The sequence below is a fragment of the Myxine glutinosa genome, unplaced genomic scaffold, assembly GCF_964187855.1.
Source record: "Myxine glutinosa unplaced genomic scaffold, kmMyxGlut1.1 SCAFFOLD_3054, whole genome shotgun sequence".
Taxonomy (NCBI): domain Eukaryota; kingdom Metazoa; phylum Chordata; class Myxini; order Myxiniformes; family Myxinidae; genus Myxine; species Myxine glutinosa.
This window is the reverse complement of record NW_027619147.1, coordinates 1-51,527: the sequence shown is the minus strand read 5'-3', so window position 1 is coordinate 51,527 and position 51,527 is coordinate 1. Positions and strand designations below refer to the sequence as shown.

The 51,527-nt window shown below is 44.8% G+C and overlaps 2 protein-coding genes across 2 annotated transcripts; one reads left to right on the top strand and one right to left on the bottom strand.

Annotated features, from left to right (window-relative positions):
• Window positions 1-14,131: 14,131 nt before the first annotated feature.
• Window positions 14,132-21,810, bottom strand: LOC137430447 (uncharacterized; the record flags this gene model as incomplete). Its single annotated transcript, XM_078769551.1, has 5 exons — window positions 21,697-21,810; window positions 18,659-18,731; window positions 14,964-15,188; window positions 14,310-14,421; window positions 14,132-14,211 (listed from the first exon to the last, which is right to left on the bottom strand). Coding segments are annotated over exons 1-5 (556 nt in total), but the record flags the coding sequence as incomplete, so codon positions are not given.
• A 25,185-nt stretch (window positions 21,811-46,995) lies between these two features.
• On the top strand, window positions 46,996-48,728 carry LOC137431023 (uncharacterized). The gene is made up of 3 exons (XM_068121881.2): window positions 46,996-47,122; window positions 47,210-47,306; window positions 47,619-48,728. The coding sequence occupies exons 1-3, from the start codon at window positions 47,038-47,040 to the stop codon at window positions 48,619-48,621; spliced, it is 1,185 nt and encodes a 394-aa protein (XP_067977982.2). The 5' UTR covers window positions 46,996-47,037; the 3' UTR covers window positions 48,622-48,728.
• Window positions 48,729-51,527: the final 2,799 nt, after the last annotated feature.

The window sequence follows — 51,527 nt, the reverse complement described above, 5'->3', positions numbered from 1 at the left end:
ACGGAATCTGAGCCGGTGGCAGAGAAGCGCGCTGATTCACTCAGAGCGATCACGTGATGTTCCATCCCCTCCGCCAGACCATTGAACATAAAAACACAGTTTGTGTGTGTGTAATGTAATGTTACCTCCCCTCCCCTCCGCCCTCCGTCCTCCCCTTCCCCCTCCATCCTCCCCTTCCCCCCCTTCCCCTCTCCCTCCCCTCCCCCCTCCACCCTCCCCCCTCCATCCTCCCCTTCCCCCCCTTCCCCTTCCCCCTCCCTTCCCCCTCCACCCTACCCCCTCTCTTCCCCCTACACCCTCCCCTTTCCCCCTCCCCTTCCCCCCTTTCCCCCTTCCCTTCCCCCTTACCCTCCCCCCTTCCACCCTTACCCTCCCCCTTCCACCCTTACCCTCCCCCTTCCCCCACCTCGCCCTCCTCCCCCCTCCCCTCCCCCTCACTCCCCCTCCCTCCCCCTCCCCCTCCCCTCCCCCTCCCTCCCCCTCCCTCCCCCTCCTCCTCCCCTCCCCCTCCCCTCTCCCCCCCATCCCTCCCCTCCCCCCTCCCCTTCCCCTCCCCTCTCTTCTCCCCTCCCCCCTCTTCTCCCCTCCCCCCTCTCCTCTCCTCCTCCCTGTTCTCCTCCCCTCCCCTTCCCCCTCCCCCTCCCCTCCCCCGCTCGGCAATGCCGGGTACTTCTGCTGGTATATATGTGTATGTGTGTATGTGTATGTGTGTGCGTATGTGTGTGTATATATATGTGTTTGTGTATGTGTGTATATATATATACACACTAGCAGAAGTACCCGGCATTGCCGGGCGGGGGAGGGGAACGGGGGGGGAGGGGAGAAGGGAGAAGGGGGAGAGGGGAGAAGAGGGGGAGGGGGAGAGGGGTGGGAGGGGGGAGGGGTGGAGGGGGAGGGAGGGGAGCGGAGGGGAGGGGAGGGGGAGGGGGGAGTCAAGTCGGAAGTCATTGTCGTCAATTGAATGTCGCATTTATTTTTTATTCCCTGTCAAATGGCATTGGTCCCGCATTCCGAACCCGGAAGTCGGAAGTCATTGTCGTCAAATAAATGTTTCACTCTCTGTCACATGCCGTTGGTCCCATGTCAATCGGATGAAGTTGAAAAATTAACGTTACGAAGTTTCTCTGAGACGTACTGATTCCGAATATGCCTTTGGTTTTGCCCTGCGATGAGTAGTTCTCGAGTTATAAGAGGACAAACAAACAAACAAACAAACATACTTTACTGCTTTATATAGATAGATATATATGTATACTGTATATATATATATACATATATATATATATATGTATGTGTATGGGTGTATATGTGTGTGTATGTGTGTGTGGGTGCATATGTGTGTGTGTGTATATGTGTGTGGGTGTATGTGTGTGTATGTGTATATATGTGTATATATGTGTGGGTGTATATGTGTGTGTGTGTGTGTGTGTGTATGTGTGTGGGTGTATGTGTGTGGGTGTATATGTGTGCGTGTGTGTATATGTGTGTGGGTGTATATGTGTGTGTGTGTGTGTGTGTGTGTGTGTGTGTGTGTATGTGTGTGTGTGTGTGTGTGTATATGTGTGTGGGTGTATATGTGTGTGTATGTGTATATGTGTGTGTGTGTGTGTGTGTGTGTGTGTATATGTGTGTGGGTGTATATGTGTGTGCATGTGTATATATGTGTATGGGTGTATATGTGTGTGTGTGTGTATATGTGTGTGTGTATGTGTGTGGGTGTATATGTGTGTGTGTGTATATGTGTGTGGGTGTATATGTGTGTGTATGTGTATATGTGTGTGTGTGTGTGTGTGTGTGTGTGTGTGTGTGTGTGTGTGTGTATATGTGTGTGTATGTGTAGATGTGTGTGGGTGTATATGTGTGTGTATGTGTATATATGTGTGTGGGTGTATATGTGTGTGTGGGTGTGCACGCACATGCATTCACATGTTATCAGAAGTAAATACATTGTGTAGATGACATCATTTGTGCATCTGAATAATTGCCAGTAACCATTTTGTGAAACTGAATGTGCAGGTGCAGCATCTAACTAAATATTAGATGCCGGGCTGGGGTATGATGCTGGGGTACCTGATGTTCAACACCGCATTCAACCCCTGACCATCTCTCCTCCTTCTCCTTCCTTTCTGTTTGGTTATTTAATTAAGTATTTTTGTCTTTTTTTGTCTTTGTTTTACGTACTATGTCAAAGCGTCTTTGGGTTTCTTGAAAAGCGCTATACAAAATAAATGTATTATTATTATTATTATTATGAATATGTCGAAATGTCACACACGTCCATGCCCATGGGATTCCCACGGGTGACCCCACTAGTCTTACTATAATTCACCAAATGTCCGTCTGTCTGTCTGTTCGAAGGTACCGTAAAAACTGCTGAACCGATCGCAAAGATATTTTGGGTGGACAATCCTGGGATCTCCAGGAGTAAAATAGGCTATTTAGTTTTCCTAATTTCAGCTTTAGTCTCCAGCCTTCTCAGGTTTGGACTCCCGCATAACATTCGCGTTCGCATAACGTTCATCGTTCTCATTGTGATGATGTTGTTTTCCCGGGTGCCGCACAAACGGCTGCACCAATTGCTGCACAGCTGCACAGATCGAACTCGGACAACAACAATCTTACATACTTACAATCCCATGAACCTTGAACCTTGAACGAATCCTTGAACTTACAATCCCACAAGATATGCGGAAAGGACGACCCAAAACCAATACAAACATCATTAAAAGTAAATAATGACCTTGGCCAAAGTTCAAACGACATTTAATCTCAACATGAGAGAATTCCACATCGCTATTTGGGCAGTGAATACGCTAACAGATCGCTGTCTCCAGCGATCGCTAACAGATCGCTGTCTCCATCGATCGCTAACAGATCGCTGTCTCCATCGATCTCGCCAAGGCCGTAACAGCTATCGGCTCAAAATCCTTTTAACTGTTGATTTGGTAGTTTTTACAATGAAGGAAACATTAACAATGTTGTTAAAAGTTTATTTTGTGATTAATTGGAGTTATGTTGTTTGGAATGAAAAAGAGATATCGAGTTCAAGTGAATGACGACATGCCGTGATGGTTTCTACTTTCTGAACGTGAACTTCGCGGATCGCCATATGCAGATTCGCCACGGTCCCACGATCGATGTTTCTATACGTGAACGTACCCGTTTGTTTGCGAACGGGTACGTTTTCATGGAAGTCCTTCACAAACTTGCTGTCCATGTCTGACGTGCGACTGAAGATGCTACAGGAATGTGGAATTTATTGGTTTCATGCTTTAGCATTCGCCGTATCTGCATTGCCTGTTTGCCTCTGGCCTCCCACCCATGCATAGCACGCCAGCATGGGTATCTCCCTAGTTGGGAAAAATACAGAATTTCCACTGTAACTTTATATCTAAGCATCCAATCATAGCAAATGAAGTGTTTAGACCCATGTTTTCAGGGTTGATGATTATGAAAAGTTCATTTCTGGATCAATTATATGCATACAATTCAATGAAGTATGCAAATTAGATGCTACATTATATATATATTTAAAGAGATTTTCTGCAATAACTTTGTATTCAAGCATCCAATCATGGTAAATGAAGTGTATAGACCCATATTTTCATGGTCATTGGATATGATGAACACATTTCTGGATTAATTGTATGCAAACAATTATGCAAAAATTCAAATGAGCTATCCTCATTATATGAAACTGCTATTTAACTATGTGCATGTTTTTGATTCTGTTGCAGAGTACCGTATCTAAGGGGTTTGTGGTGTGACGGATGAACATTGACAAGAGCATGTTCTACGATAACAAGAGTTTGGCGGTGGCCAGGAGGCTCAAATTTTCAGGGTTAGTGTATACCGTACATAGAATAATACGCAAAGCTGCCAAACTTATCAAGAATGACATCAAGTTTGCTGATACTTCCAGGGGTACATATCCAACTAGAGAAGAGATGTCTTCAACTGAAGAGGCAATGAATTTCATACCACAGTCACTGTTGGCGTTTCTACAAGTTTTATTTGTTGGACAAAACGTTGATTTCAAAGGTGGCATCAATTGGACAAGCTATTATGCAAGCAACCAGACCAAGAATCCTTCTAGCTCCATTGCAGTTTGGCCTTTCAACTGAAATGCACCATCACTTTGCCTCAAGGTTTTTCGTAGATACCCTTCATAAACATGTGTTTGGGTGTTCATACTCCGAAGTGCAGAAGTTTGAGAAAAATGCCGCTTTTACACATGGGACAGAGTTGCCTGCACCCAGACCAGGGGAGTGTATTCAGCATGTTGGTGACAATGTTGATCACAATATCAGAACTCTTGATGGCTTTGGAACATTTCACGGTATGGGAATAATTTCCATTTTTACGCCAGGAATGGATGGATAGTAAACCTGAACCTAGAATATCAGTGATGTCAGATGACATTATCAAAGTTCGAAGAATCAATATCAAGCACTTCAAACCTCAGCACACGGGAAATAACCCATTGACTTACAAAGAACTACAAGCGATGGAAGTTTATGATCCCACATACCATATTGACCTTCTCTGGGAAGTGTCACTTATGCTTCGTCCGTCAAGGCCAGCATTGCATATTTCACATTATTCAATGTGTATAATTTATCCAGAAATGTGCTAATCATATTCAATGACCCTGAAAACATGGGTTTGGACACTTAATTTCTCATAATTGGATACTTAGATACAGACTTACTGTGGAAAATTGATTTTCTCCTAATGGTGGCAGCTAATTTGCATATTATGCAAATTTGACACCTTTCCACCAAATATATTTTGGTATACTTTTAGTATGGTGTTGATCGTATATTTGTGAAATGCATTGCAGTTAAAAAAAATTTGTTGCAATTAGTCGTGGGTCAAGCCACTACTTTGACTGGACTATAAGGGATGGGTGGACCGATGAACAACAACACAGGAGACCTCCGAGCAGCTTTGACAGATAGTCAGGCAGCATAGCAAATGGATGTGGACGTTCTGGACAAAAGCACTAAATTTTCCCCACATGCTACCCATAGCTTTAGCTTTCCATTTTTGGTAGGAACCACTTTCTCCGAATACATTATGGCGGCCATCTTGGATTTTCAAAATGGCCACCATGTAAAAACTTATGTCTATCAATATCTCAGCTTCCAAGCCACTTAGGATCATAATCTTGGTGTCTAAACATACATTTTCAGGGTCAACGGATACAACTATACCATTTAGGATAGTGTCAGATTGGTTATTTGGTCAAAAATAAAGGTTTGGTTATTTTCAGTTTTGTTTTTTTCAGGCGGAACAGTTCCATCAACATAGAGGAAAGAAAAATAAGTAAAACAGATGGAGAAGTTAAGTGACATGTTTTATATGATGATTATTTCATAAGAAATTAATAATTTCATTTATTTTCAGATTGACTAGCATGATGGATTGGAACATGTGCTTGGTCTGTCAAGAAAAGACTACAGAGCTTCTGAAATGCCCACTCAATGCACAAAGAAGCAGGGACAAGTCAGAACCATACAGCTCCATCCTGAATAACGTTAATTCTTTCAGAGCCCTGGGCACATTGCCAGTGATGAGTGATGCTTAAGTTTGGAGAAGACATGACTGTAGGTGAACTGGTCCAAAACCGGGGTGCATGGCACAAATCTTGCTATGTTAAGTTCAGCAAAGAGAAGTTGGAGAGAGCTACCAAAAAGCGAGACAAGGATAACGTTGCCGAGAGCAGCACGTCTGGGGTTAAACGGCCTCGGCGCTAGTCGATTGGCAAAATGGTCTGTCTGCTTTGTCATCGAGAGGATGGACACCTACATGAATTTATGAGCTGAATAAGAGCGGAATCATTCAATCTAGCGCTGGCTGAGCAATGCAGGAATTGATTATTATTTGATGGATTGATGCTTTTTTATTCTTTGGCATTTGTAGTGTTAATTATGATGTGTTTGTTCACTATATAATTGATGTTCACTGCACTGAATATGTCATGCTATGTATTCATTGTGTCATCACTATCCTGTATCTTACCACACTATTTACAAACAAATCTTTTTGTACACAGAGTCAAGGCTCGGGGAAGAGCTATAACACTGAATGCAACAGACCAAAAGGAACAGTAAAGAGGGAGGAAGGAGGGGCGGACACCAACAGCAGAGTTGAAGGACAAAACAGAGGGAGATTTGGACAAAAATGGGTGTGGGGAGGAATGGGGAGTGTGGAGGGGCAGGAGAGGACACATGGGGTGGACAAGATGGCTACAGAATGAAACTAGATGGTATTCATGGAATACTTACCCGACGTAGTCAACTTGGTGTGAGCCAACTCTTCTGTTTTTGAAGGCTTTTTTTCCTTTTATCCAATATGGCTGCCAGACCACGTGAGCGATTACATCATAAATTTATATTCTCTTATATAATTGTTGCGTAGAACACGCTCAATAAATTTCAAACTGATCAGACTAAGCATTGTCCTAGTCGAATCATGACGTCATAATTACAGCACCATAACGTCATCGTTAATAACATATTCCCCATGGGGAGTACTTGAAAACGCACCATGTTTCAATTTTTTCCATGGAGCGGTTTTGGAGATATAGAGGTGCAACGTTTTTTGGTTTTTCCAAGATGGCGTCCATACCACATAACTTATAACGTCATAATTATGAATAAAAAAAATTCTACAGGTGGAGGCGCTCCTCTGGTAAAATTTTGTGTCAATCAGACCAACGGTTGCTGAGAAAATGAATCTTAAAAATGCAGACACGCACGTACGCCACACGTACACAACCGAATGCCTAACCCTGCCTTTCACTTCGCGAGCGCAAGGTAATTACACGGAGGGAATGCTGCAAATTTGAAAGGAAGAGGGATTCGCGTAGGGTGGGTTGACAGGTGTAGAAAAGATCATGGGTTTGGATTGGGGACGATCTGAGATGGTGGTGAACAGCTGCTTGAAGAGCTGGAGTGAAGAATGAGATTGAAGAGAATGTAGAAGTTGGTTCCACAGGCAGGAAAAAAAGAGGAGCAAATGTTCGGAGGTCTGCAGTGATCATGGATTTAGGTAGTTTCACCAGAATGTGGTCAATGGTGGGCAGTGTGAGCCCTGAATAAACATGGGGGGTGGAGGGGAAGAAAACATGGAAAGAACAGACGGTGCAAGACCAGAAATGAGGCAGTAGAAGACAAAGAGACCGCTGACCTGTCTGTGACAGGGAAAATGTAAAAACTTTTTTTTTTCTGTATCCGTAAGACGGGTAGCTGATCTGGAGGAGATTGGTCTATCATGGTGTGAGGAACAGAATGTAGCTCAGGATAGAGATAAACGGCGAAAGCTTGTGGCAGCATTATGCCGCAATGGGACGACCAGGATAAGTAAGTAAGTATATATATACATATATATATATATATATATATATATATATATATATATATATATATATATATATATGTATATATATATATATATATATAAATATATATATATATATATATTTATATATATATATATATATATATATATATATATATATATATATATATATATATATAATAATAATAATAATAATGCATTTATTTTATATAGCGCTTTTCAGGAAGCCCAAAGACACTTTGACAGAGTGCAAAACATAATGCATAGCAAAACATAAAAACAATTGCAAAAAAAGAAGAATCAATAGGGAAATATTCAAAGCACAAAGGAGGGAGAAGGAGGAGATAGTCAGGGGTTAGATGCTGTGGGTTAAATGTTGAATGCAGTGTTGAACAGGTGGGTCTTGAGTGATGTTTTGAATGTGGTGAGTGAGGAGGAGTCTCTGATGGTGTGAGGTAGCGAGTTCCAGAGGGTGGGAGCAGCGATGGAGAAAGCCCTGTCCCCCCAGGATCTAAATTTGGTCCGGATGGGGGGGGGGGGGGTCAGGAGGTTGGTACCAGCAGAGCGGAGGTTGCGGGTGGGAGTGTGTCTGGAGAGGAGGTCAGCCAGGTAGGATGGGGCCAGGTTATGGAGGGTTTTGTAGGTCAAGAGGAGGATTTTGTACTGGATTCTCTGGGAGATGGGGAGCCAGTGAAGCTTGTAAAGGACGGGGGTGATGTGGTCATGGGTCCGGGAATGGGTGAGTAGACGGGCAGCGGAGTTCTGAATGTATTGGAGTTTATTGGTGATTGTTGAGGGTGAACCATAAAGGAGGCTATTGCAGTAGTCCAGACGGGAAGTGATGAAGGCGTGGATGAGGGTTTCTGCAGCCACGGAGGAGAGGGATGGACGGAGACGGGCGATGTTTTTCAGGTGAAAGAAGGCTGTCTTTGTGATCTGTTTAGTGTATTTGTCGAAGGAGAGGGTTTGGTCAAAGATGATGCCAAGATTCCGGATGTGAGGGGAGGTGGATACTGGGAAACCGTCGATGTTGAGGGCAAAGTTATGGGTGGACTTGGTGAGCGTTTTTGAGCCAATGATGATTATTTCAGATTTATCACAGTTAAGTATGAAGAAGTTGATTTGAAGCCAGGATTTTATTTCAGTGATGCAGTTTGTCAGGATAGAGTGGGTGGCGGTGGAAATGGACTTGGTGGAGATGAAAAGCTGGATGTCATCGGCGAAGCAGTGGAATTGGAGACCATGACGGCGGATTAAGTGACCGAGGGGGGACAGGTAAAGGATGAAGAGGAGGGGGCCAAGAACTGAACCTTGGGGGACACCTTGGGGGAGGGGAGCAGTAGGGGATTTGCAGTTATTGATGGAGATGAACTGACGTCTGTCAGAGAGGTATGATTTAATCCAAGAGAGGGCAGTGCCGGTAATGTTAAAGGTGGTTTCAAGTCGGGTGAGGAGGATGGTGTCATCGATGGTGTCAAAGGCAGCGCTGAGGTCGAGGAGGATGAGAATGTTGAGGTTGTCAGAGGAGAGGAGAAGGTCGTTGGTGATTTTGAGGAGAGCAGTTTCAGTACTGTGGTTGGAGCGGAATCCGGATTGGAATGTTTCATACAGGTTATTGGCAGAGAGGTGATGTTTGAGTTGAGTGGCTACAGCGCGTTCCAAAACCTTTGACAGAAAGGGTAGGTTGGAGATGGGTCTGAAGTTATTTAGGGTGTCAGGGTTTAGTCCAGGTTTTTTCAGAATGGGGGTAACAGCAGCAATTTTGAGGGATGGTGGGACGATGCCTGTAGACAGGGAGGAGTTTATTGTTGCAATGATAAGTGGAGAGAGAGCAGGAAGGGAGGCCTTGACAAAGCTGGAGGGGATGGGGTCAAGAGTGCAGGTGGCAGTTTTCATTCCGATGAGGAGTTCAGAGAGGTCAGTAGGGGAGACTGGGGAGAATTGAGACAGGGGATGGCAGGATAAGGGGGGGCAGGTGGTTTGAGGGGGAGCGGGTGCGGCGGTGGTCAAGCTGTTGTCGATGTTTTCAATTTTGCGTTGGAAGAATGAAAGGAAGGAGATGCAGTTGTCTATTGTGAATGACTGGGTGGTGGTGTTCAGGGGGCTGAGGAGTTTGTTTATTGTAGAGAAGAGTGCTTTTGGGTTTCCGGAGCCAGAGTGGATAATTTGAGAGTAGTAGGCGGAGCGGGCGCGGGAGAGGGCATCTTTATAGTGTTGTATGTGGTCCTTGTAGGCCTGGGAGTGAACTGTGAGACCTGTTTTATTGCGGAGTCTTTCAAGTTGGCGAGCACGAGTTTTCATCAGGCGGAGTTCAGGGGTAAACCAGGGAGCAGAATGGGTGAAAGAAACTGTTTTGGTTTTTATAGGCACAAGTTGGTCAAGGCAGGAGGAGAGAGTGTGGTTGTAGTAGTGAGTGAGGTCAGAAGGGGTGTGGAGGTCAACGAAGGGAGAAGTGGACATTTTTTCAGAGAGGGTCGATGAGAATGAGGTAGGTGAAAGAGCGTTTAGCTTACGGAAGTTGATAGTGCGATAATGCCTTGGTGCTGGGGTGGGGATGTTGATGGTCAGAGTGATGGCTAGGTGGTCAGAGAGAGTGAGGTCGGAGCCAGAGAGATGGTGCAAAATTAGTCCAGTAGAGCAGACAAGGTCCAAAATGTGACCACGGTTATGGGTAGGAAAGTTGACATGTTGAGTGAGGTTAAAGCAGGTGAGTAAATCAGTGAAGTCAGTGGTTAGCGTGGAGTCAGTGGAGTCCATGTGGATATTGAAATCACCAAGGAGGAGGATTGAGGGGGAGAGGGAACATAGCTGGGTCAGAAAGTAGGAGAAGTCAGACAGGAATGATGGGTGTGGTTTGGGAGGGCGGTAGACAACAGCCATGACTGACTGTGTGTGACCAGAGAGTTTAAAAGCCAGGTGTTCAAATGATGGAGCAGATGAGATGGAGATGAGGTTGGTCTTGATGTCTTGTCGGTGAATAACGGCAATCCCACCACCTCGGCCCTCCGAGCGTGGTTTATTGATGTAAGAATATCCATTGGGTGTGGTGAGGTTGAGCGTGTAGTAGTCCAGTGGTTGTTGCCAGGTCTCAGTGAGACAGAGAAAGTCCAGTTTATTTTCCAGGATGTAGTCGTTCAGGATGAGGCATTTGTTGTTGAGGGACCGGGTATTGAACAGGGTGAGCTTGATGTTGTTTTGTACGGCGGGTATGAATCCAGGTGATTTGGCCAGGGTTCGCAGACAGGAGGTGCGATTTTGTGCGTTGTTGTGACCAGGTGTGTTGGGACGATGAGTGGGAGTGCGCTGAGCCGACCAGAGGATGGGGATGGAGTGACCTGATTGTAAATAAACAAACTTACGACCGGAGCCACGGTGAATGTACCTGGGTCGACGCAGGAGTCCATTCGATTTGATTGCAGAGATGCATGATGGGGTGGAGCGGGTTTTAAGCAGGAGAAGCCTTGCGGCGGAGTACCGCAGAGCCATGCCAGCAGGAGCAAAGGGACGAGCACGAGGCCAAGGGTGAGGAGGCGAAACAATCGTCACAACCCACGGGAGTGGGCCCGAGGAAACAGCGAAGGAGCCGAGCAGGTGAAGCCAGGAGCAGAGCCGGGACCATGCAGAGGGCAGACAGGAGCGAAGAGACGAGCACGAGGCCAAGGTTGAGGAGGCAAAGCGGCAAATGCAGCGGCAAACGACCGCCGCCGCTAATCAAGATCACGGCGGCAAACCGCCACCACCGCCGCTGCAAACAATGGGCACAACCCACGAGAGTGAGCCCGAGGAAACAACGAAGGAGCCGAGCAGGTGAAGCCAGGAGCAGCAGAGCAGAGCCGGAACCGTGCAGAGGGCAGACTCAATGGCCAAAAATCCGCCACGACCACCAGGAAAGCAAGATACGGACAATGGTCCAGTCAGAGAAGCGGCGAGCAAGTGACGCCAGCGTCCTCTCACGACCGGACCGGAAACGGAATCCCGTTTTCTGCCAAAGGGGGCAATACCACCTATTAGAGCCAATGGTGTACTTACTTTTTCCACATGCGAAATTTGCATTTATGTTTATTTAAATTATACAATGGCCTTCAAAATGTAAATGTTTCATGATATTTGTTATATTATATCACCTTTATCTATCAATATTGTTGAAATGAAGATCAAATAGCTGAATGTTGAAATATGTTGAAAAAGTCAAAACTTTACATGGGGTGTACTTACTTTTTCACGTGACTGTATATATATGTATGTGACTGTATACACATATGTATATCACATGTATATCACATGACTGTATACACATACATATATACAGTCACGTGAAAAAGTAAGTACACCCCATGTAAAGTTTTGACTTTTTCAACATATTTCAACATTCAGCTATTTGATCTTCATTTCAACAATATTGATAGATAAAGGTGATATTGTAGCGGTTACCGCTGGATGTACATAATCGCCTTGCACCGGCCAGAACACGGCCAGACGCGCCTCTCCCGGGCATGCCCGGACTCACTGTTCCCGGGCATGCCCGAACCTCCCGGGCACGCCCGCTCTCGCCTTTCCAGGGCTCGCCCAGAGCGTCCGGGCATGCCCGCTATCGCCTTTCCAGGGCTCGCCCAGAGCGTCCGGGCATGCCCACTATCGCCTTTCCAGGGCTCGCCCAGAGCGTCCGGGCATGCCCGCTATCGCCTTTCCAGGGCTCGCCCAGAGCGTCCGGGCATGCCCGCTATCGCCTTTCCAGTGCTCGCCCAGAGCGCCCGGGCACGCCCAGCCTCGACTTGCCAGGCCGCAGCCAAACACGCCCGGGCAGGTCCAGACTCGCCTTTCCAAGGCTCGCCCTTGATACCCGGGCATGCCCGGTATAGCTTTTGCCGGGCAAACTTCCCGACATAAATGTGTATATATATTGTTGCCCGAAAAACGGGCTTGTCAGAATACCTGAGCTGTTTTGTTTCAATAAAGCAACTCGGACGAATTCCGTCTTTGGTCGCGTCAATTCTTTCGACTCGCATTGGAGCGCAGTTCCTTCAATATAATATAACAAATATCATGAAACATTTACATTTTGAAGGCCATTGTATAATTTAAATAAACATAAATGCAAATTTCGCATGTGGAAAAAGTAAGTACACCCTTGGCTCTAATAGGTGGTATTGCCCCCTTTGGCAGAAACAATCTCAAGTAGGCGTTTCTTATAACTGTCTGCCAGTCTCTGACATCGACTGGGAGGAATTTTTGCCCACTCCGCCATGCAGAATTCTTTCAGCTGTGCGATGTTTGAGGGGTTTCTTGCATGCACAGCTCGTTTCAAATCCCCCCACAACATCTCAATGGGATTTAGATCCGGGCTTTGACTTGGCCATTCCAGAACCCTCCATTTCTTTCTTTTCAGCCATTCCTTGGTGGATTTACTGGTATGTTTAGGGTCATTGTCATGTTGCAAGGTCAACCTTCGGTGGAGGTTCAACTTGCTGACAGATGGCCTCAAATTATCCACAAGCACCCTCTGGTGCAATGAAAAATTCATAGTGGATTATATGATGGTGAGCTGCCCAGGCCCTGATGCAGCAAAGCCGCCCCAAACCATAATATTTCCACCACCATGCTTCTTTTTTCTTCTTCTTTTTTTTACAGTTGGTATCAGGTTCTTGTGGTCAAATGCTGTCTTTGGTTTTCGCCAAACATGTCTTCTGGTAATGTGGCCAAATAGCTCTACCTTTGACTCATCTGTCCAGAGCACATTGTTCCAGAAGTGCTGGTCTTTGCCTAGGTGTTCATTGGTGTTATTTCTGGACAGCAATGGTTTCCTCCTGGCACACCTCCCATGCAGATCAAATTTGTGCAGCCTCTTTCTAATGGTAGACTCGTGCACTTTGACATCAACAGTGGCAAGAGCTACCTGTAGGTCCCGTGATGACATTCTGGGGTTCTTAGAGACTTCTTTCAGCATCTTGCGGTCTGCTCTCGGGCTGAACTTGCTGGGGCGGCCTGGCCTGAACAAGTTGGCAGTTGTTTGGAATCTTCTCCACTTGTAGATGATCTTCTGGACAGTCGAATGATTGATTTCAAATTGTTTGGAGATCTTTTTAAATCCCTTCCCAGACTCGTAGGCATCTATAACCTTCTTTCTGAAGGCCTCAGAGAGGTCTTTTGATCTAGGCATGGTGACGCCGCACACTTCAACAACAAAGAGCAAACCAAACGAAATGTCTGAGGTTTAAATAATACAGGTTCTTCCAAGATCCTCTCTAACGATGTTCTAATCATTTGCACCTGAGCTGGTGCACCTGATTCTAATTTTAGGTATTTGAAGTAGTGATAAATGTATGGGTGTACTTACTTTTTCCACATGCGAAATTTGCATTTATGTTTATTTAAATTATACAATGGACTACAAAATGTAAATGTTTCATGATATTTGTTATATTATATCACCTTTATCTATCAATATTGTTGAAATGAAGATCAAATAGCTGTATGTTGAGATATGTTGAAAAAGTCAAAACTTTACATGGGGTGTACTTACTTTTTCACGTGACCGTATGTATGTACATATATGTATGTAGTTGCATGAACATGTAATGATTGTTCCTGTTGTTCCATTACAACAGGGTATGTAATGAACATACCCTGTTGGTATGGTGTTGACAAACAAAACAGTATCTTTACGCATAGCATAGGCAATTTCCTTTTGCTTCACAAAACACACTCAAACATCAGATAATGTCGATAATAAAAGTAGTGTATAAAAAAATATTAATCTCAAACTCACCCTCAGTGATTATGAATGGGTTCTTCTTTTTCCCGAATTTGTTTTCTTCTTCATTCTTCGATTCCTTTGATTTCCCGCCCCTTGTTCCAGATCAATAACAAACACAGTATCAGTAATTAAGAAAACATTGCACAGGAAACAGTAATCGTATAACATTACGACACCCTGGGGTACGTACGCGTTTGTGGAGCACGCGGAGCTTCTGCTTTGCTGCAGGATTATCTTGGGAATGTGAGAGAGGGTGTTCTTTGTGGGAATTTGAGAAACATCATCATCTTCTCCACTTGAACCTGCAAAAGGAGGTTCAAGTTGAAGTATTTTCACCTCAAGTTTTCGCAATGACCTACACTTTTATCTACAAGAGGAAAATCATGAGGCTCCACTTTTATTGCTCGAAACGCTCATCATTTGGTGGCATTGACAAGTTCACCAACAATGGAGCAGAGCTTTGTTTAAAGTTTCATCCTTTTGATACCCCTCTTCACTATAGCCATCTTCTATTCGACGAATGATAGTTGTGTTTAAAATAGAACCATCTCTTTCAAGAAACCCGATACCCCGACAACGTTTTCCAGCTCGATTGAACCTTAGAATAATAGCGTTGCAGTGCAGGAGTTGTTGTAAAGTTAAGTATCATCCAATTAAAGTGTAATAAATGTGATATAATTGATAGCTGCTTGTACTGCCTGGCAGAAATCGATGTCGGACTTCCCTTGTATTAACAGGTTATCCGACGACACTTCACTGAGCCAGCATCGGGTTTATCACAGAAACAACTGAGGTGAGGTGCTTGTTTACAGATGTCCGAATGGTGCTGATAGATCAAGCTTACCTTTGACGTATGTTCGTATCAGGAGGTAAATAAAAAGCACAACGCTGAGAAGGCAAACGATTGAAAAAAACCCAATTGCAATCAGAACATTTCTTCTTGGCATGCCTGGCGATTGCGCATTTGGCTTTGATATCTCTTTCAACGTTATTGCTTCTGTTGACTCTGTTGTGTTATGTTGGGTGATGTTTCTTTCCACATTGATGCTGTTGGCTTCAGTCCAAGGATCTGGTGAGACAACATACCCTTCATTAGAAGAGGTTAAGATGACCTTTTCACAGGCTCTTTCGGTAATAAGTACGCAAGCAAAGGCACACAGGAATTGCCCCAAATCTAATGATGGCACGTTCGGCCGATAAGTCTCGTTTATTCAACAAAGCTGTTTCTGCAACTGGGATGGCAGATTGCCTTCTCCATTTTGGAATGCTCAAAGCATCAGTGCACGCCTTTGGCCTTGCAGGCATTGCTCAGTACTTGTCCCCAATGATGCCTCAATAGGGGTGAAACATTTAGGCCATTTGACTTGGGCTACCACTTTGTGTATTGTTGCTTTATAGTTTACACAATGGTTGTTGGTTGTTGCATATGCCTGTTGTGATGTAAAACCCTCTGCTGATAAATTTAACAAAAATACAGTATGCTTTCCCTGCATGACGGATAAACCAACAGGCACCCACCAGGTGTGGAAGAAGCCATAGAGGGGATCTTACTATCCACATTCCATCCTTTTCAGGCCCAATCGGGCACAAATAACTCTTGCGTTCACTCGATATGGTGATAATCTTTATTATATATATTATACAAATTAATTAAACATAGAAAAGGACACTTATACCATTACCAACGTCACCCTGGGAACAATACTTTGATTACGGACGTAATTTGAATACTTCATTGTGAAGATGAAGTCACTCGCCAGAAACTATGTGTGGTGGCCGAATCTTGATGCTGATATCGAACATCATGTTCGACATTGTTACCCCTGCCAGAGCACCCGGAATACACCTGCGAAAGCGCCACTGCATCCCTGGGAATGGCCCAGCGAACCGTGGCATCGCCTACATCTCGATTATGCCGGGCCTATTAACGGCAGCATGATTCTAATAATTACGGACGCGCACACAAAATGGATTGATGCCTATGTGACGCGTGGTACTACGTCAGCCATTGTCATCGAAAGACTCAGACGCTGTTTCGCCACTCATGGTCTGCCCAGGATGATCGTGAGTGATAACGGTTCGTGTTTTTCCAGTACCGAGTTTGCCAAGTTCACACGTCGGAACGGCATCAAACATAAGTTTGTCAGCCCACATCACCAGGCTTCAAATGGCTTGGCCGAACGATCCGTGGGAATCATCAAATCCGGATTGCAGAAACTTCAGGAGGGAACCCTGGAAACAAAGCTGTCTCGTCTCCTGTTCAAATACCGCATCACGCCACAATCAACAACCGGTGCAGCTCCGTCTGAGTTATTGATGAAACGACACGTGAGATCGACACTTGACAATCTCAAACCAGACATATCATCAAATGTTTATCAGAGCCAGCTTAATCAAAAGTTGGTGCACGATAAGACGTCCAACAGTCGATGTATCAACATTGGACATCCAGTGTTTGCCCGAAATTTTGGTGCAGGTGCGACGTGGCTACCGGGAGACCTCATCGAGAAGCCAGGTCCACTGTCCAGTGTGATTCGCCTGCAGGACGGCCGCGAAATTCGTCGACATCAGGACCACATAACCTCCCGTCACTGTGAGTCGATGGAGCCTGTAGCATCGTCACAGTCAGGACAACAGTTCGACCCGCCACTGCCGGAGATCGTCGTGGCCGCTCCAGCCGGCTCGGATGCCCCGAAAACCTCTGCAAACGCTACACCCTTTGTGGCGACCAAAGGAATCACCTCGGACTCTGTATCCACTGGTACACCACGACGCTCAATGCGTGAGAGAAAAGCACCCGACCGGTTGAATCTTTGAAGATGTTTTTTTTCACGTTGACACATGTTCTATTTTCACGTATTTTCATTATTCTCATAACCGTTTGCACACATATTTTCACATGTTTTGGAAATGTTGCTTTTGAAATGTCAATTCTGGAAATCTAGCACGTATATTGCTCTTGGTAATTTTTGACTTAAAGGGGAGGATGTCATGTATGCAGTGCAAATGTTCACCGTTGTATCCCTACACCGGGACCGGGTTGTATCCCTACGCCAGAGCTCGGATGGCGCTGCTGTGAATCGGGCCTTGATCGGCAGAGTGAATAAACGCGTACGACAATTGATCGCAGTTTGTCGAGATACTTTACACACATGAAACAAAGTTCATTGAAATGAACAAACTCCTGATTATATTTTTAAATATTACTGTGATTGAGCACATGTGGATGTCACCGAACCTTCAAAATCGACTTGTGGCGTGAATAGCGCCACCTTTGGTGATAGCCGGTATTACAAATCATCTTCCTTTACCTCACGACTATCAGGGGTACCCGGCGTTGCCCGGTGATGTTCTAAGACTGTTGACATTTTGAAGAAATCAAAATATTTTTTGTATTATTTTTGTGGGTACCTAAAACACTCCCCTACTGGGGAAATTTTATATTTAATATTATAATATCGCACACTAATCAGGAATAATTTAATATTACCTTTCATATAGCTACAAAGGCTCAGGCACTACAGAAGGATTTTCAAAAATCCCCAAAAAATCGAATTTGTTTCGCAAATAATTTTTTCCTGCCTAAAACACTCCACGGCACTCACTGATAAACCTCTAAGTCTAAAAGTTTCACGAAGATCTGTTCAGCTATTTCTGAGAACAATGGCGACACACAGACGCACGTACAAACGGCTCTGTTATGGTATAGATATGGCGTATGATATGTTGTGATCAATAAAATTTATTTCAAAAGTGACAAAAATTATAAAGTGCATTTCCAAGTCTGTGCCGCAGCACATTGCCCACCTAAGGTGGGCCAAGAAGGGTGCTCCTGCCCGCAAGGCGGGAGTGCCCCATAGTATCGATCATTCCCCAATAAGTGTGATATGTAGAATTACATCACATCATATTTTTATGCTCATCACGTGAGATAAATCAATAAAGAGGTGTATGCAAAATAAACCTGTCAAATACAATAACATCAATGTTTATTGTCGTTACACATAAACCACATCATTTTTGTAGAATTTCATCTGAGTGGGTGAAGTGCAGTCTGGGCATAGTTTTTGGCATAGTTTTTGGCATAGTTTTTTGCAATGCAGTCTGGGCATAGTTTTTTGTCACTTTTGAAAGAAATTTTATTGATCACAACATATCATACGCCATATCTATACTATAACAGAGCCGTTTGTACGTGTGTCTGTGTGTCGCCATTGTTCTCAGATTCTCGGGCATATTATAAATTGCGTCATCCTGGTGCTTTGCATGGAATCATGGAGTGCACCATCCATTGGATGTACAATGGGCCTGGGGACCCATTTGTTAGCATTGGTTGCTGTTGGACGTTAAGGATCCTACGGTGGCTTTTTGGAAAGAGTCGACGAGTTATCGCCGGCAAACTGAGAAAATTCAAAGTTGCCGACAGAACTTGCAGGGGGCACTGCATCAGCGGCACAGCTACAATCCCACAGATTATTCAACCAGCAGTCACGTGCTGCACATGGACGAGTGAATGGAAATTCAATGGCTGCAACTCACCAGTGGCAGTGCTCGGTTCATTTTCTTCTTCCTTGCACTTCACAACATAGCTCGTCATCTCTTTGGGTTTTTCCTGAGAAGGCCAAAAAGCATATCAAATTGAAAACTGTTCGATCCTAATGATGATCTTCCCTTTAGCGTAAGGTGCAATATCGACTACATATTGATGATTATCTCCGCCACCGAAGGCGGATGGAGGTTATGTTTTCACGGTTGTCTGTTTGTGAGCAGGATATCTCAAAAACTTTTGGACGGATTTGGACGAAACTTGGTGGACGGGTTGGGAGTATGACAAAGAAGAGTTGATTCAATTTTGGTGAAGGTCTGAATCCGGATCCGGATACGAGAACTTTTAAAGTGATTCTTCACCGTTGAGAGATTGGGCCAAAATTATCTATCGGATGATATATCAAAAAGCAGTGGTTGGATTATGACAAATCTCGGTGGATGAGTTGGTTCGGTGACATGAACAAGTCGATTCGATTTTGGTTCAGGTCCGAATCCAGATCTGGCCTATCAGTGGGATACAAACCATAAATTGTTCAGCCTGGTGGAGGTTTGCGCTCTAACGAGTGTGGTTACAGTTATTCCACAACAAGCACCTGGTTTGAAACTACAAGTGGTGCTAAGAATTATTGAGACAGCAAGGGAAAATAAAAGACTATACGAGTCATTATGAAATAATTCTGAGTTAAAATGACATCTCATTATAATATATACATGATGTTTGTGCGACAGAAATAATAAATAGCACCGCAAAGCGGGCGTAACCCCTCAGCCCATGCATGGTGGAAACCAATTTCAAGATGGCCGCCGTGGCAGCCATATTTAAAATCGTAGCGCGCCCATTTTAGAAAGGAACCTTCCTCTACTCAACCCCAATACACACTGCAAAAATGGATTTAATCGGACAAGCCGTTCTGCTTGAAATTGACGGAAACCAATTTCAAGATGGTTACCGTGGCGGCCATATTTAAAATCGTAGCGCGCCCATTTTAGAAAGGAACCTTCCTCTACTCAACCCCAATACACACTGCAAAAATGGATTTAATCGGACAAGCCGTTCTGCTTGAAATTGACGGAAACCAATTTCAAGATGGTTACCGTGGCGGCCATATTGAAAATCGCAGCGCGCCCATTTTCGAAAGGAACCTTCCTCTACTCAACCCCAACACACACTGCAAAAATGAATTTAATCGGACAAGCCGTTCTGCTAGAAATTGACGGAAACCGATTTCAAGATGGCTGCCGTGGCGGTAACATTGAAAGTCGCAGCGCGCCCATTTTCGAAAGGATCCTTCCTCTACTCAACCCCAACACACACTGCAAACATGGATTTAATCGGACAAGCCGTTCTTCTCGAAATTGACGGAAACCAAAAGTTGACGGACGCCCAGATGGCTGCCGTGGCAGCCATATTGAAATTCGCAGCGCGCCCATTTTCGAAAGGAACCTTCATCTACTCAACCCCAACACACACTGCAAACATGAATTTAATCGGACAAGCCGTTCTGCTCGAAATTAACGCAAACCGATTTCAAGATGGCTGCCGTGGCGGTAACATTGAAAGTCGCAGCGCGCCCATTTTCGAAAGGAACCTTCCTCTACTCAACCCCAACACACACTGCAAACATGGATTTAATCGGACAAGCTCTTCTGCTCGAAATTGACGGAAACCAAAAGTTGATGGACGCCCAGATGGCTGCCGTGGCAGCCATATTGAAATTCGCAGCGCGCCCATTTTCGAAAGGATCCTTCCTCTACTCAACCCCAACACACACTGCAAAAATGGATTTAATCGGACAAGCCTTTCTGCTCGAAATTGACGGAAACCAAAAGTTGACGGACCCCCGGACACCCGGACACCCGGACGACGCCCCGTGACGACAATACCCCTTAGCCCAATTTGGGCTGAGGGGTGAAAAGCGATATGTGGTGCAATCTCCATGATCAATGGTGTGTTTCATCCTTCACATTCCAGCGACTTTGAGTCCTCATTCACTGATTGTAATCTGGTATTTAATTATTAAAGCATAGGGGCAATACCCCTGGCGCTCACCTGGTAGAATAAACTGTATACTGCACTGATTAAAGGTATTTTAAACAAATTTCTGTGGTTGCTAGAAGACAGGGCAGTATGTAGAATCATTCTAACATAATCACAAGACTTTAAACAAACAAAACAATACCTATTTTGGGGGACAACCCCCTTCACCCCCCCCCCCCCCCCCCACCCAGTGTACCTCCTCAGACCCAAATTTTACCAATGGCCTGAACAAACATTGGTGCATCATGGATGATAAAGGTTGTGGTGAAGTTTCATCAAAATTGTGTACGTAGGTTCTGAGAAAAAGCAAATACCTATTTTGGGGGGAAAGCCCCCCATAGACCACCTTAGACCCGGATTTTTTAAATGCCAGGAACAAACTTTGGTACAACATGGGTGGTGAAGGTTGTGGTGAAAGTTTCATCGAAATAGTGTTTGTAGTTTCAGAGAAGAAAGCAAATTCCTATTTTGGGGGGGTCAAACCTGGATCCACTGTGACCCCGCTAAACCCCCTTAAACCCCGATTTTGTTAATGCCGTGAACAAACTTTAGTCACAACACAACAAATATCATTTGTGCCAAATTTGGTCGCAATCACATCAGCGGTTTCAGAGAAGAAAGCAAATTCCTATTTTGGGGGGTCAAACCTGGATCCACTGTGACCCCGCTAAACCCCCTTAAACCCCGATTTTGTTAATGCCGTGAACAAACTTTAGTCACAACACAACAAATATAATTTGTGCCAAATTTAGTCGCAATCACATCAGCGGTTTCAGAGAAGAAGCTTCAAGTGTTTATGGACGGACGACGCGCCATCGCATAAGATCCCCTGAACTTAGTTCCAGGTGAGCTAAAAAAGATCTATTCTCCATTTTGCTTTTCGCCCATTACAGTTCGGTGTTTACATTTGCTTTTGGGAACTAAGCTTACATTTGTAAATGTTAGTAATTACTCCGTGGCCTCATTACTTGCTTTACTGTAAGCACAATACCTGAGTTGAGAGAGTTTTCCTTGAGTTTCCGTTAATCCAGCAGTTACAGGTAAAGGTGTACGACATGCCGGACAGTGGTTCCTTGACTGTAACTTTCTCTAGAAACCAGGGTGATAGAACTCCTGCACCGTCATGCCAGATCTTCAGGTTGGTAAGATGTCCCAGGTAAGGCCCATTGATGGTAAAATGATCTTTCTGTACAAATATCACATAAAATTGTGGATTAAAATGGCTTCCTTTGCATTGGGCTGATAAAATGTAATGATCCTTGCACAGTTATTACATAAATAAGGTAAATGGTATTACCTGCCCGTTTTCAAAAGGATCACGTGTTGACGTTTTGAGCTCCGATTCCACACAAGTAATTTCTCCACACAGGTTGATGAAGACTTTTGCATCTGTCCCAGACCAGCTACTGCTTCCTGTATGGACGGAGCCCTTGTATTCCTGGTGGGGAAGAGCTGGAAGGTTCCACAACATCTAATTATTCTTTTTACTGCTACATGAAATAATCTTTATCACAACACGTAGTTGGTCGGACACAACGGTGTCAATTCGACTCACTTTCTTGGGCATTGTTTAATTTACCTTAGAAATAAGAGCTTTAGGAAAGTGAGACGAATACAACAAGCATTCTGAGTATTGCGCTGCAATACATGTCCCCTACCAAAGTTCAAAGTGCCATAACTTTGTCAAAAATGATCGAATATGCAAATTTATGCACGGTTGATGCTGGTTTTCAAACTTGATCTGAGGTATGCTGAGACACGTGTGTCACGCCTCGCCTCGTTGATAAGTCCGCAAGGTCACTTCGTGGAGCGGCCTGCACGTGTTGCACTGTGTGAATTATATAATTACCAACTCACGGTCTGAGGTACTAGCGATTCAAGAGATATCCATTTTGTTATGGCACATTGGAGAAGCCAATGCGAGGTTTCTTCTTCCTCAGCTTGTCACAACTCTGTCAAATGCGATCGAGTTTAAAAAGTCAGAATTTGACCAAATCTGTTTTATTCGTTTGTTAATATACCTCAGCTATTGACAAATCTTAAATTAGAATTTTATTTGAGGTTAAAATGACCGCGACAGGTCGTCTCCAACGATGCTTTCAGTCTGTACATGTGATAAATAATTAAAATCCGCACACCTGACGCCTCTTCTTCTTCACGCAATAACAACTTCTAGCTTCCAGACCGTACATCCAATCATCTTGAAATTTTGCACACTTGTTACTCTTCATGACTTCTACTATAGTATGAAGTTTCACGTCGATCAATAAAGCGATTCAAGAGATATCCATTTAAAAAAAATAATATTTTCGTTTAATTAAGGATATCTGCCAAACCACGTGCCCTATCGCAAATTCCAAAAGGACGTTTTAGTAGACTGACATGCGGAACAGATCTGTGAAGTTTCCCCTCGATTGGATCAAAAATGAGGGAGGGGCTCGGTTTTAAAGGTTCATGCTGAAAAAACGTCATAACTCTGAAACCATGTGACGCATGACGTCATGCTCGCTGACTTTTTTTGTTCGTCATGGGTATGCGATTCTGCCTGCAAAGTTTGGCCTCGATCTGTTCAGCCGTTGCAGAGAAAAAGGGGTTTTCATGTTTTCACGAAAAACAATATGGCGCCCGAACCACGTGACCTGTGACGTCATAATTACCATTAAATTATTCTACAGACCGAGTCCCTCCTATGGTGAAAATTTGATCTCAATCGGTCCTATTATTGCAGAGAAAATCTTTTTTAAAGGAAATTAAAACTTAAAATGGCACTGACTTAAGGATCATCAGAATTTATCACAATTCCCAAAGTTCAAAGTGCCATAACTTTGTTAAAAATGATCGAAACGTCGTGAAGTTCGAACTTGATCTGTAACTTATCATGAGGAAACCATGTGCCAAGTTTGAAATCATTAGCATTAAGCGTTTAGAAAAGAAGTCCGGAAAACTGTTCTTTGCGTGACGGACTGACGGACTGACTGACGGACTGACTGACGGACTGACTGACGGACTGACAGACTGACAGACTGACGGACTGACGGACTGATGGACTGACGGACTGACGGACTGACGGACTGACGGACGGAGGGACGGCGTGCAAACCTCTCGTCCCCTCCGGTGTACACCGGTAGGGGACTAATAACATCAAGGGGCAACAGCCTCTTACATACCTGGGGGGCAGAGGGAGATGCATCCACCAAATGGAGGGGGGCATATAATGCATCATCAAGAGGTGTGGGCCCAGACTAGATAGCCCTAGATTAGGTTTTCATCCCAGTCTGTCTGTGAGCAGGATATCTCATAAAAGTTATGGATGGGTTCGGACAAAATTTGGTGGACAGGTTGGGTGTGTGACAAGTTAGAATCGATTCGATTTTGGTGAAGATCTGAACATGGGTCCGGATTTGAGAATTTTTAAAATTCTGAAGTGATTCTTCACCATTGATGGATGGGACCAAAAACGACATGTAGCTTGATATCTGGTAAAGTTGGGGACAGAATATGACAAAAACTTGGTGGATAACTTGGGAAGTTGACAAGAACAAGGGGATTAGATCTTTGTGAATGACAAGAAGGAATGTTCCCTCCCAGCAGGATAAGAAACATAAACTGTTTAGCCTGACGGAGGTGGAGGTGTGCACTCTACCGAGTGCTGTTTTAGTGTTACAGATGGAATCCTCTTCTCATTTGGAGAGGGATCATTGCCCCACTCACGCGAAGCGTAGTTAAGAAATTGGTTCACTCTGTCTGTCTGACTGTCCTTCTGTGTACAATTGTCAGTTTATTATTATCGAGGAACAATTTAATTTCAATTGAAAGTTACACGTATTTTGAACATGATTCAGAACATGAATCAGAAAGCAAACTTGCAACATTACTTTGTCTCTGAATTTGTCCCGACTGCACATGCGTCGAGAGGAGTGAGACTATTTTTTAAGCGGTGAAGCCGCTTCAATGTTTTGCCATATCTTTCCTTCCATCCGTCCAGCAAAAATGAAGAAGAACCTTTCTAACCCATCGTGATTAATTTGAAAGGATAAATAATTAGAAACGGTTCTAAAGGGTAATTCTAAAGGGTAATTCTAATGGGTTATAAAGTGTAATTGTAGAGGGTTCTAAAGGGTAATTCTAATGGGTTCTAAAGGATAATTGTAGATGGTTGTAAAGGGTAATTCTAATGGGTTCTAAAGGGTAATTCTAATGGGTTCTAAAGGGTCCATCTTCCTCATATGTGGTGATTTCAATTGTCACCATGCCAGTTGGCTGGGTGTGGGTACCTCTCTCACCAGCCATGGCTCTTCAGCAAAGGACTTCTGCGACTCACTGGGACTGACACAATCTGTCAATTTCCCGACCCGGATCTCAGTCAACGGAACATCTTCTCTTCTGGACTTGGTTATGACTAACTTCCCTGAAAATGTCTGCTGCTCTTCTTCTGCTCCGATCGGATCATCTGATCATGTCCTTGTTAAAGTGGACATCTCTCTGACCATCCTCAGGGAGCCTGCTCAGCGTCGACGAGTCTGGCATTTCACTCAGGCCAACTGGCACGGTCTTCAAGCAGCCATCAATCATCTGGACTGGTCTCCCATCTCTACCACCTCTGACATCAACTCATCCTGGGAATTCTTCCAAAGTAAATTGCTCTCTCTCATGCACAGATTTATCCCATCTCGTCTTCAGTTGTCATACCCTTCCTCCCGTCCATGGTACACGGAATCTTGTGGTGAGGCTGTTGCCCAGAAACAACTTGCCTTCGTCTCCTGGAAAGCAAATCCAACGGAAGGAAATCTCATTTCCTTTCACAAAGCCCGAAACAAGTGTGTGTCCACCCTCAGGAGAGCCAGGAAACAATATCTCTCCATTCTCAAGACCGAACTCTCTTATCTGTCTCCCTCTTCCAAATCCTGGTGGCGTCTGGTCAAATCCGTTTCTGGTGTTTGTTCCCCCTCCATCCCCTCCCTTACCTCAAACGGCTACACAGCTGACTCCGCACGTGAAAAAGCTGAATGCCTCAACTCTGTGTTTGCCTCTAAATCTTGTGTCCCAAACCCATCCCTCTCTGTACCCACCATACCCAGTCGTACCCTGCTGCTCCTGGACTCCGTGTCCTTTCCTCCTGACAAGGTGGAAAAGTTTCTGTCAACCCTCGACTCTGATTCTGCAACTGGACCCGACGGCATCAGCCCACGGGTCCTAAAATCCTGCTCTGCTGCTCTATCTCACCCTCTCTCTGTTCTCTTCACCCTCTCTTTTGCTCAAGGTCAACTGCCATCTGCTTGGAAATCAGCCAACATCACCGCTTTGCACAAAAAAGGTGCAAAAACAGATCCTAGCAACTACAGACCAATCAGCCTTCTCCCAATTATCAGCAAAGTCATGGAATCCATCATTGCTTCGGATATGAAATCTTTCCTCTTCTCCAATGGCTTGATCTCTGATCATCAATTTGGTTTCAGACCAGGTCACTCTACTCTGGACATGCTGCTTCTGCTGTCTCAACAATGGATGGAGGTCCTCAATGCCAAACAGGAAATTAGAGCTGTCTCCCTCGACATATCACGTGCCTTCGACACGGTCTGGCACCCCGCTCTGCTCACCAAACTCTCCTCCTTTGGTATCCATGGAAATCTCCACGCATGGCTGGCGGACTTCCTCTCTAGTCGTCGTCAACGTGTGGCCCTGAATGGGTTTCTCTCATCTCCTCTTCCTGTTCAGGCTGGAGTTCCCCAAGGCAGTGTTCTGGGCCCCGTGCTTTTTCTGGTCTTCATCAATGATCTCTCTGACTCTCTCGAAAATCCTCTCTATCTCTTTGCTGATGACTCCACTCTCTGCCGCTCCATTCCTCTTCCCTCAGATCGGCAGTCTGCTGCCTCCTCACTCTCTGAAGACCTGGACAAAATCACAGACTGGTCAAACAAGTGGAACATGTCTTTCAATCCTGACAAATCTCACACTCTTACTATGTCTCTCCGAAAAGATCGACTGGACAACCCTCCCATCTACTTTCTCAACAATCCTCTCCAAGAAGTTCTGTCGCTCAAGATTTTGGGTCTCACTATCTGCCATGATCTTTCTTGGGAAAACCACATTTCCAAGCTGGCCTCCAAAGCCAGTCGCCGACTGGGCATCCTCCGTCGTGCGAAGTCCTTCCTCGGCACACCTGAGCTCCTCACCACATACAAGGCTTTCATCCGCAGCTCAATGGAATACTGTTCTCCCCTATGGGCCGGTGCTCCTGCCTCACACCTAGCTCGGCTTCACGCTGTTGAAACCAAAGCTTTCAGAATTATTGGAATCTCCCGCGATGAAGCTATCTCTGAGGGCCTTTCACTCACTCACCGCAGGCAGGTAGGTGGTCTTTCTGTCTTCTACCGACTCCTCTCCGGCCTTGCACCCCCAGCTCTCTCTGTGCTCTGCCCCCCAAATATTCCTACAGGTCGCACAAGATCTGCCAGCAACCCTCTGATGGTTAAACTGCCGAAATCTCGGCTCTCTGCTCACCTTCACTCTTTCATTCCTCTTTTCTCCCGCCTCTGGAACAAACTCCCTCACTCCCTTCAATCCCACTCCTCCCTCCAGGTCTTTAAAACAGCTGTTCACCACCATCTCTTATCTTCCCCCATCCAAAACCTTGATCTTTTCTACCCCCGCTAATTCACCCCAGATCCACCTTGTTTGAAATTCCAACTTCTTTCCTGGAAGTCCTGGCAGTGTCCATATGTTTTATACCTCTCCCACCGCCCCCTTCCCATGCCCCCCCCCCCAAAGCCCTCGCCCTCTCTCAGATCTCTCGATGTCTCCATGTCTCTCGGTCCCTGCTCTCAAATGTTGTGTTTGTGTCCTTCCCCCTCTCTCCCCATCTTGTCTACCGCTCCCGATGTTATATGTTTTATGTGTCGGTTTGTCTTTCTGTGTGATTAATGTTCGCTCTTTCACGAGCCTCGATCTTGTATACAAAAAAAAAAAAAAAAAAAAAAAAAAAAGGGTAATTCTAAATGGTAATTCTAATGGGTTCTAAATGGTAGTTCTAATGAGTTCTAAAGGGTAATTCTAAATGGTAATTCTAAGGCATATTCTAGAGGATTCTAAAGGGTAATTCTAATGGGTTATAAAGTGTAATTGTAGAGGGTTCTAAATGGTAGTTCTAATGGGTTCTAAAGGGTAATTCCTTTTGTTCTAAAGGGTAATTCTAATGGGTTCTAAAGGGTAATTCTAATGGGTTATAAAGGGTAATTCTAAATGGTAATTCTAAATGGTAATTCCAGAGGGTGATTCTAGGGGGTTCTAAAGGGTAATTCAACTCAACGTCTCAATTTAAGCTCAACGTCTCAATTTAAGCTCAACGTCTCAATTTAAACTCAACGTCTATCTTTGTAAGATAATACAGAACACGGTATCTTTCTTCAAATTTAAACTCCGAGTGGTTAAAACAGCAACTATTTCCTGCATCGAGACGCACTTTGGGAATAACGCAAGATCGAAGCCAAAAAAAACGGTTCGTTTTCGATAAAATGACATGACACTCACGGCAAAACATTGAGCTAACCTTTTTGAAAGGTGTACAGTATTTTTATATTTAAGCATTTTTCATGAAACTGTAATCATGTACATTTGTGTTTGTAAAATTTTAACAATTTCTATTATATGAATCACGATCCGCCAGGAACCAAGCCCCCTTTTCCCATTGAAACACTGCCCCGACATTTGCAGATTTGACATTCGCAGCATTTTCCAGGAACGCATCCTCTCCAAATGTCGGGGGTCCGACAGTATTTAGAGAAAATATTACGGCATTTTACGTCATCAAGACCAATCAAACTCCAGCTCACAGACCCCACACATGTCCTTGTTTCTCAAGACCGCACGAAGTAAGGTGTTCTATGAACTCTCTAGTTTGTCATAGTTGTTGATGATAATCTCATACCCTTTCTGGTCCACCATGACCAGTTGTTAGCGTATTCTCGACCTGCAAATTTACCCTTGGCCATCACAGATTACTGCAGATTTTTGTGTGCAGCTGCAATTTTAAATTTGCTATAATACTGGCACACAAAGGCCTACCCTTTCAAAAGTTACCTCGGGATCTTGTTAACCTCCACTTACTCAATCGTGGCTTAAAATGTTGGCACCCCTGCACCTTTTTCAAATAACTCAAATTTCAAATAATTTTCAAATTCTCTAAAAATAAGTTGAAATTGACAAAAGTATTTGGTCTCAAGAATTCTTTTATTTCACTGTTAATATTACAGAACCTTTGTTTTTGATTCAGAACATAATATTTCCTTTTAAATCAGAAAATAAAAAGAAATGGCATTGACAAATTATTGACACCCTCGACTTAATATTTGGTAGCACGGCCTTTGGACAAAATAACTGCCATCAAGTACTTCCTATAGCCATGAATGAGCTTCTACACCTCTCTACTGGCAGTTTGTGCTACTCTTCTTGTGCAAACTGCTCCAGCTCTCCCAGATTTGAAGGGTGCCTTCTCGCAACTGCTGTTTTCAGGTCTCCCCACAGGTGTTCAATGGGATTTAGATCTGGACTCATTGCTGGCCACTTCAGAACAGTCCAGCGTTTTGTTTTGAACCATTCCTGGGTGCTTTTTGAACCATTGCTGGGTGCTTTTTGAAGTGTATTTTGGGTCATTGTCTTGCTGCAAGACCCATGACCTTCGACGGAGACCCAACTTTCTGATACTGGGTTGAACATTGCGCTCCAAAATGCCTTGGTAATCTCCTGATTTAATGATGCCATGCACACATTCAAGGTGTTCAAGGCACCTAGTGCCAGAGGCAGCACAGCAACCCCAAAACATCACTAAAACTCCTCCATGTTTGACTGTAGGGAAGGTGTTCTTTTCTTTGAAGGCTTCATTTTGTTTTCTGCAAACATAGAGATGATGTGCTTTACCAAAAATCTCTAATTTGGTCTCATCTGTCCACAGGACATTCTCCCTGAAGGATTTTGGCTTGTTAAGGTGTGTTTTGGAAAACTCCAGTCGGGCTTTCTTAAGTCTCTCTCTCAGGAGCAGTGGGGTCCTCCTGGGTCTCCTTTCATTGAGGTGGTGACAGATGGTGCGAGTTGAAACTGTCGCATCTTGTGTCTGACGGTCAGCTTGAATCTGTTTGGCAGTTGATCAAGGTGCCTTCTCCACCATTCGAACAATCCTTCGCTGCAATCTTCGATCAAGTTTTTTCTTGCGGCCACGTCCAGGGAGGTTGGCTACAGTGCCATGGTCCTTAAATTTCCTGATAACATTGCGTATAGTGGACAATGGAACATGAAGGTCTCTGGCGATGGACTTGTAGCCTTGAGATTGTCCATGCTTGGCTACAATCTTGTGTCTGACCTCCTCAGACAATTCTCTGATTTTCTTTCTTTTCTCCATGCTCACTGCGGTACACACAGTGACACAAAACAGCAGAATGACTCTTTTCTCTGTTCAAACTGGTTGAATGAGTGATTTTTATGTTGCAGCTACCTGAAACTCACCTCAGGTGAGTTCAATTCCAATGTAAAGGAGAATCACCTGCTTGAAATATAATTATTTCGAACAACTTCTGAAAGGTGCCAATAATATTGTCCGGGCCATTTTAGGATTTCTGTGTGGAATAAGCTAAGATTTCGTGATTTTTAAAGCTTTTTTGTTTTGTTCCACTACAAACCAAAGAAATGCAAATGTGGAAACTAAAAGATTTTTTAATTTCAACCGTTTTCTGGAATAAATGGTGCATTATTTGAAAAAGGTGCAAGGGTGGCAATAATTTTGGCCACGACTGAAGAAGATGTGAGCAGATGGGGCATGTTTAATCGATTGGGAATAAAACACCACACAGCATAAGTTTGGCGATACAGATAAAGAACATAAAAGTACAAGGTGTGTCCTTGAAATACTCATAGTAACTTAATGCTCAACATGTTGGATCCACGTATGAAACATAAGTCCTGACAAGCCAATTTTGTCCAATTGCACTTGTCTTGCATTTTCACGATTTGCTCACATTTAGCATAATCTTTGTTCCAGCTGTTAGTTGCATGTTTGCGACCTTTCAAGTGCCCTTCACTCTTGGAACAAATTATGGGCCACGAAAAGCCATTTCAGTGGAACACTCAGGATGTGGTTTCAGAAATACTGCATTCAAAGTTGGAAATTATTTCCAAATGCTGAGTTGCACAATTTACATACTTTATAGGAGCCCAGAGCTTTTCGGTGCTCGTTAACATCATTTGTAGGAATTGAGGCCATTTCTGATAGACCAGGATGTTCCAGACTGCACTTCTCTTAAATGTGTCATTGGTTCGGGTGTTGTCATCGATTTAACAAGCATGGACAGTCTCCCTCAAGAGCAAGTTACTGAATCATCATAGCTCCAGGAATGGCATTACATGTCGTACTTGGTCGGAATTAGATGATGATAGAAATAAGCAACCAAATGAAAGGAAATGTGAAAAGAGCGAGTGACTATTTATGAAAAGAACACAAACTAGGATGGAACTCGATAGAGCGCACACCTCCACCAGGCTGAACAGTTTATGTTTTGTATCCACCGATGGGCCGGATCTGGATTCGGACCTGAACCTAAATCTAATCGGCTTGTTCTTGTCGCCTAACCAACCCATCCACCTCGTTTTGTCCGAACCGGTCCACAACTTTTTGAAATATCATGCCCTATCTCTCAATCGTTTTTGGTCCCATTTCTCAATGGTGAAGCGATCACTTAAACATTCTCTTATCCAGATCCGGATTCGTCTGTTCACCAAAATCGAACCAATTCGTCCTTGTCACACACCCAGGTAGTCCATCAAATTTCTTTCAAATCCGTCGATAATGTTTTGGGATATCCTGCTCACAGACAAACAGACAGACAAACAAACAGACAGACAGGGGTGAAAACATAATCTCTATCCATCTTTAGTGGCGGAGGTAATTATGAAATGAATCTATACTATAAGGAGAGTCTGTCTATCTGTCTGTCTGTCGCTATTTGGCTCAGAGATGGCTGAACGGATCCTCAGCAAACTTTCAGAGGTTCACCTGTGAGTGTCTGGTAGTGTTTTGGGCAAAATAATTGAAAAGTTTGAAAAAAAGTTCAAATTTTTGGGGGGATTTTTTTTTTTTTTGCTCTATAGTGCCAAACAGGTTGAGATGGTTTGGTCATGTGTTGAGGAAGGATGAAAGTGACTGGTTGAGAAGAGTGATGGAAATGAATGTAGAAGGAAGTGGAGGACGGGGAAGACCGAGAAAGACTTGGCTAAAGGTGGTCGAAGAAGAAATGCGGGTAAGGGGGTTATAACAAGGGGAGATGCAGAAAATAGGGCAAAATGGAGAAGATTGTCATGGGGCCCGCAAGGCTAACCCCCGCTCTAGCAGGGAAAATGGCCTTAAAATGCATGTTGTTGTTGTTGTTGTTGTTGTATGGTGCCTAATACTTTGTAGCTATGTGAAATATAGTAGTAAATGATCCCTGACCACATTCCATAGTGGGTGTGTGTTGCAAACTGTTTTAGGCATCCACAAAAGGAAAAAATATATATATTTTTTTCAAAATGTCAACAACAAGATTAGAATACCACCGGGCAATGCCGGGTCCTCCTGCTAGTACTCCATACGCACAGAACACTATTACCATCATCATCAATGTACCAAACACTTTACAGAGTATCAATGCTAATGAAGCAGTTCCTGAGCAAGGTTTGGGTTATTTTGGGTGGTTTGCCAATGCCTTGTCAGCAGTAGAGTTGGGGCAGGAATTTGCAATTTGTCCAGGGTGCCAGTGATAGCTCACCGACTCTTCGTGAAGGACACCGTGGGATCGTTAACGTCCGCTAACTAATGTTAGCAGATGGGACGCCCAGTTTCACATCCATTTGATGGACGGCACACACATTGATGAATCGCCCTGCCTGGGAAACACAGGGCTGACAGTTTATAGGCGGGTTGGGATTCAAACCCAGACTGGACAGCTTTGGGGCGACTAGGCCATCCTGTGAGCCACAGAATAACACTATAAGGCAGGAAAATGGTGTACAATTATGCAACAATCATCAAATTATCACCAAAATTGGACGAACTTATGAGAATAGGAAATGCAAAATTAGCTCAAACTTTTACCAGCAAAGACTACAGCTTGGAATGAAGGAAAGGACTTCATGGGTTTTGGTGAAGGCCTCAAGTTTATTCTGATTTTCATTTCCCACTTTGCCATTCTGTTACGAATTCCGGGTTTATGGGGGTTACAATTCAGGTCCTTTCTTATTAATGTATATTCTATTAAAGGTTGTTGTGATTAAAGGGTCAGGAGCCCTTCTGGGAAAAACGAGACCGGAAACGGGATCGTGAAGAAGAGGAGGAGGAGAAGAAAAAGGGCGGCCATCTTAAGCTTCGAGAGCTCCGACGCGAGTGGAGGCGATCGTTACCTACTTTGGAACGGAGTTGGAAAAGCCCGTCTGGCGAGAGGAGTTACCTGTGCAGGGTGATTGATTGCCGGTTACGTGTCAAGGTGCCGTGTGGTCCTGGAAGGAACCAAGCGTCCGGCGCTGTTCGCCTCGACGCCTACGAGGGCGTGTACGGGTCGCAGCTTGGGCCTGGCGCGCGAAAGAGATTGGAAGGAGACGGTTGAGAGTTGAGACTGGAGCTCGAGACCGAGCCGCCGAACGTGAAGGACAAGGGAACCGTGCCTCTGTGAACCGAAGTCCGCGCGTCAGTTGAGCGCCGGATTACTGTGGAACCTGCGAAGTCGGGTATCCTCGCTGAGGTTGTCGAGTATCCTCACTCCCAGCCCCGGATTGGAATCGGACCTAGATTCCCCGATCGCTGGATCGACTCGACGTCACCTGGGAGGCGTGCAGGAATCGGACATTGCTTCCCCGATCGCTGGATCGACTCGACGTCACCTGGGAGGCGTGCAGAGACATTGGGGGCAAGGGCCGTGAGTGTTGCCAACACTGTTGTGGGTTAAGGTGGCGCCACCTATACTATAGATAAGGATTGTATGGAAGTGCTGTAAACGCATTGTGATTCCTGTGCGGGATTTGGGAATATATTGGGGTTTGTTCGTAACCCTTGGTGTGGACTCGTTATTGATTGACTTATTTTCACCCAAGGACCACACATCTTTCTGCCGGGGCTCCCCTCGAGGTTGACCCCGTAACAGAATTGGGGGCTCGTCCAAATTACAATTTGCGGATTCGCAATTGGGTCTACGTCCGGGATCTATAAAATTTTCGAAATTTTAGTCCGGGAAAGAATTCCCAAGAGTGGGAACTTTTCCAACGTTCCCAAAATTGTTTTGCTCTTTCGACAAAACAACAACAACAAAAAAAACAAACAAACAAAAAAAAACAATAGCAATAATAGTGATACTGTTGCTTTTCTTTGTTGGAAATTTCTGGGGTGAAGGTTAACAGGTGTTACCAGTAGTCACCATGGCGTTTGTGGCACAGAACTTTGCGGTAACCCCTAGTGAGGCACAGTTCCAAGCATTACTAAAATCGGACCTCTTGAAATTGGCCAAACATTTTAACTTGGAAGTCCGAACTAATTTGAGGAAGGCAGAGTTGCAGACCATGGTGATACAGTCTATGGTGGGATTAGGAACATGGGACGAGTTAGCCTGGGAGTGGCTACCCGAAGACCCAGAAGACGTTGAGCTCCGGAAACTGGAGTTGCAATTACGGAGCCAGGAACGGATCAAAGAAGAAGAAAGGAAAGCAGAAAAGGAAAGAGCAGAAGAAGAAAGGAAAGCAGAAAAGGAAAGAGCAGAAGAAGAAAAGAAAGCAGAAAAGGAAAGAGCAGAAGAAGAAAGGAAAGCAGAAAAGGAAAGATCAGAAGAGGAAAGGAAAGCAGAAGAGAGGAGAGAAGAGAAACAAGCAGAGGAAAGGAGAGTGGAACGAGAACTCCAGGAAAGGTTAGAAGGGAGAAAAGCAGAGGAGAGGAGAGCTGCAAGGGAACTCGAAGCAGAGGAGAGAAAAGCCGAAAGGGAATTAAAGGAACGTGACATGGCGCTTCAGCAAGAAATTAAATTCAAGGAGCTGGAGTTAATGAGAGAACGGGGAGAGGTACCACCCTTGCTGACTGGGCCGACAACTAGCCAGAACACCTGGAAGGTGGGCAGACATGTGAGGCTGGTTCCACCCTTCAGTGAAAAGGAAGTCGCTAAATTTTTTCCACACTTTGAGAAAGTCGCTCGACAGTTAAACTGGCCGGAGGAGGCCTGGACCATACTAGTGCAAAGTGTGCTGGTGGGTAAAGCTCAAGATATTTATTCGGCGCTACCAATGGACCAATGTGCAGATTATGAGGTAGTGAAGAAGCACATTCTCAAAGCGTATGAGTTGGTTCCTGAAGCTTACCGGCAAAAATTCAGGAATGCCAGGAAGAGGGAGAGTGAGACCCATGTGGAGTTTGCCAGAGTGAAAGAAAACATGTTTGATCGGTGGTGTGAGTCAAAAGGAGTCGGGAACGACTTCGAAGCATTGCGTGACTTGATCCTGGTGGAGGAATTTCAACAGGGTGTCCACGAGGACATCAAAGTGTACCTGCAGGAAAATAAAGTACCAAAGTTGTGGGACGCAGCCACCATGGCAGATGATTATGCCTTAACACACCGGATAGGGGTCCACAAACCTAACTCCTCGCCTAGACTTCAGCAGGGGAGTTATGGAACAACCGGTGCGGAGAACGACAATACATGGCGGCGGCCTCGAGAGGATTATGGGGACAACTCTGATACCCCAACTGTTCGAAATCAGGGGGCTACGGGCCCAAGACAAACTTATTTCCTGGGGGGCCCGAGGCAGACCACGAGTTTTTCCTCCGGGCCTACTTGTGCCTTTTGCAAAAAACCTGGACACTTGATGTCCAGTTGTTACCTCATGAAAAGGGACAACCCAGAGTGGAGTCCGGCTAGTACAACTCCGAATGCGATGGCAAACGTAAGAAATCGCCCACAGAAGAGTTACCAACCATTTATTTATGAGGGGTTTGTCTCACTAGAGGGAGACTTGACTAACCCAAGACCTGTTAGGGTATTGAGGGACACAGGAGCCCATCAATCCTTAATGCTTGAAGGCATTTTGCCATTGTCAAAGAGTACAGCAACTGGTGATAGTGTTCGGTTGCAAGGGATCGGTGGCTGTGTTAGGGTGCCACTTCATGTCATCCATTTGGAATCCGATTTGGTGTCAGGACCGGTCACCATCGGTTTACAAGCCACGCTTCCTGTAGAGGGAGTATCTGTGGTTATCGGGAATGATTTGGCCGGGGGTCAGGTTTATGGTAACCCGGGGGTTGGTAAAGAGCCCAGCAAGGAAAATAACACCACACCAGCTCGGGATGGCGACAAACGTACCAAGTTATTTGTAGGGGGACTGAACTTCAAAACAAAGGAAGCAGTTCTGACCTCTGTCTTCAACAGATATGGGCCGCTGGTGGAAGTGCAGTTGGTAAAAGACAGGGAAACGCAACGGTCAAGAGGGTTCGGCTTTGTCACGTTTGCAAGCACAAAAGACGCCAGAGAGGCAGAGAAGAATTGGAATGGTAAGGATTTGGAGGGTCGGACCATAACAGTAGGGAAGGCATTTCATAGGCGTCGAGAGGTCTACAGAAGAGGACAACTTGGCGGTAGTTTTGGTGTTGGCAGCAGCCGATATTACTGTGGAGGCTCCCAGAGTTATGGCACCTCCCGAAAGAATGATTGTCAGAGCACTGGCCGAGAAGGAGACCGCCAGTCAGGTAACGGCTGGGACAAGGGGTCCCACCGTAACTGTTAGGAGTCCGGAGAAGTTGAAGCACTATATACGGTGGAGCTGCCGAGCCTGGGCTCCTACACGGACTAACCGTGAACGCCACGTTCTTAAAGGCGTCCAGGTAGTGAACTTTCCTGCACGGACTAACCGTGAACTCCACGTTCTTAAAGGCGTCCATGTAATGAACCTTCGTCCCCGGACTAACCGTGAACTCCACATTCTTTAAGGCGTCCATGTAGTGAGTACTCAGCTGGGCCTCCCGAAAAAGTGCTATCGAGTTGTGTAACTTTGGGGCTTTGGTCACCACCCCTTAACCGTCATCCAAGAGAAACTAGAAGTTGTTGACGCTTGGTCCAGAGGGAATTACCTTTGGAATCTCTGGGGGTTTGTTGCTTTATTTTTGAGATGTGATAATTGTGCCCGGGGGGAACTGATGATTTGGGGTGTGAGTTATTTTGGTTTGTTTATCAAAGTTGGCCTGCAAAGAAAGTTTTCGCGGTGTTCAAACTTTCTTTCTTGAAGGGGGGAAATGTTACGAATTCCGGGTTTATGGGGGTTACAATTCAGGTCCTTTCTTATTAATGTATATTCTATTAAAGGTTGTTGTGATTAAAGGGTCAGGAGCCCTTCTGGGAAAAACGAGACCGGAAACGGGATCGTGAAGAAGAGGAGGAGGAGAAGAAAAAGGGCGGCCATCTTAAGCTTCGAGAGCTCCGACGCGAGCGGAGGCGATCGTTACCTACTTTGGAACGGAGTTGGAAAAGCCCGTCTGGCGAGAGGAGTTACCTGTGCGGGGTGATTGATTGCCGGTTACGTGTCAAGGTGCCGTGTGGTCCTGGAAAGAACCAAGCACCCAGCACTGTTCGCCTCGACGCCTACGAGGGCGTGTATGGGTCGCACCTTGGGCCTGGCGCACGAAAGAGATTGGAAGGAGATGGTTGAGAGTTGAGACTGGAGCTCGAGACCGAGCCGCCGAACGTGAAGGACAAGGGAACCGTGCCTCTGTGAACCGAAGTCCGTGCGTCAGGAGAGCGCCGGATTACTGCGGAACCTGCGAAGTCGGGTATCCTCGCTGAGGTTGTCGAGTATCCTCACTCCCAGCCCCGGATTGGAATCGGACCTAGATTCCCCGATCGCTGGATCGACTCGACGTCACCTGGGAGGCGTGCAGGAATCGGACATTGCTTCCCCGATCGCTGGTTCGACTCGACGTCACCTGGGAGACGTGCAGAGACATTGGGGGCAAGGGCCGTGAGTGTTGCCAACACTGTTGTGGGTTAAGGTGGCGCCACCTATACTATAGATAAGGATTGTATGGAAGTGCTGTAAACGCATTGTGATTCCTGTGCGGGATTTGGGAATATATTGGGGTTTGTTCGTAACCCTTGGTGTGGACTCGTTATTGATTGACTTATTTTCACCCAAGGACCATACATCTTTCTGCCGGGGCTCCCCTCGAGGTTGACCCCTTAACAGTTCATTCATAATTATCGTTGATTATTGACTCTCCCAATTACAAAATGACCTTTGATTACTTTAACGATAATATGATCAACTATATTTTGGAAACTACGTTCAACGATCCATAACATTTGATGAAAGCATAAAATTCAATGAAACGAGCTTGAAGACCATAATTACGTCAAAGTCGAATTAGGTCTCCAAATGGACTTGCCCTGTGGCCCAAAAGGTCCTCTTGCCTAGTGTAATATAATTGCTTTTCTACGTTTTTTAAGCAGTGGAGATTAAACAAAATTCAGGTCGATGATATGGAGAGATGTCTGGTTCAAGATCAGAGGATTATTGTCCTTTAACTATTGTTGTGGTGGGCTGGCAACATGGTCTTGAGATACGCACACTCGCAACCCAACCCGGCTAAAACCTGTCATTGCTGAAAAATAAAAAAGCGAAAACCAAAGCTTTCAGAATCATTGGAATCTCCCGCGATGAAGCTAACTCCGAGGGCCTTTCACTCACTCACCGCAGGCAGGTTGGTGGTCTTTCCGTCTTCTACCGACTCCTCTCCGGCCTAGCTACCCCAGCTCTCTCTGTGCTCTGTCCCCCAAATATTCCTACAGGTCGCACAAGATCTGCCAGCAACCCTCTTATGGTTAAACTGCCAAAATCAAGACTCTCTGCTCACCTTCACTCTTTCATTCCTCTTTTCTCGCGCCTCTGGAACAAACTCCCACACTCCCTTCAATCCCACTCCTCCCTCTAGGTCTTTTAAACAGCTGTTCACCATCATCTCTTATCTTCCCCCATCTAAAACCTTGATCTTTTCTACCCCCGCTAATTCACCCCAGATCCACTTTTTCGAAATTCCAACTTCTTTCCTGGAAGTCCTTGCAGTGTCCATATGTTTTATACCTCTTCCACCTCCCCCCAAGCCCTCTCCCTCCCACAGATCTCTCGATGTCCCTGCTCTCAAATGTTGTGTTTGTGTGCTTCCCCCTCTCTCCCCATCTTGTCTACCGCTCCCCTTATTATATGTTGTATGTGTCTGTTTGATGTTTTGTGTGATTCATGTTAGCTCTTTCACGAGCCTCGATCTTGTATTCAAAAAAAATAAAAATTGTGCTGTTTCACAGGCAGGGTGATTCATCAATATGTGTGCCGTCCCTCGGATGGACCTCAAACTGGACATCACATCTGCCAGTTTTTGTTGGTGGATGTTAAAGACCCCACGGTGTCCTCAAAGTGAGGGTGAGCTATCGACTGCGCTCTGAACAAATTACAAACCCCTGCCCTAACAACTGGGAAGCCAATGGTAAACCAACTAGTGTGACCCTTGCCAACAACGCACCAATAAATGGTCGACCAAGATGAGCCAGAAACAGACAGCTGGTCTCTGACACATTCCCCGACAGTCCGCAGAAATTCCAACGATGCTGCCACAATTTCGAGAAGATCCATGAAACATTGATCTGCCAGCACAATGGAGTTCTCCTACATTATGGACGAGTTGTGTGAGATTTCCAACATGAAGCATTCCCGCAGTGGATAATTGGCTGTCGAGGAACCACTGAGTAGCCGCCAGGCTCCCTTGATTTGACACCGTGATTTTCCATTGTAGAGCATTATCGTTGATGCTCAAAAGAAAAAAAACCCTTGTGATGTGAATCACTTGATCTTAATTGAATGAGTTTTACATCGTTCCACAATCTGTCACTCTGTGGTTGATCGTTGTCAAATGTTTGTGAATGAAGAAGGCAAGCAAATCGAACACTTCCTTTGTTTTATTTTTCATCCATTGTCGGAAAAAAATGTGGAAAATGGTAGGACAACCTTTCGGTGTGCTTACCTACCTCAGAGCTGTCTAACCTAGGTTTGAATCTCAGCCTAAGCTATAAACTGTCAACCTGGTGTTTCACAGGCAGTGAAACATCAATGTGTATCAGATGGACGTTAAACCGGGGCGTCCCATCTGCTAGCATTAGTTGGTGGACGTTATAGATCCCACGATGTCCTTTATAATTGAGGAGTAGACGAGCTATCACTGAAGCCCTGGTCAAGGCTATTTCCTGAACAAGGCAAAGCTATTCCCCCCCACCCCCCTCCACTTCCCGTGTCTCCTCCCCCCAAGCCCTCTCCCTCCCACAGATCTCCCGATGTCCCTGCTCTCAAATGCTGTACTTCTGTGCGTCCCTCTCTCTCCCCATCTTGTCTCCCGCTCCCTTTATCTTATGTTTTATGTGTGAGTTTGTCTTTTTGTGATTAATGTTAGCTCTTACCAGAGCCTCGATCTTATATACAAAAACAAACAAACAAACAAAAAAAAAAACTGCAAATTGCTGCCCTGACTGCTCTTCTGGTCTGGTCTTCATGGAGGTTCCTTGACAACAGCGCACACTGCTTGCTATCTTGGAGGGTAGTTGTCATTGGTGCACAGCTTCTGCACCACGAACAAATTCATCAAGTTATTCGCATGTTTCACGTGAACCGCACTCTCACCGTTTGCTAAGTTGTGCCGTTGTGTTGTGTGACGTACACTTATTTTGGTGAAAATGAACACGGCCATCTTGGTAAATGTACTTTCGGGCCACTCTGTATTACATGTTTGGTGAAGATGTTGGGTGCCATTTATTACCTCCGCTAACAAAGGTGGATGGAGCTTTTGTTTTCACCACTGTCTGTCTGTCCGTTTGTGAACAAGATATCTCAAAAGGTTGTGGACAGATTCGGACGAAATTTGTGGACAGGCTGTGTGTGTGACAAGGACTAATCGATTCGATTTTGGTGAAGATCTGAATATGGATTCGGATATGAGAATTATTTAATTGTTTTTTAAAGTGATTATTCACCAATGGGAGATCGGGCCAAAACGATACATAGCAGGATTTCTCAAAAGGTTGTGGACGGATTTGGACGAACTTGGTGGAGAGGTTGGGTGTCTGACAAGGACGATTCGTTTCGATTTTGGTGAAGATCTGAATATGGATTCGGATATGAGAATTATTTAATTGATTTTTTAAGTGATTATTCACCAATGGGAGATCGGGCCAAAACGATACATAGCAGGATTTCTCAAAAGGTTGTGGATGGATTTGGACGAACTTGGTGGAGAGGTTGGGTGTCTGACAAGGACGATTCGTTTCGATTTTGGTGAAGATCTGAATATGGATTCGGATATGAGAATTATTTAATTGATTTTTAAAGTGATTATTCACCAATGGGAGATCGGGCCAAAACGATACATAGCAGGATTTCTCAAAAGGTTGTGGACGGATTTGGACGAACTTGGTGGAGAGGTTGGGTGTCTGACAAGGACGATTCGTTTCGATTTTAGTGAAGATCTGAATATGGATTCGGATATCAGAATTATTTAATTGTTTTTTAAAAGTAATTCTTCACCATTGAGTGATATAGTGTAGCAGCATAGCAAACCTGTTGTGCATTTTGTGATACAAGCACCAAATTTGGCACAAATGTACATTAATATGTTGCGAACATTTTCAGATATTGGGCCACTTGAAATTCCGTAATTTTTTTTTTCAAATTTTTTCAAATTTCGTAATTTCAAATTTTTCGGGTGACACCGTCACAATTTCGGTCTTCGAGGCCGGCCGATATAGTGGGGCGGCTTAGCCCAATTATTCAAAAGAATTGTGCATTTTGTGATACAAGCACCAGATTTGGCACAAATGTACATTAATATGTTGCGAACATTGTGTGGTCAGCAATGAAGACGAGAGTTTGAATTACATGTATGCAAAAGACCTTGTGAACCAGTGAAGCAAATACACGGGTAAGCATGAATTAAATCTAGGGCATGATATAATTTCCATGATGTTTACCTCTACACTCAATGGTGGAAGGAGGTAATGTTTTGATCCCAGCTTGTCTGTATGTCTGTTTGTCTGTTAGTCCACAAAATTCCAGACAAAGCTTGTAGTAGTGGTAGTTGTAGTGGTAGTGGTGATAACAGAAATTGTTATATAGAACTGAACTTATATTATTATTATATGCAGAAAATAACTTCATTTCTATATGCCCTGCAGTGGACAGGTTAATTGGTTTATGCACTGAAGGGGTCACCCTGGTGTGCACTGCTGTGTTCTGCCTCACTGAGTTGTTCAGGTATGATGTACTCAGCACAAGCTTCCGGTCGGCCCGGAGGTGGGGGTGCGGGGCCTGTCACGGAACGTCAAAACAAACGGCCTGCCGGGGCCACCCAAAAGTCGGGCGTGAGGGGCGCGTCCACTAATGGAACGCCTCTCGCTTCCCAGATCGAGGGCCACGTGGTCAGGAGAACCTCGTCCCTTCCGGTCACACTTTGCCTATCGGCCGGCCTCGAAGACCGAAATTGTGACGGTGTCACCCGAAAAATTTGAAATTACGAAATTTGAAAAAATTTGAAAAAAAAAATTACGGAATTTCAAGTGGCCCAATATCTGAAAATGTTCGCAACATATTAATGTACATTTGTGCCAAATTTGGTGCTTGTATCACAAAATGCACAATTCTTTTGAATATTTGGGCTAAGCCGCCCCACTAAAATGGCATCATTCCAATCATTATACTATAGTCCTAATACACTACATGACCAAAAGTATGCGGACATCCCTTCTAATTAGTGCATTCGGCTATTTCAACCACACCCATTGCTGACAGGTATATATAATCAAGCACACAGCCATGCAATCTCCATAGACAAACATTGGCAGTAGAATGGGCCATACTGAAGAGCTCAGTGACTTTCTCGTGGCACCGTCTTAGGATGCCACCTTTCCAACAAGTCAGCTTGTCAAATTTCTGCCCTGTTAGAGCTGCCACGGTCAACTGTAAGTGCTGTTATTGTGAAGTGAAACGTCTAGGAACAACAACAGCTCGGCCACGAAGTGGTAGGCCACACAAGCTCACAGAACGGGACCGCCGAGTGCTGAAGCGTGTAAAAATCATCTGTCCTCGGTTGCAACACTCACTACGGAGTTCCAAACTTCCTCTGGAAGCAACGTCAGCACAACAACTGTTCGTCGGGAGCTTCATGAAATGGGTTTCCATGGCCGAGGAGCTGCGCGCAAGCCTAAGATCACCATGTGCAATACCAAGCGTCGGCTGGAGTGGTGTAAAGCTCACCGCCATTGGACTCTGGAGCAGTGGAAACGCGTTCTCTGGAGTGATGAATCACGCTTCACCATCTGGCATTCCGACGGACAAATCTGGGTTTTGCGGATGCCAGGAGAATGCAACTGCCTGAATGCATAGTGCCAACTGTAAAGTTTGGTGGAGGAGGAATAATGGTCTGGGGCTGTTTTTAATGGTTCGGGCTTGGCCCCTTAGTTCAAGTGAAGGGAAATCTTAACGCTACAGCATACAATGACATTGGCACGCAATCAGGCAGGTTGGTGGTCTTTCTGTCTTCTACCGACCCCTCTTCGGCCTATCCCCCCCCCCCCCCCCCAGCTCTGTCTGTGCTCTGTCCCCCAAATACTCCGACAAGTCGCACAAGATCAGCCATCAACCCTCTTATGGATAAACTGCCAAAATCAAGACTCTCTGCTCACCTTCACTCTTTCATTCCTCTTTTCTCCCACGTCTGGCACAAACTTCCTCACTCTCTTCAATCCCACTCCTCCCTCCAAGTTTTTAAAACAGCTGTTCACCACCATCTCTTATCCTCCCCCTTCCAAAACCTTGATCTTTTCTACCCCCGTTAATTCACCCCAGATCCACTTTTTTGAAATACCGACTTCTTTCCTGGAAGTCCTAGCAGTGTCCATGTGTTTTACACCTCTCCCACCCCCCTTCCCACGCCTCCTCCCCCCAAGCCCTCTCCCTCCCACAGATCTCCCGATGTCCTTGCTCTCAAATGTGCTTGTGTGCTTCCCCCTCTCTCCCCATCTTGTCTCCCGCTCCCTTTGTTATATGTTTTATGTGTCCGTTTGTTTTTTTGTGATTAATGTAGCTCTTACACGAGCCTCGATCTTTTATACAAAATTTTTTTTTTTAATTCTAGGCGATTGTGTGCTTCCAACTATGTGGTAACAGTTTGGGGAACGCCCTCTCCTGTTTCAGCATGACAATGCCACAGTGCACAAAGCGAGGTCCATATTGATGGACCAACACCCAACATCACCCAAGAACCCAACACCTTTGGGATGAATTGGAACGCCGACAGCAAGCCAGGCCTAATCGCCCAACATCAGTGCCCGACCTCACTAATGCTCTTGTGGCTGAATGGAAGCAAATCCCCGCAGCAATGTTCTATCATCTAGTGGAAAGCCTTCCAAGAAGAGTGGAGGCTGTTATAGCAGCAAAGGAGGGGGAACAACTCCATATTAATGTCCATGAATTTGGAATGAGATGAGTGATGTTCGGGTGTCCACATACTTTTGGTCAAGTAGTATCTAAGAAAATACGATCACGGCTGTATTGAGATATTATCAAATCAGCCCATTGTTGTCATCTCTTCTCTTCTGGATTCATTTTGTGAATCAGGTTTGTGACGATCGCATTTCAAAATCATAATTTTATTGAGTAACTTATGAAACCTCCTACCTACCCGACGACACCAACTGGGACCCCAAAATGTTACAAAAAATAAAAGACTGAAAAAGACATATCTAAAAGCTCAGAGGGAGTTTGTGAAAAAGCGTGTTTGTTTTTATTTTATTTTATTTTTTGTATACAAGATCGAGGCTCGTGTAAGAGCTAACATTGATCACAAAAAGACAAACTGACACATAAAACATATGATATGTTAGTGATACTGCAGGCATTTGGAGAAACGTTTTGTGGTGAGACAAGACAAAAATTGAACTTTTTAGTCTAAATTCAAATCGCTACGTCTGGCGCAAGCCTAACACTGCACATCACCCAGTTAACGCCATCCATACTGTCAAGCACATGGTGGTGGCAGCATCATGTTATGGGGATGATTTTCATCAGCACGGACTGGCAAGTTTGTCAGGATAAAAGGGATAATGGATGGTGCAAAGTACAGGAGAATCCTTGATGAAAACCTGTTTGAGTCGGCCATGAATCTGAAACTGGGTAGGAGATTCATATTTCCACAGGACAATGATCTGGAACACTAAGCACTGAAATGAAATGAAATGGGACAATGATCTGAAAGCTACACTGGAGTGGCTGAAAAAGAAGAAAATAAATGTTCTTGAGTGGCCCAGTCAAAGTCCTGATATGAACCCAATTGAACATTTATGGTGAGACTTAAAGATTGCAGTCCATCGACGATGCCCATCAAACTTGGCAGAACGAGAGCAATTTTCACATGAACAATGGGCGAACATTTCACCATCTCACTGTGCAAAGCTGGTAGAGACCTATTACCCAGAAAGACTCATCAGTCATTGCTGCAAAAGGTGCTTCCACCAAGTACTGACCTAAGAGGCCGAATACTTTTGCAACCAGTGAATTTTGATCTGTACATGCTTTTTGCAGGTATTTCTGACATGTAACCTCTTTCAAATGTAAGTGTTTAGTTTGATCTCTTCAGTTATGAAAAAAGTTAATTTGGAAAAATTGTTTCTACATAATTCGTAATTCATCTAAATAGGGCATTATTGGTAGGGGGTGAATAATTTTGCAGGCCGCTGTATATATGGATTAGAAATCAAAAACAATGTTTTGAGAAAGCTAACCTTTTGTTATTCTATAGTATTCTTCTAATCGATATTTGTTTGTCGATTACTTTATCGATGTCTTTTTGGTCCATCATTACTTGCGTACACCACAGTGCATTCTTTTCATCAATTCACACATGTCAGTATGACGTCATCTTCTCTTGCGTTCGAAGAAGTTTTGAATTGTGATATGCAGGTCGTGGACAAAAAATTGAAACATCAATGTAAATTCACCATGTGCGGCCAGTATGGCCTGTATGCACCGCAGCATAGAGACGGCCAGCATCTGGAATTCTGCAGGAGGGATGCGGCACCATTCTTGCATGAGAAAGTCAATCAACTCACACCCGTTTGATGGAGATCTAAAATGCTGTCTCAGACGTCGTTCCAGAATATCCCATAAATGCTTGATTGGGTTTAGATCTGGTGACTGAGAAGGCCATGACATGTGGATAATATCAGTATCATTCTCATAAAACCGTTGGGCGATCACACGTGCTCTGTTAATGGGGGGAATTGGAAAGTCTCCTCTTGCACCCAAGCCAGCCATAATTATAGGCAACCAGGCCTGGGCAGCAATTTTATACATAACCCTAAGGATGCGAGGAAGTTATTTCCTTAACACATGGGGCCACACCTATGTGGAAGCCGTTGCTTGGTGTCCCTCATTTATTCAGGTGTTTCCTTTTTTTGTCCACTACCTGCACATATCACAGGTCTCACAATAAACCCCGTTTTACTCACCATTTATTTAGTAAAATTACTTCAGATGATTTTTTTTAAATTTCAGCACTTATAAATTTGTTTCGTAATTCTAAGTCATTCTATCAGGCACTTCTTGTGTACTCAAAGGTGGGTGACAGCAGGGGCAGCTAAGCTCGGCAATTTCCAAAGGGAGCTAAACTAGACCATTTCCTAAACAAAGCGATTATAAAAAAGAAAATTTTATGGTACAAAGTTATTTGAGACTAGCGAGGTACCCATGCTATGCACGGGTGAGAGCCCGAAATATATTTTAACAACTTTTGAGAAATCTTATAAAAACTGCCACCCACTTTAGGACAGTGCAGCGACCCCAAAAGCTGCGCACCCGTGAATGAGTTTACATACGGAGAGAGCAGCTTCATATGGGTGGAATCTTAAAATCATAATTGTATTGAGAAATTTACAAAACCTCCCACCCACCTAAAGGTGGAGATAAAGCGGCGTCGTTCCTTGGTAGAGATGAGCTGAGCTGAACCAGAACACCAATTTTCATACTACTCACTTATGCTACTGATTTTGCTGCTTTGAATCCAATACTTTCTGCATTGACCATCTGCTGCAATATTTCCACTGCGGCCTGTGCTCTTCTGCTGTGATCACTCCACTACAGCTTGTGATACTCTTCCCTGAGATGCTGCTTGCGTCCTGCTTAACAATGATGTCCTGAAATTTGTAAATATCCCTAACCTTGCACCGTACAGGAGGAGGACTGTGTGAAAGCGTATTTCCGTATGGACAATGTACTCATCGATGACAGAAGAATTCACGTCGATTTCAGTCAGTCTGTGGCTCGACTTCGGCATCAACCCCTTTCAGGTAAGCTGTCCTTATTTTACTGCTGAACTTTGCGTTCCTTCGTTACTGCTGAGCTCTTCCTCATGCCTTACTATTCTTTTCCATCAGGGAGTGGAACCACAAAGGAAAGAGACGAAAACGTGAAGGTAGCAACAAGATATGAAAGAGAGTCTTTCTCCACAAAATATCCACTGCTGCACTCCAGGTGTAGAAAAAGTTGATTGTGCAAAGCAATTTCTAAATCTCTGTGCTCTACTTGCTTTACATTCAAATGATTGCTCAGAAGTATTTTAAAGCATACAATTTTTTGGTTTCCTGTGCTTGATCGAGTGGAAAAAAAATAGTTGTAGGAGTGATCTTCAACTAATATTTTGTATTACATAAATTAATGTTGATTGATTGATTGATTGCGACAATGTTTTGACTGCAGTGTTCTGTGCTAATAGTTTGAGAATGCAAGGAAAATCGGAAGCATCTCGCGATTCTACGTTTGTCATTTGCATCATTATCTTTGCAGTGAAAGTGAAGATGGTGAAGAACAGAAGCTTGCTGCAAAAGGTCAGCTGAAGAGGGATGGAATCCGCGATCATGATATGAGCGACGCCCAGCGAGATTGTATTAGACAGAGGTGCACCAGTCGTATTCAAGAGAGGGATATTGGTCATGATCGTGATGGAGAGATGGATGATGGCAGAGATCTGGATCATAAGAGGGACATTGGTCAACATCTAGGCCATGAGAGGGGCATTGGACGCGATCAGGATTGTGAGAGAGATAATGGTTGTGGTCAAAATCTAGAGAGGGATGATGATTTGGATCGAGAGGGCAATGTTGGTCGAAAGAGGGATGTTGGTCATGATCAGGAGCGAGAGAGGCTCGCTGGTCGCAATCGGGATCTCGAGAGGGATGATGATTTGGATCGAGAGAGCAATGTTGGTCGAAAGAGGGATGTTGGTCATGATCAGGAGCGAGAGAAGGTCGCTGGTCGCAATCGGGATCTAGAGAGGGATGATGATTTGGATCGAGAGAGCAATGTTGGTCGAAAGAGGGATGTTGGTCATGATCAGGAGCGAGAGAGGCTCGCTGGTCGCAATCGGGATCTAGAGAGGGATGATGATTTGGATCGAGAGAGCAATGTTGGTCGTGATTGGGATCAAAAGGGGGATGCTCGTCGTGATCGAGAGAGGGACGTTGGTCGCAATCGTGATCAAGATAGGGACGTTGGTCGCAATCGTGATCAAGAGAGGGACGTTGACCACGATCGGGATCGAGAGAAAACACACGACATGTGTCGAAAAAGTCAAGAAAATGCAGTTGAAAGCAAAACGAGGGAATATAAAAAGGAGAGGAGAAAAGTAACTGAAACGGAAATAGGGAAATGGAAAGAGAAGTACAGTCGGAGTGAGGAGGCAGAAAGATTGACATTGAAAAGAGGTAACAGTGAAATGGAAATGGGAATTAAGAGTGATAAGACGAAAGGGGAGGGAAAGAGAGAGGAAAAACATTGGAGAAGAAAATAATCGTTTCGAAAAATATTTGAAACTGCAGGGTGGGGATGTGATGTTGCCTGCAGTGAAGATTCTGTATTTTCTCTCGTGTGAAATAAAATAATGATATTTCAAATAATTTTCTTGATTATTGGAAACTTGATTCACTCTTGCATTGAAGTTGTCACTTCTTCATATATGCTTATTAATATTGTTACGTTTGTTGGGGGTAGATAAAAGAATACAGCATGCTAATTGGGGGTAGTAAAAGAATAATAAAAAATTTAAAAAATCTAGAAATGTGCCAGTCAGCCTGAGTGACTTGGTTATGACGAACTTCCCTGCAAATGTTTGCTGTTCTTCTGCTCAATTCGGTTCATCTGATCATTTCCTTGTTAAAGTGGACGTCTCTCTGGCCATTCTCAGAGAGCCTCCTCAGCATCGACGAGTCTGGCATTTCACTCAGGCCGACTGGCATGGTCTTCAAGCAGCCATTAATCATCTGGACTGGTCTGCCATCTCTACTGCCTCTGACGTCAACTCATCCTGGGAATTCTTTCAAAGAAAATTGCTCTCGCTCATGCACAGATTTATCCCATCTCATCTTCAGTTGTCATACCCTTCCTCCCATCCATGGTACACGGAATCTTGTGGTGAGGCAGTTGCCCTGAAACAACTTGCCTTCGCCTCCTGGAAGGCAAATCCAATGGAAGGCAATCTCTTTTCCTTTCACAAAGCCCGGAACAAGTGTGTGTCTACCCTCTTGTGATATACAAGAGGAGAGCCAGGAAACAATATCTCTCTACTCTCAAGACTGAACTCTCAAACCTGTCTCCATACTCCAAATCCTGGTGGCGTCTGGTCAAATCTGTATCTGGTGTTTGTTCCCCTTCCATCCCCTCCCTTACCTCAAATGGCTACACATCTGACTCCACATGTGAAAAAGCTGAATGCCCCAACTCTGTGTTTGCCTCAAAATCTTGTGTACCAAACCCATCTCTCTCTATACCCACCTTACCCAGTTGTACCCAGCTGCTCCTGGACTCTGTGTCCTTCTCTCCTGACAAGGTGGAGAAGTTTCTGTCAAACCTCGACTCTGAATCTGAAACTGGACCAGACGGCATCAGCCCACGGGTCCTAAAATCCTGTTCTGCCACTATATCTCACCCTCTCTCTGTTCTCTTCACCTTCTCTTTTGCTCAAGGTCATCTGCCATCATCTTGGAAATCAGTAAACATTACCGCTTGACATAAAAAAGGTGCAAAAACAGCTCCTTGCAACTACAGACCAATCAGCCTTTTCCCAATCATCAGCAAGGTCATGGTATCCATCATCGCTTCTGATATCAAATCCTTCCTCTTCTCCAATGGCTTGATCTCTGATCATCAATTTGGATTCAGACCAGGTTATTCTACTCTGGACATGCTGCTTCAGCTGTCTCAACAATGAATGGAGGTCCTCAACGCCAAACAGGAAATCAGAGCTGTCTCCCTTGACATATCTCGTGCCTTCGAAACGGTCTGGCACCCCGCTCTGCTCACCAAACTCTCCTCCTATGGTATCCATGGAAATCTCCACGCATGGCTTGCGGTCTTCCTTTCCGGTCGCAGTCAATGTGTGGCCCTGAATGGAATTCTCTCATCTCCCCTTCCTGTTCAGGCTGGAGTTATTCAAGGCAGTGTTCTGGGCCCTGTGCTTTTTTTGGTATCCATCAATGATCTTTCTGACTCTCTGGAAAATCCTCTCTATCTCTTTGCTGATGACTCCACTCTCTGACCCTCCATATCTCCACCCTCAGATCGGCAGGCAGCAGCCTCTTCACTCTCTGCAGACCTGGACAAAATCACAAACTGGTCAAACAAGTGGAACATGTCTTTCAATCCTGACAAATCTCACACTCTCACTATGTCTCTCCGAAAAGACCGACTGGACAACCCTCCCATCTACCTTCTCAACAATCCTCTCCAAGAAGTTCTGTCACTCAAGCTTTTGGGTCTCACTATCTGCCAAGATCTTTCTTGGGAAAACCACATTTCCAAGCTGGCCTCCAAAGCCAGTCGACGACTGGGGCATCCTCCGTCATGCGAAGTCCTTCCTTGGCACACCTGAGATCCTCACCACATACAAGGCTTTCATCCGCAGCTCAATGGAATACTGTTCTCCTCTCTGGGCCGGTGCTCCTGCCTCACACCTAGCTCAGATTCAGGCTGTTGAAACCAAAGCTTTCAGAGTCATTGGAATCTCCCGAGATGAAGCTAACTCTGAGGGCCTTTCACTCACTCACCGCAGGCAGGTTGGTGGTCTTTCTGTCTTCTGCCGACTCATCTCCGGCCTTGCTCCCGCAGCTCTGTCTGTGCTCTTTCCCCCAAATATTCCTACAGGTTGCACAAAATCTGCCAGCAACCCTCTTCTGGTGAAACTGCCAAAATCAAGACTCTCTGCTCACCTTCACACTTTCATTCCTCTTTTCTCCATCCTCTGGAACAAACTCCCTCACTCTCTTCAATCCCACTCCTCCCTCCCGGTCTTTAAAACAGCTGTTCACCACCATCTCTTATCTTCCCCCATCCAAAACCTTGATCTTTTCTACCCCCACTAATTCACCCCAGATCCACCTTGTTTGAAATTCCAACTTCTTTCCTGGAAGTCTTGGCAGTGTCCATATGTTTTATACCTCTCCCACCCCCCCCTTCCCATGCCTCCCCCCCAAAGCCCTCTCCCTCCCACAGTTCTCTCGATGTCTCCATGTCTCTCGGTCCCTGCTCTCAAATGTTGTGTTTGTGTCCTTCCCCCTCTCTCCCCATCTTGTCTACCGCTCCCGATGTTATTTGTTTTGTGTGTCTGTTTGTCTTTCTGTGTGATTAATGTTCGCTCTTTCACGAGCCTCGATCTTGTATACAAAACCCCCCCCCAAAAAACAAAAAAAAACCCAATAGGCT

Coding starts and splice junctions, on each gene's coding strand:
- LOC137431023 (XM_068121881.2), top strand. CDS start 47,038: ATGGACAATGTACTCATCGATGACAGAAGAATTCACGTCGATTTCAGT. Junction 47,123..47,209: donor TCGGCATCAACCCCTTTCAG/GTAAGCTGTCCT, acceptor CTTTTCCATCAG/GGAGTGGAACCACAAAGGAA. Junction 47,307..47,618: donor TATCCACTGCTGCACTCCAG/GTGTAGAAAAAG, acceptor TTATCTTTGCAG/TGAAAGTGAAGATGGTGAAG.